The sequence below is a fragment of the Castanea sativa genome, chromosome 2 (genome assembly GCF_040712315.1).
Source record: "Castanea sativa cultivar Marrone di Chiusa Pesio chromosome 2, ASM4071231v1".
Taxonomy (NCBI): domain Eukaryota; kingdom Viridiplantae; phylum Streptophyta; class Magnoliopsida; order Fagales; family Fagaceae; genus Castanea; species Castanea sativa.
In genome coordinates, this window is record NC_134014.1 from 38,731,462 (window position 1) to 38,803,550 (window position 72,089).

The window sequence follows — 72,089 nt, forward strand, 5'->3', positions numbered from 1 at the left end:
GTAATCAAAATGAAAGAATACTTCATCATATTTAAATGAAGAATTTGATATTGGCTTTACTGCCCTTTAAGCTATAATGTTGTTAAATTTGCTTGATCAATATACTAATTTGTGTTCTAATATTACTAAAATATGTTTTTATATATAATTTTATCAACTATGCTTGTATTTGTATATTGATTGAATGATTTTTTTGAGTATGCTCTTTAATTGTTGCTAAGTGGTATAACTTGAATAGTTGAGTGTGAAATTGCATCTTGAAGTTTTTTGTAGCTCTAGTATACAAATATATAATGTCTACATGAATGATGAAATGGATGATGATGATTAGGAATTTAGGACGGTGGTTATAAGAACCTTAGAATGAGAATAATTAAATGTTTACTTCACCTTAATATTTATCTTACTTTTGGATTTCATATTGTAGATAGCTAGTTTCCATTTGCTAACTTATTTTGGATTTCAAATTTGGAACTTAGAACTTGGAAAATATTTTCCATATGTTTTGATAAATATGTTGGTATTTGGTTGCTAATTAAACATGTATTGAACTTTTTAGATACATTGGGTCAAAACTTAAATATATTTGTTTCGTTAATATAGACTCAGCGATTTATGATATAACGATGTATGACATGCAAATTACATCATATGATGCAAATCTAAGGTTTTTTATGGATGAATTTATAATTTACGTGATTATTTAACATATAACGTCATTATTAATGTGTTTTTTGTTTTAAATTTGAAAAAATGTAAGATCTTACGATTCACGATCCGATCCTATGATCTACGATCCCATCTACCTTTAACGATCCTACATAGGATCCCGATTTTGACAACCTTAGTTGAGATGTTGTGTGTATTGTAAAATGGTATGTATAATTGATAAAATAGTTTTTTGAGATAGTAAAATAGGATAGAATGATATTTTTCATTGTGAATGCTCTAAACATAAAGTCAAATTTGTTTTGCTAAGATGAAATTTCCTTTTCTCCCTCCAAATTTGACTATGTTCTTAAATCATCACAAACTTCTTCAGGCAAATGTATCATCCAAATTATGGTAATTACACTTTAGTTAAACTTACAAGTTCTTTTATATATATATATATATATATATATATATATATATATAACTTTTTGCAAAAAACAACAAGAACGGAAAGTATTTTTCCTGAAAAGTGAAAACTATGGGTAGAATATACGAATTTCGAACGTGAATTCCTGTTAGTAGAGCCAGATGCCACTCGTTGTAAAAAGAGATTTTTATTCGTTTTCCTTTTTTTCTGTTTTTGTGAAAACAAAAATAGATTATTATATAGTGCTCAAGTATATTCTAATTTCCCCGAATCGTAAAGTCAAGTGGTAGAAGACAATATGGCACATAATAACCAATAACAATTAACATATATATATATATATATATATATACAAATACATATCCTTCACACGTGAAGAAGTATCAGACGAGACACGAGAGCCTGATAGAGTGGGCCCCTACTTTGTAAGGCTTATTGACCTTCAAGGCCCAAGGCCCTTTCACTATCAGTCTGCGTCCACGTGCCATTATCACTGTCAAAGTTTTCCAGACAAAATAGAGACGTGCCGACTTTTCATTGGTTTAAACAGACTAAGAAAAGTGTCTGACTCGGACTCTAATCTGACGGCTCTGCTTTGGGAACCATCACATTATTTGATCAATTGGCTGATTAATAGCTCCTAAACTGTGGTTAATTAATTGTGACCCTTGTTAGGTTAAGTAAACTTGGGTTTAATTAAATTAAAGTTAACCGGCAAAAGCGGAGGCCTCCCGGCATTGAGGTGGGTCCCATTGTCGTGGCACAACACCGCATTGTCTGTGGCTCTAAAGCAAAGTTCCCCCACAGTTTTCATTTTTTTAAGACTATACTTTTGGCCACCGTCACTTTCATCCTACATTATACCACACATACTATTGTCATGCATAGACATGTATAAAATTGTAGACTATTCATAAAATAAAAAAAATAAAAAAGAGTATAACATTATAGACTGAATTTTATCCTCTAGACTTTACCAAATCCTAATATAGTACTAAAATACATTGTCTTTTTGTAGGGTAAGGGATATATAAAAATATAATAAACTCAATCAAAATTAAAATTAATTCAATTGAAAGTACTTTAGGCAAAACCCAATGGGTTCGTCCCTCACTCATGGTTTTTTGAAGGCAAGATTTTTATCACGAACTCTCTAAGTTCGATTGTCTTCATTAACATTCAATGATTTATCTAATTTCTCAACGAGAAATGTCAAGTTGAATGGTGAAATTGATTGCTATTACTCTCTATTAGGACTTTGTCAACAACATGAGAAATGAGTTGATAAAGGATAGCGGTCATAGAAAAATGATTTTATATCATTGTTACACATTTACGTGTAGGATTTACGTTCATATGAGTCTTGTTATATACTTATATGTATAATGATGACAACAAACATTAACTCTTGTTCTTAATAAAAACCATACCAACTATTATCAAGGAAAAAGAGTTTGTTTTTATGTAAGATAAGCATAATTAACACAACCTATATCATAAAGGCATTCAAGTTGCATCTAAACTAAATCTATGGTGGATAGATAAGAGATTTCTATATTGAAGTATCAATTGAAAAAAATCATAAGCAAATTTAAAGAATAAAAAAAGGTTGGTTTAGCAAGCAGGATTTTACCCAGAGGGGAATTCTTTATGTTTATTGAATGGAAGAATTTTTTTTCCATCTATTTGAATTTGATACAGCATACATGGAGAATCGCTATTTAAAATAGAAAAAAAAAAAATTAAACACTACCATTTTTTTGTTGTTGTTAATATAACCCTAACAATCGGATATAGATGCATATTATAATAGTAAATGAAAATTTCAAATAGAAGTTCATTGAAATATTCTTTTAATAAAGTAAATTGCCTTTGATTCTTGAATAATCAACATCACTTCTTTGATTGTACCAAAAAAATCATTTTATGGGGAAGAGACCAATGTCAATAATTATGATTTTACTAATAAATAATTCCTCAGTATCTTATTCATATATAACATTACTTTTTAATAAATACTAACATTAAATTTTTTTTAATAAATATGATAAAATTTGATAACTTATAACAACGTATGTGATTTGATCTATGTCCTTTTTCAACAATAAAATATTATAGTAGTTGTGTTAATAGGAACTCACAAGCCACAACTTCAATATCAATTTTTGATATGAAGGTCATTTGTTGAATTTTTCTTTGAAATTTTAGAAAGTATTCCTCATAAGGTTTAGTATTTATTGGGGGAGGGGTTTAGGTTAGTCAAATAAGGAGAGAAATACATTAATAAACTTGATTTGTTCTATACTCCATTACTCCTTATTAAAAAAAAAAAAAAAATATATATATATATAACAGATGTGATTTGATTTATATTCATTATTCAACTATAAAGATTCTAGTAGTTATGTTAATAGGAATTCACAACTTTAATATCAACTTTTAAATAAGAAGGTCCTTTATTGAAATTTTCTTTTGAAATTCTAGAAAGTATTCCTCATAAAGGTTTAGTATTTGTTGTGGGGAGGGGGTTTAGGTCAGTCAAAGGAGTAGAGAAATAAGTACATTCTATTTCTAACATAATTTGAAGCAGAGAATTTATTATACATATGTACGAGTTACAAGTCCATTATTTTTTTTGGAGAGAATCTCGTGAAGTCCTAAAGTTGAAAGTCGTATTTCTGTTCCGTTCTAATGTTAATGGTTACAAAGTGACGTGGGGTGATGCGAGCGAGAGTTATGAATGATGGGATGGACATGTAGGTAGCAGTGGCATGCATATAATGTGAGACGAAGAAAAGAGACACTGTAACCAAGCGTGCAAGACTAGTGACAGTTTTAATGATGCGAAGAAGAGACCAAGGTTTATACCAACAAAATTTTTGACTTTGAAAAAACGAATTAAAGAAAGAGAGAGAGAGAAGGGGTAATGATGGAAAAGGGCAAAAAGTGAGAAGAGAGAGAGAGAGTGAGGAGGTTAGCCACTCACCAGCCGGCAAACCGACTTAATATGCCGCTTTCTTGTCCCCCAATCACAATTCTTCCCCCTGTTTTCCTCTGTCCCCTCTCCTCTCCTTTCTTTTTCTAATCTTATAAAAACTCTTTCATTAAATGCTCCTTACGTTACTTTACAACGACTCCATTTCTCTTTCCCTCTCGATTCTCATTCTTCTGCTGCTGCTTTCTCTCCAAATTATATCTAAGAACATCCACAGCAGTGGAGCTAAAAATTTAGCAATTTAACTCCATCAAAAATTATTTTATCTATTTTACTTACACACATGCTGCAGCAGTGGATCTATTTTAGCTTTCAACATAATAAAATAATATAAACATCACAATAAAATAATATATCTACCACAATAAAATAATACATCTCACTACAATAAAAACACCACAATAAAAAGGTAACGTGAACACAAAATAAAAAATTAATTTTTTTTTTAACAGTGCACATCTATAGATAGATGTCAGAAGAATGAAATTTAAAAAAATATAGATGAAATTTCTCGCATCTTTTTGGTGTTTTGGTGGAGCTAAAATAACTATATAGCTATTTAGCTCCACTGCTGCAAATACTCTAAAGTAATTTACAAAAATATATATATATATATATTTTATATCTTTTTATTGTAAATTTTGAAAATTTAAAATATTGAATGGTATATTATTAATATACATATTAAATTTCATTTAAATTAGATACATTTTACTATTTGATCACTGATCTTATTTTTTAAATAATTTTATATCACAAAAAATATTTGATTAATAATATATTTAATGATTTTTAAATTTTTTTTATAAAATAAAGAATATAATAAAATAAAATAATTTAATAGTTAAATTTTTAAATTTACATCAAATAAAAATATATTAAAAAGAATTATGTCTTTCTTTTGAAAATTGATACTGCATTATTTATTTTTTTCGGATCATGAGCTATATCATTCTATCTCAAAACTAATTCGCACAGGTAAAAGTTGAATTGTGTTCAGATCATGAGCTATATCATTCTATCTCAAAACTAATTCGCGCAGATAAAAGTTGAATTGTGTTCAGATCATAAACTATATCATTTTATCTCAAAATTAATTCGCGCGGGTAAAAGTTGAATTGTGGTCCTAATAATTTTTAAAAGCCAAAAATTGCGAAAACAATCCCACCTGAGGTACTGGAACTGGACATTGTGCAATAAGAGAAAGGTGGCAGTGGTAGAGCGATTGTCATTTGTCGAATTTATTACAAAAAAGACGTGATATGCCAATACAATTTTGTTTTGGATCAAAATGTCAACCTGGTATAATAAATTTTAAGATATATATATATATATTAAAAAAAAAAATAATGCGTCCCTTCTCAAAATAATAATAATAATAATGTGTCAAATTTTAAATATAATTAAAAAATAATAATTATGTTTATATATAGCATTTAGCACTTTTTATTTTTTATTTTTATTTATTTTTTGGAGAAAAAAGCAGTTAGCACTTAGCATCACGTTGAACAAAATTTGTTTGCAAAAGAAATATTTCATCCGTCCCACTTTATTTATTTGTCTTCTATTTTATTTTGAGATGTTTCAAAATGCTGTCTTGTTTCTAAAAATAAAATTAATTAATTTACTAATATTTCTATTATACTCCTACTTTATTTTTAAAACTATTTAAAAAGAAAACTAACAAATATTTAAAAAATCAATCTAATTAAGACACTTTTTTAGTTGCCTTATTAAGAATACTTCTTTTTTAAAAAACTTGATAAATTTATTTAAGGGCAATTTTGTAAATTTATACATTTTTATAAAGCAAACAAGACAATAAATGATATTCTTTTAAAAAATTTGACTTTTTAAACAGGACAAATAAAGTGAGACGAAGGGTAATATATATGCTTTTTATCGATCATTGAATATTTCAAATGTTTAGGGACATTTTGGTAATTGAGGCAATGGACTTAATTTATGAGCCAGGACTGGGACTGGCGTGGTTGAATTTGATATATTTGACCAAACAAGAACCTGGTGTTTTTCCGTCTTCCCAATTATTATTTCTGCGACCACCACTTTGCTGCTGGTTATTACGTCTTCAAAAATGTTGATTAAAAATTATACTTTACTTGCCATTATTATATAGTTGAAACTCACGTCTTTAAGGAAAGGTAGATGAAGTTTACACTCGGACCGTTTCCTTTCTACTTGTATGAATCCACAGTACATGCCACCATACATAATGAACTGTGCGTTCTTTTTCACTGTAAGGTGTTTTCGTAATCTCCAGGCATTATAGAACCAAAAATATCAAGGAGACGTTAGGATATTTTGGACCAAAAATACTGGATAATTATGAAAATAATAAAAGAATCCCGTATTTTGCTAAATTTCTTATAACCAAATATATACTCTACTTAAAAAAAAAAAAAATAAAAAAAACTTAGTTAAGAGTCTCGTTTGAGTCGTTTGAGTGTTTCCAACAAAATTATTAGGAAAATCTATAGTTTCGAGATTGAGTTATTTATTTATTTATTAAATCTTGATGGGTCTAACATCACATTTTTGTGGATTTATCACTGCCACTTTTTGATCTCTTCTTAATCATAATTTGTTACTTCAATAATTTGAGTTTAAGCGACAAAATAAATGATAAGGGAGGGGTATGTATATTGTATTGGTCATACTGGATTGCGTTTAAGGTACTTTTCGATCTAGCTTAATCTCTTCAAGTTGAGGAATCTTCAATTTTGGCTGAGTTGAGTTCATTTTGTCAAGTCTAATAAAGAAATCGAGTTTACATTAAGCTATTTAAATTCAGTATTCAATAAATTGTTATAATTTCTACAATTTAGTAGAAAAATTACTCTTTTCTATAAAAATTAAGTCTCAAAATACCAAATAAATCAAACAAATGAATTTAGACAAAGTATGAAAAATTAGAAATAAATGAAACTAACAAATTTAAAATTAATGCCTATATATTTTTAAAAGCGTGGGTTGCATGAAGTTATGTATTGTAAGTTGAAAATTTTGCAAACCTAAACCCGAGCCAACCCAAACTTCAAAATGATAACCTAGCTTAACTCAACTAACACATCAAACCATGAAAATCTAACCCAGAGTTGAGTCAGGATGGTGGGTTGAATGCACACCTCTAGATAAGAGGTCGCGTCTTGGACATGAGAAGGCATATTATGCATATGTCATATGCTTCCTCTTGCTTATAGCATGTAGATTTCACCCAAGTGTGAGTTTCACATATTGTGATCAAGAGAATATATGAGATGATTACTTAGAGAGGGCACAAGTGCGTTTTTAGGGAAATTATCTTGCTTAGTAGGCATGACATAAGGAGGCATGATTAGTGATGTTCCATTGTAATTAAAGGTTGATGTCACACATGAGAATGCTTTCCTCAAAACACTCACATTTAGTTTTACAATCTGTCGTTTACCTAAATGGTTGAGTGTTGTAGTTAGTATTATTTTTTTAAATGCTCCACATCTTGCTTTGCATTATTTTTTAAAATTTTGAAGGAAAAACAAAAAATATATCGTGCACATTATCAATGCCAATCATTGTAGCATTTCTTTTGTTATATGATTTTTATATAGTTTTTTTACCGAAAAAACTCAAAATATGAATCGACATGGATTGGTGATGTAGACTTTAGGCTGTTAAAATATGAATTGACATTGGTTATAAATAAGTAACTAGAATTCTCTATTAGATCTTAAACTCGCTCATCGTGGCTAAGGCATTGGCTCAATGCATATAAGTTAGACAACTCCTTGAAGTTGTCTAAGTAGTCCATGAGGAGGAGTAAGTGTTGCCACCAACGTTGACCAAACAATTAATTGAGATGGTGAGCAAATTCACCCTTGAAGTTGTAGAGGACCAGCTGTTGGGGGCATGGGGAATGGGCCTAGCAAAAGGGGGCAACGGGAGGAGAAGGGATGAAAAGTGGGTAGTCGTGGCGGAAAAAAATTAAAAGAATTCATTATAATATTTTACAAAGTTGCATAAGAAAATAAAGAATGAGATATAAGTTGTATCTAAGATATAATAATTAAAAGATACAAAAGTAATGTACTTAAAAAAAAAAGGATTTTGAATGGTATGCATATGTTCACTAGCAATAAATCATTGTGTGACATATCAATTGTGGAAGGGATAAGATTCAAGTATAGAATATAGCCTGTGAGCCCAATCCGAGGAGGTGGAAGAACTTGTCCCCACATTAGTCCTGAACTAGTAAATAAATGAGAACCCGAGGATAAGGGTCAAAAAGGCTAACCGCCTGAGGGTAAGGCCAAGGAGCGAGCACTCCTCAAGAAGCGTAAGGCAGGCCACTTGCACAAGAAAATAGAATATCAAAGAAGATGGTAGAGAAATGCAAGCAAAGAAAAAGAGAAATATCCATATAAAGTAACTATCATCTCCGCATTCAATGCTTTGTACCAACTCAGCTGGCTGCATTAATGGAGAAATAACATTTGAACAGTACTTTCACAGCTTGTAGCACATTCTACCACCTCTAGCAAAACCTTGATGAAACAAGCATTCAAAGGAAGATTTGTGATTGTACAAGTGGAGGGTTATAATACAATTCAGTTAGCTATATGTGTGTGTGTATATATATATATATATAAACCCCTCCAGAAAGGAGGACAAAAAAACTGAGAAGAAAAACACACACTCTGCAACATTACATTGTAACCGAGACGGAATATTATATGAACAATTCCTCCTCGACCTTATTTGAGGAAGTGTTAATCCCAAATTCTGTTCCTTTTTTAAGAACCACTTGAGGGTTTTTTCTTCAATAATTTAGCCGCTAAAACCATACAAGCAAATCAAGATTGAACTTGTAAACTCTTTTTCTAACAAATTAATTGTAGTAGACTGTTATATACAAACAACCTACTCTAACAGGACTTAGCTGGTGGGGGTCCTTACATCAATAATGATAAATTAATAACTGATTTTAAATTTTAAGTGACAAGAAAATCTTGCTCGTTTCATTTCAAGCCTCCAAAACAGTGACAGGCGTCCACTAATGCACGTGAGCTTATCGTTAGAAATCTGTTTCTTTGGCAAGGTTAGGCGATTTTACTTTCCCTAATTACGCAATGCCCCTACCCTTTTACAGAAATAGCAACTAGTATAGGTGTATAGCAAAGAGGAATAACCAAAAAAGCAAAAATCATAACGAACACAGGGCAGACTTGTCATTTTATGCAAACCAGGGCAAATTCGACTTTCACCTACAGACCAGCGGATTTTAGCCCGAACTAGAAATTAGATAATGCCGGAATCAGCAACTATATATATTTCGTACATCTTTTTTCTCATCCTCAATCCCAACTACAAAAAATATAAATTTAAAAATAAAGTCTCTTACAAAAGTCACAAACATTATACTTTGCCGTACATCCCAAATTGACGGACCTTGATCATTCCTAACTTTCAATCAGAGCCGTTCGATCAAGTTGCCCTTCTATGTTAATATTATCAAGCAAACCGTTTATCTTCTCTGAAATTGTACATAAAAAAAAAAAAAAAAAGTTAACGGATGTTAGGGATATTGAATTTAATAAATGTTTTTAGAAATTTTTCATAGAAAAAAATTATTTTTTTATATTTATTATAAAAGTAATATCAATATTTTTAAAGAGAGTTTTAACTTAAAATATTTATAATTATGATAACTCTTTCTCATTGGTCAAATAAGATTTATCCAAATTTCTTATTTCATTATAAAAAATTTTTATTCTAAAAAATTATAAAAAATTTTACTAATTAAATTAATTAGAACTTACGTATCAATATTTTTTTTTTAAATAATTTATTAAGGTCGTGTGAAGGCGCAAGGGTATCCTTGAAAAAAAGAAAAAAGGAAAAAAAAGAAAAAGAGGCCTAACTTTTGCACTATTTGCCGTTTTACCACTTTCCGTATTTTTAATTTGTACATAGCTTCGGGTTTCTCGTTGAACACAGCCTCAAGCTTTTTGTTGCTTTCTGCTTAATGGAAGGGTCTTGAGCTTTTCTCTTCACTCTCTCTCTCTCTCTCTCTCTTGCTTCTGCGTTTCAATCTCTTCGTTTCGTGCATTTATTTCTTTACAGAATTTCAACTGTCGGATCCATATAAAAGCTCAGGTACGTGTGTTGAATATTCAGCTTTAGCTTATTTTTTTATTACTAATTTTGGGTTTGTAGCTAGCTAGTTGATTATATGCTTGAGCTTCCTTTTTATTTTTTGAAACCTGAGTCTGTGTTCCTCTCGAGATCTTCATCTTGTGTGAGTCTAAGCTAAATCTATGACTTTCTCTTTGGTTGAGTTTTTGTTTTATTCTTTTCTTTTTTTATAAATATACTGAGCTTATAAACTTTTTCCTTTTCTTCCTGGTTTTACTTTGGAATTTTTTTGTGTGCCTAATTTACACTAAGCTTCTGAGGAGTCTTGGTTCCACTTTTTTGTCCTGCTTGTTATAGATCTTCTTGAGTTTTTTTTTTTTTTTGGTGGGAGTTGTTGTGAGCTGCTTTTCTTTTCCTTTATCCTGTTTGGTTGCCGAGAAAATCGAGGAAATGAAAAAAGCAAAAAAAGAAAAAAAGAAAAAAGAAAAAAGAAAAAAAGAAGTTAACTAATTCTGTATCAGCTTTTTAATATATTTTTCAGGAAAACTCAGCTCATGCAGAAAAATAAAACAGTTGAATTTGAAAATTTTATTAATTTTTCGAAAGTTGTTGTGCTTAATTTATCATCTTATTATCACATCATATATGTGTGATGTTTAAGCCTTGGAGCCTATTTGTTGTCTTTTGTTCAAAACTTTCGTATTTGGGGGAGAATCTGATTAGCTCTGTTGGGATATTCTTTATTTATTTATAAATATTATGATTTTTACTTCTTGTTTGTAATAAAGTCGGAAAAGGGTTTTTCATTTTTGGACTTGGTCATTACTGTGAGCAGATAGAAGTATATATAAATATTTTTAAAAAAATTTATGAATTTTTCTTTTTAGTTGTTTAATGTTTATAGCACTGTCAGTGTCACCTACAGTTAGCCATTGTTTAATCATCTTAAATACTAGTAATTTTCTTGTCTCATATTAGAGGAAAATTCAACTGATTTTTAGGGTGTCAACAAGCTATAAAATTGTACTATAGTGGTTTTGATTGATTTCATATTGGACATAAGAACCAGCGATGGTTTGTGATCTGGGGCTTTTTACTTTTTGTTGCTGTAATCATTGATTAATATTATATGTTCTGTATCATTTGCAAGAGTCAGTAGATATGCTTGACAGAGTTGTCTTTTGTTATGGAGAATTACAAGTTGTCTCTTTTAAATGACAATTGGGTTTTCGTGTTTTGGTCTTAAATTGTATTTTTTTGGTGCTTCAATATGTTGTTTTAAGGTTGGGTTTTTTCTCTTCCAGATTGACCGGTTGAAAAAGTTGGAGTCTGATGTCTCCTCCCCTGTTGAGTGCTGAGGAGGAAGGGGGGCAGAGCAATGTCTCTCTAGTGTCTTCTTCACCCACTATGGACTGTATATCCCAAAGTGGCTCTGGGTTAAAAGAACGTAATTACCTGGGACTCTCGGATTGTTCTTCTGTAGACAGCTCTGCAGTCTCGAGCTTGTTGGAAGAGAAAAAGAACAATCTTAACTTGAGGGCAACAGAGTTGAGGCTTGGCCTTCCTGGATCCCAATCACCAGAACGAGAGCTAGAGCTCTGCTTGCTGAAATCAGGGAATCTTGATGAGAAACCGCTGTTTCCTTTACTTCCTTCAAAGGAGGGAATCTGCTCTTCATCACAGAAGAATGTTGTTTCAGGTAACAAGAGAGGTTTCTCTGATACCATGGATGGGTTTTCAGAGGTGAAAAGTTCCATGTATACCGAAGGAAATTGGATGTTTCAGACAGCATCTGATTCTGAAGCTCCACAGTCTGTGGGGCAAGGGAAGTTTTCTGGTAATTCAGGGATGAATGTTGGGCTATCGCCCAGGCCTTCTGGGGCTCAGCCAGCCATAAAGAAAGAGCTGCCCACAAAGGTGTTGCAGCAGGAACGTCCTCGTGGCACCAATGGTACTAGCCACAACCCTAAGACTGCTTCGAACAACAACAACAGCAGTGCTCCAGCTCCTAAGTAAGTGAACTATGCTACAAAGAGGGTCCTCAATTTCTTAGTTATAACTGAGATTATATGAGAATAATGGGCGTTGTTCTCTTTTTCTAAGTGATTTCTATCTTTCATCTATGACAGGGCACAGGTTGTTGGTTGGCCTCCAATCAGATCATTTAGGAAGAATTCATTGGCAACCACTTCAAAGAACAATGATGAAGTTGATGGGAAACCAGGTCCTGGTGCTCTTTTTGTGAAGGTCAGCATGGATGGTGCTCCCTATCTGAGGAAGGTAGATCTGAGAACATACGCTACATATCAAGAACTGTCAACTGCTCTGGAGAAGATGTTCAGCTGTTTCACCTTAGGTGAGATATTATTTTTGCCTCATTTTATTGGCAATATGCTGTTGAAATTTTTTTTTTTTCACAATTTTTAAATATGCGAGAGTATCATCGTTATTTAGAGAATTAGGAGCACACTTCATTTTTGCCTGGATTGAGTTGCTACTTTTTATTTTGACATCAGGTCAATGTGGATCCCAAGGAGTTCCAGGGAGGGAAATGCTGAGTGAGAGCAAGTTAAGGGATCTTCTGCATGGATCAGAATATGTTCTTACATATGAGGATAAAGACGGTGACTGGATGCTTGTAGGGGATGTTCCATGGGAGTAAGTATTGATCCATTCATTTTTATCTGTGTCATCTAACCTCATGTTCTATCATTGTCTTCACATTTACACAAATAAATAAATAAAAATAAAATCACAAATGATGTGGGTAAGAAAGTCTTTTTCCCCCCAGGTACATATGCACAACCTGTGGATACACGCATATAATATTGTTAAGGGCACTTTTACATCCTTTTCTTGGAGTTTAAACTATAGACATATCAGAAGTGTAAGAGAACAATCAACTGACATGTTGTCCAAATATCAGCAAAATATTATATGCTGCATTTGATTGGCCCCCATAAACATGTGAAATATAATGCATAAAAGATATGGATTCTGTATACAAATGTCACAAGCCAATACTTTGGCGGCTAAGTTTCATCCTAGATAGCGGTCTTATGTTATTGCAGTTTGCAGTTCACATGGAACTAAAGATCATGCACAATCATTCGAAGACTGGAAAGCTATAAATAAAGACATGTCATTGGATGATAGTGTATCTTGGTCATAATATTAGCCTAACACCTCCTTCTGTTAGTAAAAAGAGTATAAGATCTAGATGAATTCAATACAGCTAAATGAACACTGTTATTCAAATGTTTAGTCTTACATTGTGAAAACTTGGAAGAACTCTGTATACAGAAGTTTCAACATTATTTACCAAGTGCCCAAGTTGTTAGGAATGATTGTACATATATATATTTAAACATGTCGTTACTTATTAAATTTAGTGCTCAAGTTTTCAACGCTGTTAAAAAAATATGACTTATAAAAACCTTATGGCCATTGACTTTTTATTGTGAAGTAGCTTGAATAAGTTGGAAGTTGTAAAAATTAGAATGCATTAACATTTATGGTTGATAATATTGAAATTTTTTAAGGTACATGGGGTTTATGGAGTTGATTGCTCCAAATTAATATTAGCTTCTTGTTCTAATATCTTGCTTTGCGAAACCTAGAACATGAAATGGAGAACTTAGTGTGCTTGGTAATTTTGGCATTGTAGCCGGGCTAGTGTTTCCAGTTCCCACATTTGAACTAGTACACACAAATTACTTAGCCTGAATTATAATTTGCGTTAATTGGAAATGACTGCATAATAATCTGTCTCGAATGAACTGCATTGTCTATTGTTGATGTCGTGAATATTATTCCATCAAGCTGTAAATTACATTTCTAATATGACTGAAAACTTGGTTTGTTACAGGATGTTTATTGACTCATGCAAGAGACTGAAGATCATGAAGGGCTCTGATGCCATTGGCTTAGGTATGTATATTTTTTGTATGAGTCAAATATGGTTATTATCCAAAAAATCTTGATGTGTAATTGTTAGCCTGGATGATGGCCAATTACTTAGAAGCCCAAGGGTTTTTTTTTTTTTGGGTCTGGGGGTGGGGTTGAGTGGATGTTGAAAATTGAAAAGATAGGGAAAATTTGACAAGAATTCTCAAATTTTGCCTTTGGATTAGTGCTATTATATCAGTGGAGATGTGTTTGAACATAAACTTTAGAATTTTAGAATCAGATGGTCCAACATTTATTATTCCATGGGTTTGACATTATTACTTTTTTGTTTGCTTTACTGGTAGATTCCTACACCATGAACAGTGTGGCATGTGTGCAAAGTTAAATAAGTTAGAACTGAAGCTTTTAGGGTTTGGCGTGCAGTTGCAAGAGTCATTATTTAATGGTAAATTGTAATCCCTGAGTTTTGTCTGGTTGGGATGAATAACTCCTACATGTGCATGCAAATTAGAAATGACTGCTTCACTAGGTGGCCTTATTTCATGTTATTGGTGGTCTCAAGCTCACAACTATGCATTCTACATGATTGTTTCCATGAGTTTATCTCTTCATTAGCGATTACAGATTTAAAATTGGGAATGATGGCTATGTCTTAGACTCTTAGTACTAAACTATTTACTTCTTGTTTGTTCCTTAGCTCCCAGGGCCATGGAGAAATCAAGGAATAGGAACTAGCTAGTCTCTGAAACTATTGACTGCTTTGTGGCTGCCGAGTTCAAGTGTGAAATTCAAGCGGGTGAGGACGGTGGACGAAACAGTTTTATATTAAGGAATGAAAAATGATAGGTGGACGAAACAGTTCAGATGCACATCTTGTTTTTAAAGTATCTATGTTTTGATTGCCTCAAAAAGTTTGCCTCTCTGTGTCGAAGTCTGATTATTTAAAACTCGTAAAGCTATTATAAATTAGTATCGTGGAGTTCATATCATAATCCTTATAAAAACCTGGTTGTTTAAGGTGGCTCTGTATTTGATAAATCTGTCTATGGTTAAAGACCACTTGGATCTACGTATGCATTTTTATCGAAACGTGATAATGGGTTAATAGTACTATTTGTTAGGAATTAAACCTAATTCCTAGGACCTTTGAGATGCGAAAATAATTCCTAGAACCTGTGAGGTCTGAAAATAGAGAAAAAAATTGTGCCAAAAATAAAATAAGATCAAACGACATAAGATTTACATGGTAGGGAGTTGTAGCAATTTTTACTATGTTAGAGCAATCACACTAGTGTGTATATAATACAAAAAGTGATTAAATTTATAGATTTTTCACTAAAAACTACCTATATTGGTGGGTGTATAAGTTTGCAAATATACACATTTGCTACAGTAATTGTGCAAATTTACACATATTGTAGCTGTATAAGTTTGCAAATATACACAGATATTGTCCCAAAATCTCTTCTTTCACCATCTTCATCTCCATCTCCATCACTCACTCTTCCTATAAACAAGACAAAGCTGGTCAACCACCCATTACTGTCCACCTGCCGCACCCAAGCCAAAAAATCCCACCTTTCTCAAACCCCATTACCTAAATAAAAACACAAATCAAAGTACACCCACAACTCTAAACACCAAAAACCAAACAAAATCAGTGAGTCCCCAAACCCAAGATAGAACCAAAATTAGAAACCTTTTGTTTGTGGTGGTTGATTGGCTGAACTCATGGTGTTAAGTCATGTTGGTCTAGGCTAGGTGGGATTTAGGTTTAGAGAGCTAGAAAGAGTAGGGGTTTAATTTATGTGGGTTTCTGCCTTTGTGATTGTTATGTGATGTTCGGCCATGGCCATGGAGCTCTAGCCATGGAGATTTGGCTTTGTGATGGTGAAGAGAGAAGAGAGGTGAGTAGTGAGAGGTGAGGGACGAGAGAGAACTTTTTACTTTTTTGAAGAGATGAGAATGCACGTGAAGATGAGGATAGTCATAAAGTAAAAAAAATAATAAAAAAATAAAAAAATATTATTTAAATCAAATAGAGTTTATAATAGATAATATGATGTGGGCGTTTTGTAAAAGTGGTTGTATAAAATATAAAAAGTGGGTTTTTATGCTAAAATGGACAACAAATTTTACAAAGACTGATGCAAATGCTCTTAGGGTGAAATAATATTGAGGTAGCTATACTACAATGACACTTGAAACCCCAATATTGAAGTGACACTAAATCCCCATAGTGGGTCCAACTCTAAATTGGGCTAAAAACAAGCTAGAGATTTTCCTGGGGAACTCCTGGACTAAGTTTCATAAAATATCCCGTTTAAAATCGTCAAGCTTTCAAGTTGGGTTAGGTTATAAATCGAATTGAATACAAAGTTAGCTTCACATAACTTACAACTAGACTCAAAAGCAGTTAAAGTCATAATTTTAGTTGCTTTTGGGGATGCGCAAAATATATATTACTAAAAAGTAGTGCCGTAATACTTGTACCAAATCATTGGTTAAATTGTCAAATTCGTGAACCAAATCTAGAATGATTTGATATAAAAGACTAGATGTATAATGTCTTAGTTTCAAACCATGTAAACTAACAGATTGCAAAGATTAGTTTTCTTGACTCACGGATAAAAAGTAGAATATTGTGTGAAACTGTGAAAGAAGACTAAATTAAAGTCCCTGAACTTTGAAGTTTGAATTGAATTACTGAACTACTAAAGATTAAAAAGATAAACTGATAAAGACATAAAGTGATAAAGATTAAAAAATAAAAAGATGAAGTAAAAGTTGTTTGTAGGAGAGTTGATGGTCCATGAGATGAAAGTTGGGTTAGGTGTTAAGCCGGATTGAACACAAAGTCAAATTCACATAGCTTACAATTGGACTCAAAAGCAGCTAAAGTCATCATTTTAGTTGCTTTTGGGGATGCACAAAATAAATATTACTCAAAAGTAGTGATGTTAAACCTGTACTAAGTTATTGGTTAATCCATGAACCAAAGTATTATCCATAATGATTTGATATAAAATACTAGATATGTAATGTCTCAGTTTCAAACCATGTAAACTAATGGATTACATGGATTAATCTTCACTCACGTATAAAAGGAAGAATATTGTGTGAAATTGTGAAAAAAGACTAAACTGAAGTTACTAAACTCTAAAGTTTGAACTGAATTACTAAACTATTGAAGATTGAAAAGATAAACTGATAAAGACATAAAGTGATAAAGATAAAAGAATAAAAAGATAAAGTAAGAGTTGTTTTGTAGAAGAGTTGATGGTCCATGAGATGAGAGTTGAGAGTTGGGATTGAAGAGATAAAGTGATAAACTTAAAAATAAATAAAAAGACAAAAATGGAAGAATTTCTACGCTCTAAAGATAGAGATAACATTGTGGACTTCGGCACCAATTGGTTTGCATGGAACACAAGCCACCAATATTACAACAATAACACCTATTTTAATCATTACTTGTATAAGTAGATTTAAATAATTTTGTTATGCTATAGGATCTAATAATTAAGCTAAAGATTTATTTTGAACTTCTATGACATATATTGTGTGGGGGGTAAAAGTTTCCGAATAAACAGTTGGGCTTTGGGCTTTATTGACGGGTATCAGTTTGTTTTTGGTTAAGGCCTCTAGGCCCACAAGTCAGTATGCACTATAAAGGTCCGACAAGTTGTCTGAGGAGAAATGTCTCTTCGGACTGGCCCGGCAATGACCATAAGACTTGTCAAGAAGGTTAAAGGCAGAATTCTGGAAAAACTGATGGGTAAGAGGGTGATCCAAGTACTTCTAAACGCAAGGGTGTGATAGAAATATCTAGGGAAAAGGCTACTACCTCCACATTAAAGACCCTGCATCTACCTCCCTGGCCCCATTAATGGGGAAATGACCTCTGAACAATGGAATTGAACTTCCATGCTATTATTTAAAAACTTCAAGAAGGTGGTGGATGGGACAAGTATCTAAAGGAAAGATTTGTATGACACGTGGATGAACAGTGAAGAGGAAGGAGTATATAAAGAGACGAGGGAGGAAAGAGAAGGGGATCGGCTCCTAAACTAAAAAGAGAACTAAGAATTGTAAACTTTGGCCTAGAAAGAGAGTAGTTATACAAATCGTCATCGGCTTACGTCCAAGGAGATCTATTTGTCATATTTGTTCATCATTTGCACAGATTGTAACATTCTAGCTTGCTAATCAAACTTCCAACATCTCGAACTTAGATTTCAAACCCATACTCTACAAATTATATTGTATAAAGCTCATTGGGTTTGAGTCCAACATTTGTTTTTGGGTCCGGATACAATTGTACACTTACATATTGTTTTAAGGCTTTTGGACTATATAACTTAGATATTGGATGATTTACATAAATAACATATTTATTCTTTTATTTTCTCAAAACTGTATATTATATTATGTAATTTTTTTATTGTTATAATTTTTCTGAGGAAATATTGTTATAATTTATATGTTAATTTACCTAAATAGAATATTTTTTTAGTTACTTTTTATAATTATAAAATATAATATTATTTAATTAATTAATAAAATAGTTTTTTATTAATAGATCAAGACATTCGGAAATTGAAACCAAATCTCTAATTCAACCAAATTGGAACCCACAATAAACAAATGGTTGAACCAATGAATCACAGGTTGAACCAATTCACATTCAACCTGTAACACAATTCACATTCGCAGCCGCTCCTGAAACCGAAATCCCTTGGACGGCCTTGGCCCCATATAAGAGTTTGATAGCCGCGACGCAACCCTGGTCTTCCCCCAAGAACAAGATTAAGATTGCCTTCGCAATTTAGTTCTGAGAATGGGAGATATATATATATTTACATCGGAGATCTATACCACCGCGTGACGACTCCATATTTTGGAGTGCAGCACTATTTGGGACGCCTTACAAACAAGCCGTTACCGTTCCCCATGCCCATGAGGGGAGGATCCCCCTCTCCATTCGCATTCGCTGCAAAACCATCCTTTCTCGCAAGGAGCAGGTTATCGGCGAGGTCTGCTTTCTTCTTCTTCATGTCAATATATTATTATATATGCAAATGCAATATTATTGTTTAGCTAGTGAAACTCAGTTTTGCTTTTATGGGAATTCCAATCTACCGCTTCCGCTTCAATTGCACAAAATGTTCCGCTCCCCTTAGAGCATTATTTAAGGCAGACCATGTAAATCTTGACCGTGTTGTTGAGTCTGGTGCTACCAGAATGAGTGAAGAAGAAGAACGTTCAGGTAAAAATATGTTTAGTTTAGATTCTCTCTAATCTAATCTAATCTGCATGGATTCTGATTTCATTGTTCAATAATCAGATTATACCTTTTGTCAGGTTGCAGTGAAGAAAAGACGGGTTAGGGGGAAGCTGAAGAGGTGGGGATGCAATGAAATCTTCGGGTGCAATGAAATCTTCGGAGGAGAACGTAACCATGGATTCTAAAAGACAGCTGGATGAGATTAAATCCATGGAGGTACGTACTTGCATGATGTTGCCTCAGATCATTATTAATGTGCGTGCATCACATTTTTCTTCTGTAAGTTATTATGTACGAAGTTATAACACTTTGATGTGAACTAAAGTTGATATGATTTTTGATATGTTAAAGCGCAAATTATACCCTAAAGTTTTGGAGTCTTTGGATTCAAGCTTGTCACGTGTGTTTAGTTCCGCCCAAAAAAATTATGCCGCATGATGTCATTGCAAGCTATGTGGCACTTAAACGGAGTATAACTTCAATGGTAAAAACCAAAATTTGAAACTGTTAACATGCAAAGACCCCAGACTTTAGCAGGCAGCCCTTTGCAGGCCCAAGGTTGTTATCAAATGATTTTACAGCTTATTCTTTTCTAGAAGTGAAACTGTGTTGGCCTCTTTGCTTAAATTGTTGGTCATATGGTAGTTGCCATTTTGCTAAGTTCTCTCTCTCTGTTTTTACTGTGTAGTGCTGTTATATGGTTCTAACTATATTAATTTGCTTATATTCTGACAGGAGAAGGAGCCGGTAGAAGAGGATGAAGCAGTTAATATATCAATATCTCATGTCAGTACAGGCATTCCTCTTTCACTTGTTTGCTTCCAATGTCTTCTGTCCCCTAGCCACTTACACCCCTTTCTTTTTCTTTCTTGGAGCATGGTTTCCTCTAATATGGTTTACTTTTATAAAAATCTTTTGCAGAATTCAAGCGAGGATCATGTTAGAAGGATTCATGATGATCTGAAGGTATGGTGATTCTGTAAGGGTAGTTTGTTTATTTATTTATATTTTTTTTGGATTTGGATAAGTCAAGAACTGATTTCCCTTAATATGATTCATAACTTTAGTTGATAAACTTGGTATCTTAGTGAAAAAGATGTCATTTGTTTTAGTCTTTCATTATTTGTTCTAATTAGTGTTATATTAATTCTTACAGTTTATTTCTAGTAAAATGAGAGGGTGCGCAGTAATTTGTATCAATTGCAGTATTTTCTTCTCAAAAAAAAGAAAAAAGAAAAAAAAAAGAGTACCGACAATTTTATGCTTTATGTCTGGAATAAAGACCTATGGTCAAAATATGATGTTCTTAAAACTTTTTCCATGTAAAATAAAGGTAAATATGCACAACCCGACATGCATACATGTATATAACATTTTTATGAGGGCACTGTAAAATCCTTTTCTCACAGTTTAAACTATGGACATACCAGAAGTGTAAGAGAACAATCAACTGACATGTTGTCCACTTGTCCAAATATCAATAAAATATTATATGCTGCATTTGATTGGCCCTCGTAAACATGTGAAATAGAATATAGAAAAGATATAGATTCTGTGTACAAAAGTCACAAGCCAATACTTGGTGTTTAAGTTTCAACCCAGATACTAGTCATATGTTATTTCAGTTTGCAGTCCACATGGAACTAAAGATCATGCACAATCATTCTAAGACTGGAAAGCTATAAATAAAGACATGACATTTGATGATAGTATATCCCAGTCACAATATTAGCCTAACACCTCCTTTTGTCAGTAAAAAGAGAATAAGATCTAGATGAATTCATACGCCTAAATGAATACTGTTGTTCAAATGTTTAGTTTTACCTGGTGAAAACTTGGAAGAACTCTGTATACAGGAGTTTCAACATTATTTACTAAGTGCCCAAGTTGTTAGGCATGATTGTACGTACATATGTATTTAAACATGTAGTTACTTATTAAATTTAGTGCTCAAGTTTTCAACTTTGCTAAAAAAAACATGACTTATTAAAAACCTTATGGCCTTCGAATTTTATTGTGAATTAGCTTGAAAGTCTTGAATGAGTTGGGTGTTGTAACAATTAGAATGCTTGAACATTTATGGTTGATAATGTTGTAAATTTTTTAGTACATGGGGTGTATGGGTTGATTACTCCAAGTTAGTATTAGATTATTGTTCTAATATTGTGCTTTGACGAAACCTAGACCATGAAATAGAGAATTTAGTGTGCTTGGTAATTTTGGCATTGTGCAAGACTTATGGGCCGGGCTAGTGTTTCCAGTCCCCACATTTGAACTAGTACACACAAATTACTGGGCCTCAATTATAATTTTACTTTAATTGACATTACTGCATAATAATCTGTCTTTAATAAACTGCATTGTTTATTGTTGATGACCTGAATATTATTCCATCATACTGTAGATTACATTTCTAATCTGACTGAAATTTGGTTTGTTACAGGATGTTTGTTGACTCATGCAAGAGACTGAAGATCATGAAGGGCTCTGATGCCATTGGCATAGCTGTGTAGAGTATATTTTTTGTATGAGAGCATCAAATATCGATTATTATCCACAAAATCTTGATGTGTAATTGTTAGCCTGGATGTTGGCCAGTCACTTGGAACCTTAGGGCTTTTTTGGGGGGGAGGGGGGATGTTGAAAATTAAAAAAAGAGAGAAAATTCAACAATAATTCTGAAAATTTTCCTTGGAATCAGATGGTCCAACAGTTATAATTCCATGGGTTCTACATTATTACTCTTTTGTTTGGATCACTGTGGTAGATTCTACACCATGAATAGTGTGGCATGTGTGCAAATTTAAATAAGTTAGAACTGAAGCTTTTAGGGTTTGAGGCGCAGTTGCAAGAGTCATTATTTAATGATGAATTATATTCTGTTAGTTTTGTCTATTTGGGATGAATAACTCCTACATGTGTGCATGCAAATTAGGAATGACTGCTTCAACTAGGTGGCCTTATTTCATGTTATTGGTTGTCTCAAGTTCACAACTATGCATTCTACATGATATATTCCATGAGTTTATCTCTTTATTAGTGATTACAGATTTTAAATTGGAAATGAAGGCTATGTCTTGGTACTAAACTATATACTTCTTGTTTGTTCCTTAGCTCCCAGGGCCATGGAGAAATCAAGGAATAGGAACTAGCTAGTCTCTGAAACTCTTGTCTGCTTCGTGGCTGTCAAGTTCAAGTGTGAAAATTAAACCCAATGTTACACGTACTGACTGGGAAATGCCCAGCATACACATTTTGCTCTATATTGGGTAGAATTACAGAACATTTCATTAGTTTCTACTGGACTCTTCAACTTCCTATTTGAATACTTTCATAATGCTTTCTTCTGAGCTGATCCTTCTATGGTGAATAATTGTTTTCTTTGGTTGCGAAATATGGTAGCCAGTATATCACATAGCAAGCATACAAAATAAAGATCTCAAGCTCTTCCCAGGCCGCTCCAGCTTTAGACAGTCTTCCAAATTCTACTTCAAAACACAGAGGGGCCAAAAGTGATACCCCCTTAAGGAAATTTGTTTTTAATTGTTAACCTATTGAGTATTGCCAATTATCCTATAAATAGGAAAAATATCTTCAGATAGAAATCTCTTACAATATGTTTAGGTCTCACATGCTGTGGAAAAGTGGTATCATGAAGTAACCCTTCCTATAAGAGGATACTTTGGAACTGGGAAGCAGCGTTTGGGCCGCCGCACCCGCGTCCGACGCGGCGCGACACGGGGACACGCAGGCGACACCGCTGCTTGTGCGACCGTGTCGCATCGGACATTAAAAAAATATTTTTTTCGGTGCGATACGTACGGATACGGTGCTGATTCGGGCCGACATGCGCGAAATCGGGCCGATTCGGTCCGTATCGGGCGCAGCACCGATACCGGTGAAATTGGCCGATACGGCCGAAAAAAAAAAAAAAAAAAAAAAGGTACGCACCGTTTAACTTGGCCGAAAAAAAAAAAAAAAAAAAAAAAGGGTGCAAACGCACCGTTTGGAAAAAAAATCAAGACCCAGCCCTCTCCCTCTTCATTTTTCTTGCGCCTCTTTCCCCACTCTCTGCCTTCACTCTTTAGCTAGGCTCTCTCCCATTCTCTGTATTCTAGTTATTATTTATTATTGCTCTTAAATTTGGTATATGTTTATATAATGTGAAAAAAGTATGTTTAGCAATATATTAAAAATATTTTTAATAATTTTTTAATCGTTGCACCCCGCCGCACCCGCACCCTACTTTTTCAAAAATTGCCGAGTCCCGCACCCGCTCCCACACCCGAATCCCGAAACGCACCCGTGCTTCATAGCTTTGGAATAGCCTTTGGAACCACAAGAGCCTCTACCAATTAACCTTTAAAAGCTTAGTTCTAATGCTGTTTTAGGTTTCTGTACATTTGTATTTTCACAACTTTGTTGGATTGCACAAAGGTTATTGCAATTGTAATATACGCGACAGTTGATCGCTGGCAACTTTCAGTAGGAGGCACTTTCCAACTCCAATAGACTATATATAAATACCTTTGGTTTTTAATAGTTTTTGAAATAAGGGATTAGAAAAGTTTAATTTCTTGTTGCTGTTTCCAAACATATCGGTAGATGTTGCAAATTTTGTTTAACATCAATTAGGGGCAAAACTGTCATTTCACAAATCAAGGGCAAAATTGTAATCCTAACTATTGGATTCCAAAACTCCCACATAAAACAAATTTAGAAGTCCTAAGGATCAAAATGAGATGTCATGGGCTCTATTCTGGTCATTGCATTGAAGTTGTAGCCAAATCAAGTTTCGACGGATAAGATGTGTTTCCCGTATTAAGGTTAGTCACATTCGATAACAATTATTTTTGATTGCTTCCATGAGGAATTAGTATTAAGGGTTATGTTAATAGACACCGTAAAGTGCCCGTTAACAGCAGCTTTATGTCATTTTTTTAGCAATCTTATAGGCTGTGGAGCCAGCTTCATGGGGAGAAAAAAAAATATTAACGTAGGCTGTGGAGCAAGCTTTATGTCTATGTCTTCCATCTATCCAATTTTTTTTTTAGAAAATTACATTTTAGTACCCTAAACTATTCCCCAGATTACACTTTGCACTATAAATTATTCGAATGCACATTTTGCACCATAAACTATGACTCATGTTACACTTTGTACCTTAACGTTAAATTCATTGTTATGTTGGATGAAAATTTATAGTATGTGACTTGCATGTGAGTTTTGCTTAGATGACACAAAGTTAAGAGACAAAAACACCCTCCTCCCAATCAATTAAAAACAAAAGACTTTTTTTTTTTAACCCAGCTCTCTCTCTTGCTTTCCTCAAATCCTGTTGAACTTGTAACCCTAAATCCTCAAAACAAAATCATCCTTAAAAATTTATCAAAGTAGAAAAGCTCCATTACATTAAACTTTAACAAACTGATAATGCCATTTTTATGTGATTAATTAAGGAGTGAGAGGAGAGTATAAAATCTATCAAAGTAGAAGCTCTAAATTCACCGAATAAAAATACCTTGTGCTTCAAATTTAAATTCAGGACAAATCCAAAAAGGAGGATATTCACAATGCCTAGCTAATCCAATCTGTAGTTGACCAAATGATTTCTCCACTCATGATCACTAAAATTTGCCTTTCCCACGTTGTTTCTTTACGATGACTAAAAAGAGCATTCTATAATCTATGTTTACACATTCAGCAGGATTTGGGGAGAGGAGCTACTGCTATGCAAGAGAGAGAGAGAGAGAGAGAGAGAGAGAGAGAGATTGGTAAAAAATAAAAAAGAGGATTCTGTTTTTATTTGATTGAGAAGAGGGTGTTTTTGTTTTTTAACTTTGTGTCACCTAGCAAAACTCATGTGCAAGTCACATTTTATAAATTTCCATCCAACATAACAATAAATTTAACATTGGGGTGCAAAGTGTAACAAAGATCATAATTTAGGATGAAAACGTGCTTGTTAACATTTGCCTTAAGAAGCATTACACGATGCTTGTTAACATTTGCCTAATCATTATATATATTAAACAGAAACCTTTGTATGAGGCAAAAATTTGTCAAGCCAATTACAAAATGCTACATTGAAATTTAATGAAAAATTCCAAATTAATATGTCATTAACTTAATTAAATCAAATAATGACGTGTCATCCAAATTGATGTTATATTGGCATATTAAAATTTACCACATATCATTTGGCACACAAGATAAAGATAAATTCTATATTCAAATTTTATGGATAATTATCTTCATTAAAATAAATAAATAAAATAGAGATAATTATTTATCATTATTGATTATTATCTTTATCAAAATAGATAAATTAGAGATAATTATCTCTAAACAAAATTTGGGCCAATCAAGAGTCTACTACATTTATCTCTAAACAAAGTTTGCATTTATATCAAAGTATTAGTTTATTAAATTAGCCAATAGAGTAAATGCTTATATTAATTATCTATAGTTTTGCATTAATTATTTATATCAAATGAATCTATATGATTATTTTTGTAAACCCTATATAAGAGATAATTTTTAGTTGGAATAATAATAATAAATTTAGAATATGACATTCTTACTCATGTTTAGTTGCGCTTTGACAGCAATTGACACAAAAACCATAAAAAATTAAATGTGTGTGTGTGTGTGCGCGCGCGCGTGTGTAATAGAATAAATATATTTATTTTGTTATGGCATAATGAAATTTTAATATAATTTTTCTATGATTTATATGAGAAACAATAATTGAAGGATATATGCTTTTTTAGTAGGCATGAAACATACTTATCTATATTAACCACTATATCATGCAATTTTCAATTTGTGAAAACACACACACACATAGTGTGATTTATGTTTTGTCTTTAAATTTTAAAATAACTAGAGATTACAATTTTTTACAAGGAAATATATTCAAATTTTTTTTATACATTGATAGTTGGGGGATATGAATCATGAATGTCTCTATTGGAAATTGAGGTGCCAACCAATTAAGCTACAGGATTCTTGGTAAATTTATTGAAATATTAGAGAAAACTAATAATAACTTACACCGCATATCGTGCAAGAATTTAGCTAGTTATATCTGTGGGAGAATTGGGCCCAGAAAATACATGTTGGCCCATTTTACTAAGGCCTAAAGTCAATTTGAGAAGCCAAGTCTAATTCGTGTGAAGGAAGTTGACTTTAGGCCCTGTCATAGTAGACCCAACCCAAAAGCTTAGGTGATGGGTCAAAAAAACAATCACTCAGGGAAATCCTATAGTGGTCAGCTTAACACTGATTGATGATAAGGGAATCAAAATAAGAAGTGAGTACAATCAAGTCGGTAGCCAATGATTGATAGTGTCTTAAGGAAACTTGCTGCCGAATGGTATTTGGTGTCTGGAATAAGTTTCAAGAGAATCCTCAAAAGAAATGATGATTGGGATTCCAACAAAAGTGGGAATGCATAAAAAGTGGTGAGACCATAATGATTAGTGCCCCACTTAGGAGAGGCTATATATGGAGGAAAGATGCACCTAAGAAAGGGGGTGTGTGAAAACAGATTGGGAAAACTCTGTAAAAAAGGAGAGAGAAAAACAGACAAAAGGGTTTAACAATTGTAGAGCAAGAGGTTAGTATAGTAGAAGGAGGAGGAAAATCAAACAGAGAAAAAAAAAAAAAAAAAAAGGCTTGGAGGCTAAAGGGTGTACGAAACAGCGAACTTCGGGTGATTTGGTGATAACTTGAAGCCTAATTTGCTGGATTGTAAGAAAGTCCACTTATAAATTAATTGTGGACCCAAATCCTTCATTATTGACGTGCATTGATAATAGCTTAATTTTGCATATTTATATCATTGTTAGGAAGTATTATCATACTTATTTTGAGTTAATTGATGCATTTTATATTTGGTTTTGGAATAATGCTGAATAATTTATTTTGTGTTTAACTGAATTTTCTTGCATGAATTTGTCTTTTGTAAGAAAATCGAATTAAATAAGTGGATTTGTGTAAAGAAGAAACCTAATGAACTTTACTTTTACAAGGGCCATGATGAAGTTAAAGAAGGCCAATCCAATTAAATTTAAGTCCAATTGGAGTAAAAAATCAAAGGAAATTTGCACCAAATTTAAGTCCAATTCGGATTAGGATTCCAGCCTGCACATCAGTAAGTATTTTGGCATAACTTTCGGCTCAGATGTCTAATCGAGATGATTCATGTTGGGCTGGAAAGTTAACTTAAAAGGCTACAACTTTATAGTTTACCAAAAGTCCGAATTCTAACAATAAATGGGCCAAGTGAAGCCTAAAAATCTAGGATTTTCTCCAAATGGGAATTCAATTTGTAATAAGAAGATTTCTTGACTTATTTAAAGGCTCTTAGGACAAAATTCAGGAAGGCTAGTGTTAGGGCCAGGATGCAAAACAGATTGGAGCAAGAGGCAGTGCCGCATGTGACTTCTTTGTAGTTTTTCTCCATGATAACTGTGGGGAGTAAAAATATCTTGGTAGGAATATGGGCCGTTGGGTCTTGCTAAGTAAGGCCGACCTGCTCTTGAGTTTAGGGCTTGTGAGTACTTTAAGTCGGCCCATACGCCGAGGATCCGAGGATCCAGCCGAGGATGGTTTTCCCCTCGGACTGATACTAGAGAACCCGGGACTTCATGGTAAAGGTTAGGGAATGACACGGTCAAGACCAATGGTTAAAGGGGGTGAACCCTTGAATGTCCTAGAAGCACCGATGTTGGAAGAATATCAAAGATAAAGGCTGCTACCTCCACATTAAAGACCCTGCACCTACCACCCTGGCCGCATTAATGGGGAAGTGACACTCGAACAGTGGAAGGGAAACTTCTAGTTACTGTTCAAAGGCACTAAGAAAAGAAATATCTAGGCTAAGGGAGGAATTGGGGGCAACACGTGTATGAAGTATTAAAAAGGGGAGTATTTAAGGGGGGACCTAGAACAGAAACAGGGGGAACTTTTTGTAACCTAAGAAAGATAAAAAGAAGGAAAGAGAAATTATATAAGAACAGCTCTCGGCTTACGTCCGAGGAGGCCTATTTACATTACTCCTTGTTGTTTCCAGGTACTGGCAATCTTTAATTTGTCATTTAATCCCCATACATTTCTAACCTAGGTTTAAAGCCCACACTCTACAAATTCATATTGTTTAAGGCTCATTGGGCCTGAGCCCGTAACTGTTCTTGGGGCCAGGTGCAATTGTGCACTTACAATAACATTGTGACTATTTCTTTTTTTATTTTAATTGTCTAGTTTAATGTTTAGTATTTTATTCTTGTGTTTTATTTCAAGTACCATAAGTAGCTAAATTTATAATTAGGGTTAAGGATGAAACCTTGTTAAGGATTATCAGTAATGTTTATGTGATTTGATTTTTTCCACAATTGTTGTTCTTTAATGATTTAAATTGTTCTTACTTCATATCAATTGGCTAAGATGAGATTCTAGATATGAGTTCAATTATGTTTTTCTCATGATTTATGATTTGTCTTAATTAATTGAATGCTTGGTTTATTATTTCTTGATTTTAAAATTGGATATCTCTTGTGATTTGTTTGGCTACGGATATAATTGATGATTTGATTTTATACCTAGGAAGCGAAGAAGAGCATGCTTTCATATACATTTGATAATATTCTCCATGGTAGCAAGAATGATTTCTAGATTATCATGTAGTGGCCGAGGAAAATTAATGATCATAAATATATGCTGATATGACTTACAAGGCGAATTCCAAAACCTTAATTCATTTCTCTAGATTGTTTACATTTTTTTACTCCTTTATATCATATCTTTGCTTAGTTTAATTATTTGCTTAGTATATTTAATTGCAAACAACTAGTTTTTATTAAACTAGATTATGATTAATTTGGTTAAGATTTGATTAATTTTTCTACGTTCAATCAAGTCCATGTGGATTTGATCTCGTTCTTGTCAAACTATACTTCGGTACAGTTTGTACACTTGCAAGTACTTTAAAATTTCACAACAATTATATCCTACACCCAAAATATATGGATCCCATTTATCAAATACAATGGATATATGGGTTGAGTGAAACATTATTACTTTCTCATTTGTCCCAATATCCATCATACCAAACCTCCTAATTTGACATCATAATAATAATAATAATAATTCCAACTTTTGGTTCTTCACTTTTTACCAACTAAGCATTTTTTTCTCTATATATATATATATATATATATATATATAAAACTAAGCATTTTTACTTCTTTGTTTTTTTTTTTTGAAAGGGTAAAAGTTTTAATCCAATACTCCTATGCACTAGACTTGATACAATGCAAACACATGATAACATAAGCGAACACTTGATAGCATGAGTCCGTATCATATTAGATTCAATGCACTGAAGTGTATCGTATCAGATTCAGTGTATTGAAAGGTTAGACTCATGCTATGTCCTTTTAAGTGAATGGCAACTGAGAGTGTGTGAAAATGAAAGTTTCAGTGCTTGTAGAGGAAAAGTGGGCCTAGGTTAGGCCCAAACATTGTCCCAAGTTCTAAGTTTACAAGTCCATGTTGAAATTGGTTTGGAAAATAGGTTAAGAGGCGAACCTGAAATATGGGGCAAATGAATACTCTGGGTACATCAATAGAGTCGTCTGTTTCATCGTCATTACTCACTAATTGAGGCCCACCTCTTGCCTCAGCCCTCTTCTTAATTTAATTAAAGACATGTCATAGTTGTATTAGACTAAACTTCAATAATCACAAGGATACGCACATTGGATTAAGTCATATGGTTGATAACGTTGACAAATTTTTTAATAAGTTTTAGATAATTCTTAAAATTATCTTTAAAGAAGATAATTATACAATATCTATTTTTAAATTAATTGCTAAATAATATTATCTAACTTAAAATTGCCTAAGAATTGAATATAAGCCTGTATAATATAGCTCATAATACAGTATATGTTTTATATAATATTTGTATTTGTAATTATAACCTCGATAAGCACTTACTAAAAAATTTGGATCTATTGCTTGTAGGCAAATTTAAATGTATTAAGGGAAGTATGGAAAATATTGGTAAAATTGTTAATTGCATAATAATTTAAATTTTTGGGGTTTGTAGGGAACAAATTATAGATCCATAATGTTTTTTTTAATATTTTTTTTAAGCAAAACATTTTTGGATTTTGAAAGTCTGAATTTCAATTTTTTTTAAAATGTTTTCCCAATGCAAATCTGGATGTTCAATATTTGGATCTCATTAACATTTAATTTGAAAAAGTGGAATAAAAACAAATGGTCAACATTTGGATATCTTTGGATGAAAAAAATTTAATAAATAAGAATTAGGATGTTGAATATCCAAATTTGCTTTAGAGAGAGGGAAAAAGTGGAATCCAGATCGGTTTTGGAAAAAAACAATTTAAAAGTTTGAATCCAAATAATAAAACATATAATTTCACCACATGACTATATATTATATTACCAACTCTAAATAAACCAGCTTTCAAACAAGTTTTGCTGCATCTTAAAAACATATGAAAACAAATAAAATGAAAAACCGTTTATACCTCAAAAATTCATTACAATAATATTAAAGTCATTGCAATAGTTGATGTGAGATGTTGTAAAAAAAATTATATATATTAAATAGGCAAAGCTTAGAGAAAATTCAATTAAAATTTGAAATTATATAGACAAAGCTTAGAGAAAATTCAATTAAAAATTGAAATTAGAATCCAATTTTGATTTATGTGTCTAAATTTATGTGGGGCCATAATTATCCACTTAAGTTTGTGCTATATGTCCATTTAAATTTTTTAATCTTTGTGCCAAGTGAGTTAATGAGTACAAAATACTAATTATCTAATATAAATGAATTATAAAATTTTAAAAAAAATCAATCACATATACTCAATAAAAATCACCACACAACCAAGATCACCACACATTCTATCTTATTAAAAAATTTTAAAAAATGATTATAAGTAGTATAATCTTAGGTAAGAATTTTAATATGTGACTAATTTCATTTAAATATTTTTTTTAAATGATTTGTATAATAATTTATATTTTTATTATAAAAATTGTGTTTAATTTTAAATGTATCCATGCGCATACATGTATTACATGTTTTTTTCTTTTTAATAATTTCACTAACTATTTATATTTTTATAATAAAAATTGTATTTAATTTTAAATGTATCAATGCGTTATATATATATATATATATATACTGCTTTAAATTTCTTGTAGCAATAGGCTATTACTTCACGAATCTTATTACAATATATTGCAAATAATTGACCGAAATAAGTCAGATCAAATTATTGTAATGATACATTCGTTGTAATGTATAATTACTTCATTTTTTCATTGCAATAGATTATAAAATAATTGGTATTAGGTTATTGCAATAATATCTTTGTTCCAATTTTGTGTTTGTCCTTGTAAAAGATTATAAAAGAATTAATATAAAATTATTGTGATGATAGCTTCATTGCAATAAGCTAATAGTTTGAAATTTCCGTTGCAATAGATTGCAAATTAATTTGCATTGATTTATTCCAACAATTTCTTCATTTTAAATTATTGCAACAATTTTTCTTAATGTATTAAAGCTTCCGTTGCAATCTAAAATTATAAGTTATTGTAGTTTATTATTGTTGATGCAATAATTTAGCAATTTTAAGTTACTATTGCAACAATTTTAATTTATAGATGCGATATTTTGTCTAATATCATTATATATATATATATTTTGTTGTATTAACACATGATGTTACAGACTTATTTTGGTAAAGTGCATGCATTATAGGGAGATTAGGAGAGTTTAGATCACTCCTAATGTTAGTGAAGAACTTAAAGTCTTTCCTAATATAATTTGGCATCTGTTTGATCCTGAATATTAGATTCCCCTTATACCATAGAAGTACTTTGATATTGTCACCACTACTCAAGGAAGCATTAGCTCTTTCCACCAAATCTTTGTAATGAATAGTCCCCTTGGCCCATTTAGTGTCTTAGTGATCATAGTCCCTCCAATGGCACAGGGCACAAGACCAATCACCCCAAAGTTGGGATCCTTTGCCAAAACCTCATGAGCAAAAGGCATGCTCAGTCCAACTTCACACATCCTTGTTGTGTCAATGTGTTTGTGAAGAGGCTCATGAGTTACAACCTAGGTCTTGTTGGAACTAGGTCGTAGAATAAAAGGTCCAGGATTGCTTTCTGGGGGGATTTTCATGTCCCACGTGTTGTTAACCCCACCACGCCCAGCTATGTTGCTTTGCCCAGCCAAAAGAAATATGTTTTTGGGGTTGAGTTTTTGAGATTGAACAATAGATGAGGCTAGAAGAAAGGTTAGAAAAATGATTAGAGAGATTCTTTCTAGAGAGTTGGGAGCTAGAAATGTCTTAAATTTGTTCACGTCAAGGATGTCTTTTTAGGAGAACTACAAATGGAGCTAGAGTAAAGACATGATACCTCATATATGATTGTTAATACATAAAGAGTGATGTAAATTTTTGTTGATATATTTTTTTTTGAGAAAGAAATAAGTTATTTTATTCAACAATAGGCAAATCTGCTTGATAAGCAGCAAATGCGTGAGATGGGACATCTTCCATCTACACTAAAAAACCAGTGACATGACATGCATGCCTAGCTAGGTTGTGTGCTACAATATTACCCTCCCTACGAACATGAGAAAACCTAATACATCGAAAAAAATTCAGCATAAGCCTTAATATCTTGGATCAAAAGACCAAAAGAGGCTAACAATAGTGAATTATCCATCAATGCATTCATAAGAATCTCTGAATCGCCTTCAAGAACCACATAAATCAATCCCAAATCTGCAGCAAACTCTAGTGCTTTTAATGCCGCCAAAGCTTCAAGCTCCACAATAGTTTGAGGGAGAGGAATTACTTGAGACATTGAACCCATTACCAAACCGCGGTTGTCTCGAATAATTACTCCAATCCCTGCCCTGTCCTGTTCCTTAAAGACAGCCCCATCGAAGTTTATTTTGAAGCTCTCACTTGGAGGTGCTATCCACTTAGCTCTTGGCCTGGCTGCCCTTGGCTTAGCTGGTGTTTGTGCTTTCCGAAACTCCAGCAGTGAGTTAACTGCTGTCTGCATAACCTGGTCCAAAGAGAGCCCCGATGATGAAAATCTGAGTTTGTTTCTTCTGAACCAAATTGTCCACGTGATTGTAGCGAATAGTTCCACATTACATGCTGAGTCCAATACCATGAAGAGAAGTTGTTTGAAATCGGAATACCTTGAAGTTTGTTTGAAGCTCCATTGCAGATCTTCTTCCCACACTTGTGACAGAGTCAGATAGGACCATAGGGCATGTAAAACATCCTCACAGTGACTTGAGCTTAAAGAGCATATTGGATCATTGATGATGCATCTCCGGACCAACTTTGAACTTGTGGGCAGTGCATTACAGGTTGCTCTCCATAAGAAGTTTTTTAAAGGAAAAATCTCCTATGAACAAATCTTCATTAAGGTTTTTCAAAAATGCAATGGAAAAATCTCTAGGATAAATCTTCAAGGAAAAATCTCCATATTTCAAAGGAAAAATCTCCATGAATAAATCTTCTTTAAAAATTTTCAAATGTTCAGAGGATAAATCTTCAAGAAAAAAAAAATCTCAATTTTTCAAGGAAAAATCTCCAATGAACAAATCTTCATTAAAATTTTTGAAAACTTCAATGGAAAAATATTATCACAAATATCATCACTAATAAACGTATAGGGTGATATACTTAAGTGATAACAATTAGATGAAGTATTATTTATAAGTCTCTTCTGGAAAAAAAAGGTATTATTTGTAAGCTATTGACATAGGCTCAAGCCCACTTTATATTTCAAAAATCAATAATTCTGGTATGTGTTTCTACCCTAATTATCTTGAACTGTTCTCAAAACTCTTACCCATAAACGTGTGTGCTCAAATTAAAGTGGCTTAAAAAAAATTGAAATCATCCGCATCCAAGATGTATTGATTTGTCCACATTTGCATAATCAAATTTTTTTTTTTTGAGAATCCAATCTGAAATGTCTTATTAACTTAAGAAAGGGGCATGTCTGCCAATACAAATTGATTTATATCTGGTGGAACAGACTCCATCCAGACAGTTAAATCAAAACTAAATTTAGCTTTTTTTGCTAAAGCATCAGCTACAGAATTGCCTCTCCTATAGGTGTGGGAAAAACTATAGGATCTCAAGGAATTGGCATAGAACATAGTGTCTCTAAAGAGATGACCATAAGCAGATTGCAACATATCCCCTTTTTGAAGGGATTTGATGACAATTTCCGAGTCTCCTTCGAAAATGGACTCCTGAATGCCTACTTCGTGGACAAAAATGGCAACACGCCTAGCTGCTAGTAATTCCAAACAAATAACTGAAGGGGGTTGAGGGATTTTTTCAGAGAGAGCCGCAATGATTTCTCCTTCATGGTTGCGTATTATCACCCCCAAGCCTGCTTCTCCCCTATCCGGAAACATGGCTCCATCAAAGTTTGTTTTGAAGCCATTGAAATCTGGAGGCTTTTTCGCTTCTTGTGACCGATTCTTCTTTGGAAGTGTGTTGACCTACTGCGATGTAGATTCAAGTATCTCTTTGCTTCAAAAACCACCCGGTTTAGGAGAGCTACCTCTTTTAGCCTGAGTTTATTCCGTCTGTGCCATAGGAACCAAGCAATGGTGATGAAGAGCTCAAGCTTGCGTGACTGTTGAGTGATCAATTCAACCAAATTTTGGAAGGAACCCTCTGAAGTTTTTTGGCGATCCACCCATCCAAAATCAGCTTCCCATACCTGTTGAACCGAAGCGCAATCCCAGAGGGCATGGAGGACAGATTCGGGCTGACATCTGCATTGTTGACATGAGCTATCAGCAATGATTTTTCGCTGCAGTAAGTTTTCTCTCGTTGGCAGAGCATTTGAGCAAGCTTTCCATGTGAAATGCTTAATTTTCCCAGGTACATCAGCTCTCCAAACTTGCTTCCAGAAGGCGTGAGTCAGTTCTGAGTTTGAGGTTGATGCCACTTCATTATTTTCCTCAGCACACAACCATTTATACCCCGAGCTTACTGAATAGGCCCCATCTCTACTCTCCGGCCAATATAAAATGTCAGGTTGATTGATCAGTCCTAGAGGAATGGACTTTATTTGCTCTGCTTCAAAAGGCAAGAAATTATTGTCAATGATGTAGGAATTCCAACCATGTGTGTGTGGATCAATTAATGCCGATACAGCTGCTGATCTTAGTGTAGGAGTTGGAGGTGATATCACCCGACCATGTGATTTCCCAGGCAGCCAGTTTGTCCCATAAATATTTATTTGAGAGCCATCACCAATTCTCCACTTGGCACCCCTTTTGATGAGCTTTCTTGCATGTAAAATGCTTCTCCATGCAAATGAACCTAGATTTGCCTTAGCTTCAAACACACTGCTATTAGGAAAATATTTGGCTTTAAACACTTTATAGAAAAGTGAATTTGTGTCATGCACTAATCTCCACACTTGTTTTGCTAGCATAGCTTCATTGAATTTGCAAAGATCTTTGAACCCCATGCCTCCATCCACCTTGGGTTTACATAAAGTCTCCCAATTTTTCCAATGTATTTTCCTCCGGTCACCCCTTTGCCCCCACCAAAATTTATGGATCATCACTTCAATATCTCTGCAAAGGCCCACCGGCAAACGGAAGCAACTCATTGCGAAGGTAGGTATTGCTTGTACCACCGCTTTGAGTAGGACTTCCTTACCGGCTTGTGACAATAATTTTTCCTTCCACCCTTGGATTTTTCCCCACACCCTCTCTTTAATAAAGTTCAGGCTGGCACTTCTATTTCTTCCCACCACTGCTGGAAGCCCTAAATATTTTTCATATTCCTTGATCTCCGGAACCCCAAGCAAATTTTTTATGTCGTCTTTTGTTGTCGTAGGCACAACTTTGCTAAAGAAAAGAGTGGTCTTTTCCTTGTTGATGCGCTGCCCGGAAGCGTTCTCATATAGGTCTAAAATTTCTTGGATGGCTCTTATATCACTTATCTGAGCACGACAAAAAAGTAGACTATCATCAGCAAAAAATAAGTGGGAGATTTTTGGACCGTACCGGCATAGGGAGTATCCTCTAATTTTGTCTTCATGTACAGCATGTTGGATGAGTGCATTTAGACCTTCAGAGCATAGCAAAAAGAGATATGGGGATAAAGGATCGCCTTGTCTGAGGCCTCTTGATGGGACAATATTGCCTTTTGGTTCGCCATTCACCAGGATGGAATAAGTGACCGTGCTGATGCATTCAGAGATCATATTCACCCATCTTCCATTGAAGCCCATTTTTTCCATCATTTGCAGAAGGAAAGGCCACTCTACTCTGTCAAAGGCCTTACTCATATCAAGTTTAAGTGCCATAGAGCCCATTTTTCCTGAATTCCTTGTTTTCATGTGATGAAGTGTCTCAGATGCAACTAATATATTATCTGAAATTGCTTTGTCAGATTGGAAAGCACTTTGAGATTCAGAGATAATGTCAGGTAATATGACTTTTAGGCGATTTGCTAAGACTTTTGAAATAAGCTTATACACAATATTACACAAGGCTATGGGTCTAAATTCAAATACATATTCAGGACTTTTCACTTTGGGAATAAGAGTGAGATAGGTGTGATTTATACCTGCCGGAATATGAGTTGAATTGAGGCAGGAGAGCACGGCGGCTGCAACATCACTTCCAATATCCTTCCAGTAGTGTTGAAAAAAGATTGGAGGCATCCCATCAGGACCTGGGGTTTTTAGCGGCGCCATTTGAGATAGAGCTATGTCTACCTCATCCCTTGTAAACTCACGCCCAAGAAGGGTGTTCATCTCTTCGGTAACACATCGCTGGACTTTCTGCAATATTGTGTCGATTTCATATGGGTCTGATGAGGTGAATAAGTCCGTGTAATATTCCACCAATAGGGCAGCAACCTTCTCATCTCCACAACACATTTCTCCATTTGAATTTCGAAGACCATGAATGTTGTTGCGGCGAAATCTGTGAGATGCTCTACTATGAAAATAGCTGGTATTTTTATCTCCTGATTTTATCCAGTGAGATTGTGACCTTTGGTGCCAAAGTTTTTCCTCCGCCACCAACAATCCATTGATATCATGCTTCAATTGTTGTACTTGGACAAAATTTTTACCTTGAGCCGCTACCTTCTCTGCTTGTTTCAATTGATTCTTTTTTTCAACTAATTGCCTTGTGATATTGCCAAAATTTTGCTTGCTCCAACGTTGCAAACTTGATTGACATTTGTTTATTTTTCCAGCAACATTTGTCATAGGAGAAGACCCAAAGTTTTGCCTCCACGCCGAGTGGACTGTATCATGGCAGCCCTCATCATCCAACCAAACTTGTTCAAATCTCCATGGTCGTTGCTTACTTACCGGAATACCCATGGGGTGGATAATGATGGGTTTATGATCTGAGGTAGCACACTCAAGAGTAAGCACTTTTGATGCTGGAAATAAATTCAACCAATCTTGTGTAGCTACAGCCCTGTCAAGCCTCTCCCAGATTGAATTGCCGTTCTGATAATGTTTGTACCAAGTGAACTTATTTCCCACATAGCCCATGTCAGTGAATCCACACTCATCAAGAACATCTCTGAAGTCCTGCATTTGTCGATGTGGTCGTGGTCGGCCACCAGATTTTTCATGAGATTTTAGAATCTCGTTAAAGTCACCAGCACATATCCAAGGGAGGGGTGGTTTTTGATGAAGCCACCTTATTTTGTTCCAAGATTCCATATGATTCTGTGTCTCAGGGAAACCGTAGAAACCTGTGAACCTCCAGCTATTTTCCTTTCCTTTGTTTATAACAACATCAATGTAATTCAGAGAGGAATTTTCCACCGATAGATCGACATCTTTTTTCCAAAACATAGCAAGTCCCCCGCCTCTTGTACCTCTAGAAACTCCAAAAGTATCACCAAACCGCAATTTGTTACGTAATTGAAGTAGCCTAGCTTCATCCAGCCATGTTTCGGCTAAAAACATAACTGCGGGATCTTGTGCCCGGACTATGTCACCAAGCTCTTGAATTGTCTGTGGGTTCCCAAGCCCACGACAATTCCAACAAAGGAGACTCATTGGCCATGGCGGGGCTGAGATGCAGCCGCCGCCAATTCAGATTCTGGTTCATGGGAGAGCAGTCTTTTTTTTGTTGATTGGTTAAGTTCATCATCTATTGTGGAGGTGCGTTTGTGTGGGAGAGTGGTTAATTGTGGTAGGGTAGTTTCTTGTGGTGTTCGTTGGATTCTTTTCCAGGTTTTAGGGGTAGTAATTGGGGTACACTGGTTGACATCAGATTTTGGGAGGGGGGTATGGTAAGGCACATGGTCATTAGAATTGAGGGGTTGGCTAGAGTCGACAATTGAGTCAAATTCTGGTACCTTAATTTCCGCAGTAATTACTCCAGAATTATTGCATGCATGGCTGTCAAATAGCATTAACTCCTGATCAATTTCAAGCAACGTATCAGGAAATGATTTGTCCAATCCGTTTGTATCATTATTCCCCTGTAACGTAGAAACGTTTTTGGTGACATTAATGCTATTATGAGGCGTCGTTTGAGTGGTGGCAGAATCTTGGGTCGCCGGAGTAGGAGCCACCGGAGTTGCAGCCGACGAAACTCCTTGGTTTTTTGCTTTCTGACCTCTCTCTTTTTTCAGTGCTTCATAGTATCCTGGAACTTTTATCACTGACTTCCGGGGTGTAGCGAGGGGAGGAGCTCGAATCCATGGACCATATTCCCTTTCTTCCAGGGTCAAGGAGCCATTACTTTCAATCCATCTATCACAGTCTTTATCAACATGATCTAGGCAACCGCACCAGTAACAGAGGATTGGCAATCTTTCATATCTGAAGTGTACCCAGCCCGTTGTTTCATTGTCCAGAGATATTTTTCGCCCACGACACAGAGGGATGGTAACGTCCACCGTTGTTTTTACACGGAAGAAGTGACCGCCATCCATCTCCGAGAGTTTTGTGTCCTTACTCACTTCACCTACTGCACTGCAGAGCTCTTCAGCAACGCCCCTGTTTAAGAAGGGTAATGGGATATCATGTACATGAACCCACAATGGAACTTTGTTGAAATTGAGTTCACTAATTTGGGTTGCATTGTCAAAGTGAGACAGGACAACCAGGTGCTTATCAAAGGTCCAAGGTTGGAGTGATAAAATCTTCTCTGCCTCCTCTTTATTGTCGAAAACAAAGAAGAGAATGTGATTTCCTGCTGAACGAACCTCAAATCCATTTTTGGAGCGCCACAATGGATTAAAGGTCCGAATGACTGCTTCAATATTTAGTGCCCGCTTTGTGAAAAATTTTGCTGCCAGAATTGTTTCACTATTTGATTTGTCTTTTGTCAATTTTAGCGCACCATCCTCTCTTTCATTCAGTGACAGATTACTCCAATGTTTCGTTAACTCTTCCATATGTTGAAGACACTCGTGTTTCCCGAAACCCCGAAGAAAAAACCCAACAATACCCTACGATAAACAGTGTTTATCCAGGGACAGACAGCCTTACTTGAAGGGACAGCAAATTCTACAATGGAAGAGAAGCTTCGGTTTTTTCCAAAACTTTTCTTACCAGAGAGAAACCTCTATTAGTACTTGGTTGTTTTTGACAACTTACGACTTTGCATAATCAATTGAATAACATTGTTGCATTTTATCGGTCAATGTAATCAATCAATAACTTAATATACTACACCCGAGTATTATTGAATAAGGAGATCAACATTTTTACTCCAAAAGTTTAGAACCCACGTTATTTGGGCAAAAATGGGCTTTTGCCCATTTTGTGCAAAAAAATTAGTGTGTTGCCCCCTTTCCCAAACTAATTAGGGAAATGCTCATCTTTTGAAACTCAATTTTCTCAAAATCGAGTTAAGCCCTATAGTGGCGTTTTGGAACTCGAGCTCTATGAACTCGAGTTATAGGTAAAAAAAAAAAAAAACTTGCATGGAACTCGAGTTCCAAAACGCCATTATAGGTCCTTAAAACGTCACTATAGGCTCCTTAAAAAGCCACTATAAGGCTCCAAATTTTTTTTTTTTGAAACTCGATTTAAAAAAAATCGAGTTTCAAAAGATGAGCATTTCCCTAACTAATTAGTTAGGGAAAAGGGGCATTTGCCTTTTTTTTTTTTGCGCAAAATGGGCATTTGCCCATTTTCGCTCACAAATGTGTTTTGGATGTTAGACTTTGGAGGCCTTGTTTCCCTCTAAACAACCAAAATTATATTTCATTTTAAAAAAAAAAATTCTTTTCTTGTATACATATCAACCAACGCGTACGCACACATTGCTCTATTTGTGACTGAAAAGCATAAAATGTCCAGCCTTGTGAAAATTATATCAAATTTAAAATGTGAAAGATTGAATATAAAAGGTTTTCAAATGGAATACCCCAAAACCTAGGACTAGTAGTTTTTTTTTGTTGGTTATTTATTTATTATTATTTGATTTTCAAAAGACAACAAATTTAGTTTTATTATGACCAAAATACGTTGTTAGTATTTGAAGTTATATATTGAGTTTTATTGTCCTTAAAAGGTTTTAAATGATTAATTTTAGTCATTAAAAGTTCTAAAATAAAAAATAAAAAATAAAAAGGTTTTGAGCACGTGCTTAGCACATGTTATGGGGTTGGTAATATTATACTAAAAAGTCTTATAGATCCTTTTAAGTTTTAAAGATGTCCTGATTTTAGGTGTGTAGATGATGATGCTGAAAATCGTCAGTGAGTTATATGGTCCTCATGTGCTCAAACAAGACCTGTACAATACAAAGGGAAGAAGAAGAACCTATGAAGGGTACCAGTGTGGTACCGGCCAAATACTCTCTGACGTAGTGTTGACATCCGTTTCTTGGTGGAGAAGGTTTTTTCTTGTAGAGAAGATCTTCATTAACACGCGTATGTTGCGGGATACTTTCCTTGTAGGATCCCCTTAATTAGGGTTAACCGTGGGGCGCAAGGTATTTTCTTCTATACATATTCTTGGAGGCTAAGTATATCCATGCTAGACCCGTCAGTTTCTCATCCTGTCTAGGTGTAGATGCCGTTAGGTAGTGAGATAAAGTCGTTGGCTGTAAGGTTGACGACTTCATCTTGTGTGAAGTCGTCGGCTTTGAGACCGACGGCTTCATCTTGCATGAAGTCGTCAGCATGAATAATAGAGTTGACGGATTCTTGGAGATCAATAGTTTTTTTTCATTTTACTAATTAAAAATTACCCCTATCAGTATATCTCAGCAGAATTACATTCCAATATACCCATATATTTAACCCCCAAACTTTAAATTGTTCATACATGTTACTCGATATGTAATTATGTATGAAGTCACATTTTTCCTTTTATATGTAATTATGTATGAAGTCACACTTTGATTTCTTCGTTGATACCATTATTTTCATACTAATGGACTCCTCCGGCCCCTTCGCAGTTCCATCATGCATCTGTGTCTGTGAGTGTAGAGTCTATGCTTGACATCCCGCATGGTACAGCTACCAAAAAGGTATGATTGATGTGCTCCATGTCTCTCTCTCTCTTCTTCTTCTTCTTCTTCTTCATTTTTTTTTTCTTTACTGCAGTGCACACACTTTTGCTGTCTCTCTCATAGTAGTATGGGGTTTTATGATAGTGTAGAATAGAGTATAAACTGATATCTTTTTAAAATATTAGGCTTGGAAGGTAATAACTGTACAAAATTAGGATTTATGCAACCGAGAGTGGCATTTAATTCTCTATTTATACCTTGCTTTTCGGATGCCTTCTAATTTATGCCATGCTCATAAGTTAATACCTTCAAATACCTTGGTTATGGAGTTTCTCCTTCCCTTGCCCCCTTCTTTCCCCTAGTGTGATTCATATTTTATGTTGATAAGCATGATCTCTTAGTATGTTTTAGACTATCAAAATTTGTTCTATTATATATATGTTCCCTCTATCCTATTTTATCTTCCCTTTGGTAGCTCCCTCTTTTTAATATTATACCATTTATTGCTTCTACATGACCATATTTACAGACTTTTACTTTCCAGAAACTACCTCTCCTTTTTTAGTACTCGTTTTTACTAACATTGCAATGCGGACTTGTATTGTGGGACGTACCAGAAAATGATTAAAGGATAAACAAAATGGGAGGGAAGGAGAAATGTTTATGTTTATTAAAGGATATTGATGATTGTATATCTTTGTTATTCAATTGGATAAAGAAAACGATGTTGCGAACTTATTTTTGAACATAATATTAATGTAGGTTAGAAAGATGTCTGGATGGCTTCCTGGCTGCCCAACAGAATCTTTCACAAAAGCCTGTCTTGTTGACAGCTCCACCAACACAGGTATGTCACATATGTTCAGATTTTCCCCCTTGTTAGTATAAAATAGTCTTTACAGTTCTTAAAAAAGATGCATTGGAGCCATCAGCTCTAAAGCCTTACACTTTGTTTGGTTTGGTTGGGGGAGAGATGGATTTAAGAGTGTTTCCTTTATTTGGTTTTATTTTTTCGTAATACAATATGTTATTACTCACCACTACTATGAAAATCCTTCCACCACTTCCACTGCAACTGTAAGATAATGCTTTATTAAACATGTTTTTGGAGAGAGAGGGAGAGGGAGTCACTTTGCATAAATATTCTCAAATTTTATTTGAATGAAAGAAATTTTTTTGATGCTGGACTTCTCTCTTTTTAAAATATTGCTTACAGTTTCTTTCCAGAAAAAATGGAGGATAGGCACTAATTTGTATCAATTGCAGTATTTTCCTCTGGAGTACCGACTTATGTTTTATGTTTGATTGTTGACAGGGACTTCAAGTGATGCTGAGTTTGTAATGAAGTCCTTGATTGTTAAAATTTCTGTTGGTGACAAACCAGCTTCTGATGATAGTGATTCAGAGAAACTTTTAGTGAATATACAAGGGGCTGGAAACAATCATACGAGTACACTACCAGTAGAAGATAATTGTACAGTCCATTCAGCCACTGGACTGTATTAATCTGCAAGAACTTTGGTAGTTTAGATAGCACTTGCTAAGTGTATAGCATGATATTATTTCTCAGGTGTATAATTGATGTTTGGAATCGAATGACATTTAGGGTGCTATGAAGTTTGGTGAAGATCTTTTTGAGATTTTTTGAGTTATGGAGTATAAATTTTGTACCTAAATTTTCTATAGAACTAAATGGCAGTGCTATGCTCCAGATGTTACTTGTTCCAATCCTGCTTATGGATTTCCTCCTTTGATTCCTAATTTTTGTTGATAAGCATTCATAATTTGTTCTATCATATGCTCCTTTGTTCTTCCCTTTTGTAATTCCAACTTTTTAACACTACATCATTTATTGCTTCTACATGACAATATGGATTTTCACTTTCCTGAACTACCTCTCTCATTTTTTGGTACTTGTTTTTTTATACAAGATAAAATTCTACTCTAGCCTAATCTAAGTGTATATATGTATGAAGCTCCTTCCTGGAGACTTTAACCCCGGCCCTTAGCCCCCACACCTCATAAGTAATTATACTTGTAGAGTGATCATCGTACCAAGGGTGTGCGGTGGTTGGTACTTGTTTTTACTAATAGAGTGATCATCTATTGTGGGATGTTCCAAAAATATATATAGGATAAACCAATTAGAATGGAAGGATTATATTTATGTCAATTACAAAAACTGATCATGGTAATATATTTGTTATTCTATTGGTTGGAAAAAATGAGGTTGTGCACTTAATTTTTGAATATAATTCCGATGCAGAGGAAAGATGTTACTGAATAGCTTTGTGGTTATCCAACAGTTTCTTTGTTAAAAGCCACTTTCCTTGACACCTCCATCAACAAAAGTATGCCACATGAGTGACTAGAAGTTTACCATATAAAATTTACAAATTGATATGTCATCTATTACAAAGAAGTAATTCAGATATTTATTTATTATTACGTTAAAGTAACACAAATAATATTTATTGTCATGCCCATTTATAAATCTTTTTTCGTAAAATTTGTAATAAATTTAGCTTTTTCTATGCCACTTATGTTCAGATTTTTCCCCTTAGGTAAAAAAGGTTGGAGTCCTTACCATATTTATTTATTAACTGTCTTAAAAGAAGCATTGTAGCCATCAGTTCTTAAGCAATAACATCTTGAAAGGGCAACGTAATTTAGTATTTTATTTTTCCACCTTTCTGATTGAGTGATTTCTAAGTTTATGAGTAGCAATCTCAATTTTGAGGCCTAAAAATTACAATTAACGACTCGAGTGCTTATTTGGTCTGGATTTTCATGTATGCTAAAATGGCATGGGCCGAGCTACATTATGCCCAGTGGGGGGAATCGAATGTGCTGGAAAGCCTGGAATTTGAAAAAATAAATATAGCTGCAGCTTCCCCTCTTTCTAGTTTCTAGTACCTGAATTATAGTAATATGATATTTATTCTCAAGTATGTTTGGTGTGATAGGGGAGGAGTGGGGTCAATGAATTTCTTTATTGGATTGGTAAAACATATTTGCATTTGGTATCATATTAGAGCTATTAAATAAAGCAAGAACAAGTCTTTTTTTTTTGGGAGGGTGCTTAAATTTTTTATTCATAATATCATCGCCCTGGAAGTTGTTTTGCTTTAAAAAAAAAAAAAAAAAATTACGTGTGAAGGTCATAGTTGCAGAATATCATTCTCCCAATCCAACTGAATCACATGAAAACACATTTAAGACTGAATTGGCTGAAAACATGGTTATGCACATTCACAGTTCACACAACTATATCAACGAAGATGCAGAGCTCGATCAATCGGTTAAATTAGCAGCAGTCTACAAAATCAAAAACAATTCACACAACTACAGATTTTGTAAAACAATTAGTTAAAACAACAAATTTTACAAACTTTTTTTACTACTTGTTGAGATGGTATATTATGATTAATGGAATATCACTTACATATGATATGGGACTACCATTAATATTAATTTTTTTGTACACCAATAACAACTTGCTATCTCAACAATTATGAAATTTGTTATCTTTATTATTGTTGATCGTAAAAAACATTTTACTTGCTTTATTTATTTATGTAATAGAATATGTTATTCCAGTATTCCTCACCAGTCACCACTACCACAAAAATCCTTCCACCACTACCACGGCTGTGATCAAACGGTTTTTCCCCCCTAATAAGTAACTATATTTTATTGAAAGAAGACTACTTTATTTACATCCCAAAAAGATTCTAAAGAATTATAAAGAAAAATTTAATGTATAGAAGGGAATAAAATTCAACGATATAATTTCTACTTTTAAACCCCACGCACAAAAGCCAATCAAAGAAAGATCTAATAAGCAATGTTATCAATTGAGTCACCAACGTGTGATAAATTCCTTCCTTGCATAATGTCCACATCAAACATAACGAGACCATGTTTAAAACATAATGAAACCATGTTTTAAATATCCGAGGAGTGTTTTCAAATTCAATCCCTACAATCAAATAAAAGATCAATGACTTTTTTGGATAAAATCTCCAAACATCTGAAAGTAGAAACTTTACAAATGGTACGCAATATGATGTTCACCAATCTATACTATAAGTAATTTATATGACAATACCCCCCCACGGTTTGAAATGCTTGGCCTCTATTATCAAATCCCTTTTCAACCTTACTGAGCTTGATATGATGTTCGCCAATCTATGATGATAACATAAAAAAAAGAAAAAAAAGTACCTTATTTTACAGCTATATGGTATAAAGATCGTACATAAACTGTGCTTGATATGCAAGATTCAGTTTTGTTTGCTGGTGATTAGATGCGATGAGATCAGATCAGACCCTACTGTATCTGTGAAGCACATTTAAAACCCATATGATGCATATGTTGACTTCGAGTGCATGGATAAGCCACTTGCAAGTATTTGGTGGATTTTCTTTCTAAAGAGGATCTTTGATAGTGGAAGCAATAATTCTAGAGTTATTGGCTTGTCAACCTTATGATTTTGCTCTTGCTACAAGTATCTTGACGTTGAATAATGTGTGATTCCAACGTGTTGGTACACTTCTCTACCTAACCTCTCAGTTTCTCACAACTGTTCTTCATGTATCATCATGTAAGATGTGACAATTACATAAACCTGATTATTATACTTCTTGACTTTTCTAATCTCCTATTTTGACATTTGCCTTTGGCAAATCTATACTATTGCTATTGGCCCTGTGATGTGTGGTTTTGGCCTTAGGTTTTTTTCATAAGTTAGTGCAAGCTTTAATCATGACAAACCGCAATAAATGATCCATAAAAATTAGTACTCTAACAAGGCTTTCGTCGCTTATTCTGGATTCTATGGATGATCATATTTGTTTTTATTTCAATCATGTAAAGTTGGATGGCACATGATGGTGTCGCTGCCATAGGAATCAAAAAACCTTAACCCAGGAGTACTTTGAAAACACTATTCTCTTCTCTTCTCTTGTATTATATTACTTTTCTCTAAAAACAATAGTAGCATCCTAAGGAAAACTGTCCCATTATGACGGCGGAGATGTCTTATTCAGAGCTAGAGGAACTAGATGACACTTGCGAGTGGCAATGCATTAGCTTTAACAAAACAATAGAAGAAGAAAAAAAAAGTGGTTACTGCTTGAGAGACGGGGGGATAGATCAAATAATTCAATTTGAGCTAAGTTTCAAAGAAACTCTATTTGTTTGTGTTTTCCACTAGCTAATTAAGCAATAAATTGGTTATATTAAAACAAAATAAATAAAATATAAAAAAAGAAGAAGAAGAAGAAAAAGAACAAAGAATTGAGAAACGCCAACTGCATTTCATTGTCCTACAACATAGACGATTTCATACATATTCTTTTTGCTTTTTAGGCCATTTGGGCTTATTTACTAAAATTGGGGGGATTTGAGTTCAAATCTCATTTACAAAAAAAAAAAAAATTAATGGGTCTTTTAACTTAATAATAAAGAACAATTATTATGAAACGGATACTATATGTTTAAAGTCTTATTGTGTTGTATTTTATTTTAATAAAGATTTTGTTATAAAAATGCCCTAAGCCCAAGGGTTGTGATTAAGATGCATTCAAAAAATCAAATCAAATTTTATACATAATCCAAAAAAATAACACATAACCACAATAAATTGTGCGTGTAACGTAATGAATCATTATTAGATGTATTTTATATTTTGAAAAGTGTGCATTACAGTTTATAATTGAGCATTTATTAATCTTTAATTTGTACACTTTGAGTAGTTGTAAATTGTACCCATAAATGATTACAATGTTGTGTTAACAATCAAGATTATATATGTTAAAGAGAAGCCATATCCGATTCCTGACCTTGCATATTTTCAACTCTGAAGAGGCAATTGGGTTTGTGAAGTTTGTACCAACCTTAATACATTGGATTATGTTTCTATAATGTGAATGTAAGCTTTGAAAATACACAGTTTTGAGGGAAATTGGATTGGTGTCAAAGAGTAATAATTGATATAGTGGAAAAGAGAAAACAGAGAGTTGGTGTTGGTGGGGTTGGTTGTAATAAACTAATCATTAAATAATTTGGTGAAGAGAAGGTGTAACTGTGCAAGGGTGTGATTGTTGTAATATTTGATTCATATGAAGTAGTGTGGTTAGGAATATCAATTTAGGATTTGAAGCAATTCTTCCATTAGATTTCGTGCTATGAATACTAACTCCCGTTTCATCATATCATATGCGCATCATTTTCTGCCAGTAATCTGCTTCAGACTTTCTGTGATATAATTTATGTGATGATGCAGAGTGTAATGCTCTTCAAAGGCCGATTATATAGACTGATGGTGGGATTAAAACTTCATGTATCAAAATTGGCTCTTTAATAACTAATCGAATCCCCAAATTTCAAATTCTTCAACTTTCAATCTTTAAATTGCCACATTGCGGGCCATACTTGGTAATTAACTGATTATTGCTGTGAGTATAATCAAGAGGTTTCATGCTTGTACAATCCAATGCACAGAAGGAATATGAGATTGTTAAACAATGTCATGTTTGTGTCAAGTTCAATGTACTAAAACTAAAAACATAGGATTCTCGCATAAAATGCAAGCCAAATCCAAAATATTGTTAAGTTACGTCCGAACACATGTCACACTTATATGACAATTTTCGTATAGCATTGAATCTACCTTCATTCATTTGTCATGCAGAATGTGCTGCCATCATGAAAATGAGATTTCATCATATACTTGTGTATGATGTGTTGGTGTTTTTAAAATTAACAAGGTGACAAATAAGAGACTTGCTAATGCTTCCAATTGCAGGTATGATAGAGTTGAGTTGAGTAGAGAATCCAAATTCTTGATACAACATTATTAGAGCCTTGAAAAGGGGGCGATGCCTAAGCACTTTCTTTTTAACTCTTTACCTTGATCCTTTTTAGGGCAATATAATATATAAAGTATAAACACCACAAATGAACCATTTGAAATCGTTCTCTAGCTGGCATAGGTGTCATTTTACCAAATACCTGTGACGCAATAAGCCAGTATGGAATTGCCAATGCCTTGAATATGACATTTCATCATTGGGTCTTGTGTTCTCCCATCTATAAACTTTGTACTTATCTCGCCATAACCTCTCATATACTTTGTCTGATCCTAGGATGGGTGGTGGGAAAGTTTTAGACTTCGAAAAAGAAATTGGAATACAAATCAAAAAGGAGGATTATGGGTAAGAAGAAAATAATGGCGTTTGGTGACATGTTTTTGGTGCGACAAGATCACCATCTTTTTGGGTTTATTTGTTGTCTTTTATGAATGTGAAATTTAGAGAGATGAAGAGGTTGTCCAAATGGTTAATTATGCTAGTGGAAGAGGATTAATCCATTTGTTTTAAAATGAATGAATATCATTTCGTAGATAAGATGTAATTTTGACAAATGTATTTGGTTCTTAATATTAATAATCTTATTCCACTGAATAGTGAATAATAACTTATTTGAAATTATAGGACTCTAAATGTATTCCATAAATATGAAAATTAAATATTCATCATAAAATAGTATGTACCAACTTCACAAGAAAAAAATGATATATGTCGGAGCATTTTAATATTAATTAATTAAAATGAATAAATATTACAACTTAAATGTAAAGATGTAGAAGTAAATATAAAAGATGAGAAGTTAGTAAAAATATTTAATCCCACATTGAAAATGAGAGAGACTATTTTATTCTTTTTAATTGTAGTGATTCATGGGCTAATATGAATTGAATCAGATATTGAGCATCTTTGTATTATTTCCATTATCATTATGTTTGCACCAACACTATATTTTCTGACAAGAACCTTATAATTTAATGATGTCGTCTAGTCTCCCATAGAAGATAATTTGAGTTTAAATTCTCTTCTTCCACTTATTGTAAAGGGGTGGGAAGGGAGAAATATCTTCTCAAACTTATCTACCCTAAGTTTGAATGGAAGAAGATTGATGAAAAGGAGAGGAGAAGAATATCAGAACGTACTAAATTTTAGTCCATATTTCAGTTACCATCCCCCTTATTTACTTTCCTCTTGTCTCCCTCTGTTTTTCCAATTTTTAAAAATTTCTTTGTTAATCATATTTTCATAAAGCAACTTAGTATAAAGTAAAGATAAGCAATAAAATTTCAAAGAACATTGCCTTAAATCCACACAGCCACAACAGGCAGAGGCAGCTGAAAATTTGCAATAATTCCCCAAGTTTACTCAGCTTGCATGGTATTTCTAGAACAAAACATACAGTCGACAACAGGTAAACTTTCTTTATGACCGATGGTTCTTGATGAACAACATTGTTTGAAACAGTACTCCTTAAATACCTTGCAGTTAAGTTAATTAGTCGACAGAGACAGCGTAGTCCCACCCTCATTAGCTCCATCATTGCTTCACTTATGTGCCCTATGTTGCCACATTGCCCTTTTCTTCACAAACCATTGCTTGGCTGCGTATCTTTAACTGTATTTCGTGTTCTTTAGCAGCGATTACACGTGTTTGTCCCAGCACCCCATTTTAACATTTTGGTATCTAGGAAGGTCAGTATCAATTTATTCACATTACATCGCAGTCTTGTCAGAATAGCTTTGGCAGCCTCTAGCATTTGATGATTGTAACTACCTGATATAAACATTTCTCTGAACCTTCCCTTTCATTATACCGAAACGTCTTTAGAGCATTTAATAAATATATATTTAATTATTACTATAATAAATATGTAAAATAGAAAAAAATATATATATATTTAATGCAAAATAGAAAAAAATATATATTTAATTATTACTATAATAAATATGTAAATTTATATTAATAATATTTATTTTGTATATAGTTTTTTATTTTTTATTTTTTATTTTTTATGTATTCTGAGAATGAAGAAAGAGTGGATGATGGCTCTGTAAAGACAAAAAACAATTAAAAAATTAATATTTTAGTAAAATAGTGTTTAGAATAAACAATTTGAAACGGGTATTTTTAAAATATTGATTATTTAAAATGGTAAAAGTCGGTTCTAATATTAAAATGATCATGAATTTTTATAACAAGTGATGTAAACGCTCTTGCATTGGATACTTAGAAGCCAATGAATTGACATAACTGTTTCTTAAATGGTTGCTCACCGTTCTGTACATCTTTCTAGAATAAATTCTGGCAGTACTTGTATATGAATTATGAAACTGCTAGCTCAGCTAGTAATTGATATGTAAGATGGGAATTTTGTGCCGTTCGATAGGTGTGTTTAAAAATTAAAAATTATTATTTAAAAAAATTTGTAAAAATATGTGTAAGTAAAAAAATGTATAAAAATACGTGTAATGTTATTTAAAAACTGAAAATTATTATTTGAAAATATAAACCAAACACCCCAAGCCAACAAATTGTCTTCCTGTTTATTGTTCACATCACTCTGTTATAAATTAGATTTTTTTTCAATTTTCAATAAAATTTCTCTAAAGACGGATTTGTTCATGTATATCTTCAAGGCATACATTAACCAAACTAATATAAATTTTATAGTAGTGCGTATGAAACTTCTAGCCGGTGATTGATGGACAGGTACAGTGCTATAAATCACACAAAAAGGAGAAAGTTGCTGAGGGTTTTCTCAAAAAGAGCTGGATAAATTAAGAAAGAAATGTGCTTCACTAAAATAATTAATTCTTCTAGCTCAATTGGGGTTAAATGAAGTTGGAAATATTAAAGCACAATTGTAGTCAAGTTTTTAATTAGAATAACGTCTAGGACAATAAAAGTTCGCGACAATTTCATAATATTCTCAAATTAGTATTAAAATTTGTTAAATTTCACATTGTGATGAACCCATATATGAGGTGGTAGGTTATTATAGAAGAGTTGTGAAATTGTTGTAGCATTTGTTGTGTCTAAACATTACTCTTTTAATTTTATTATATAAGTCTAACCCAAGTTTATTACATATTATCTTACTTAAAGTATAAACAATGTAATTTTAATCTTACTTTCATACGTATTGTAACCCCTAGTTGGTCTAAGATTTAACATATTTTACCACCGCATACTCTTAGTACGATGGTCATTCCACAAATATAAGTGTTGGTGTGGTGTAGAGGGCAAGAGCTGGGGTTCAAGTCTCTAGGAGGGAGTTTCACACACATATACACATAGAGTAGACTAGAGTAAAATTTTATCTTGTATAAAAATAAATAAATAAAAAAGATTTAACATATTATAAATGTAACCGTCAGTAAGATTAGGAGGCATTTCCCAGTGTCCCCACCCCCTAACTTGACTCTGGTATTGCTTAATATCATGTCTCTATTGGCTATCATTTTATATGGTTTTTTTTTTGGCTGAAAGTGGATTAAAGTATATATATACTTAAAAAGTGAGGTTTTAATAAGTTGCAATTAAACAAAATAAGATAATAGTTAAACGAAAAAGCTCCTGATAAACTGATTTTATGATAAAAGGAAATATCAAAAAGATATTGAGTTTGTCTAATATTGAGAAAGAGTAGAAAAGAAAGTCATATCAGTCAAGCACAATGATTGAGAAAAAGGGATAAGGATGACAAAAACATTGTTAGATCCTTTGAACCGTTCTTTCCTTGGAAATCCTAGATAGTTCTAGATTTCTACATGCTTCAAAGGACACACCCTTATGTGTAAATTCAAATTGTAGAAATAAATTATATGTATAACTTTGTGTGTGTGTGTGTGATAACTCAATGTACATCTTATTCCTTTATAAACTTTTAAACCATAATGTAAGTGAAAGTAAAATAGAAGTGAGACTAATTATGGTAGGCTGGAGGAGATCCTAGCAGTTATGAGCTCGCATGCATGTGCTCCAATAATGTCAACAACACAACCACCAACCAAGAGGGGAAGTCTCTCAATTTCTATCACATTGTATGATTATTAATTTATTATAATTAGTCCTCTTCATTAACAATTTGTGGGACTAATTATCCCCTTCCTCCCTATATTGCCGATCCATGTGACTCTATCTTGTTTCAATGGCTGTTCAAACGAATCTCAATGAAGCTAACTAATCATACACTTCAAATAAATATAGAACAAAATTCATTAATAATTCTTTTAGTTATAATTATGTCTGTTCATGCATTCTTTGCAGTTGGTCATGTGAAGGCAAGCAATATGGTTAACCAATCATTAGCATCTGTCTTTAGCCTTTAGGGGGCTGGTCTGACTCTTGGTCTTGGCTAGCACTTGCACCCAAGGTTTTCAGACCCGGACCGTTCATTGAATCGTAAAAGGGAGAGGTTCAAGGTTTTTGAGGTCGAACCGAGGTCGAGTCGGGGTCGAATCGTTATGACGTCATAATTAATTTAATAATTAATTAAAGCCTAAATATAGATATTGAATTTATAAAACTAGAAAAATTGACTAATATATCTATATGTGTGAGGAAAATTTAATAATTTTCAAGCATATATTTAATAATTAAATAAGAAAGTTAATAAAATAAAATAATAACCATGAAAACATTAAAATTTATGATTAATTTTTTAAGTAAAGTTGAATATCTTTGAAGGATTTTAATTATTATTTTTTTATTCCTTGCAAGAGATGGATAATTTAATTAAGTAGAATAGAATTGTGTTAAGTTGTTTTTATAAAATTTTTTAAAAAAAATTGCCAAGGGGTTGGACCGCACGGTTCTTGTGGTCCAACCCCAGTTTTAGGAGTTCACAGAATTGCCACATATGCCCAATTCTCAATGCTTAAAAAACTGGATTTCCATTTGGTTCTCGATTTTCACGGTCCGACTTCCCGATCCGGTCTGGGTCTGAAAACCTTGCTTGCACCAGAATTGTGGTATATGGAATATCTTCTTTCAAGCCATATGTCACAACATTTCACCATTCTATAGGAGTTGAACATTTCACAATTTGGAGTGGATTAGAAAAAAGTGAAATTGGTAGTTGTAGAACTTTTAGTTGAGGGGTTGTGTTAGCTATTTTTATAGAAAATGAGTTTAACTGTAGAGAATTAATTATTGAGTTTTTGCATGAAAGAAATTTAATTGAAAACAAGCTCATAATTCTTTTTAGGATTAGATTGGCTTGAGTCAGGTTAGTGTTGATCCATATAGTGGAATACTCATTAGGCGACAGGACACGACAAACCTGACACAAGAACACGAATTGCCACTCCTATTAATTATAGCATGACTCAGTAGAGATTTAGAGAGGTTTTGTCATGTTCTACAAAGAGAGAGATACAGAATATCTAATATACAATGGTGTTATTGTTTGGTGATCAATAGGTTGAAGCTACAAAGCCAATCTCAGTAAGTTATTGTAGAGCCTAATTAAACCTTCAATGCGGTCTTTGGAATCGGTTAGAAGGTTTACGACCAGCTTATTTCTCGAAGAAAAAAAAAATGTGAACAATTATAAGTTGTATTGATAGTGTGATAGACCACCTACTGATTGAAATATTATTTTGTGCATGATTATTATTTATTAGTATGGTAGAATACACGATATATAACTATATAAGTATAGAACTGAGCAAAAGGATGTGTATTATATAGGTGTATTAGGGCTGACTATGTATCATACAATATGTGTGTGTACGTGCTATATCGATGTGTATTGTTTGATTTATAAACATGTGAATTTATTTTGGGTCAATGTAAATTATTATGAGATTGTGCTGGATCTTGTTGAGCCCATCAAGCCAAAAAAATGTAGCTTCTTTTATTGATTTTATTTCCTTTTTTTCTTTTGGAATAGGCTTACACCACGTGTTCACATTTTTTTTTTTGATAAAAAAATTGTTATATTTGTTGAAATCAGGTAGAAGAAGCCTAAAACAATCTATAAAAAAGAAGGATAAAATGACTGCATGTTGGTTAAACGCATCGTTTCATTTAATAGAGGAAGCATCCAAATGCACCGTTTTGTTTAATGTGACTGCCTTCATCAATGTTTAATAAAATGGTGCGCATCATTCTGTTCAAAGGGTCATTGAGTTTAGGCACGAAATACAGTTGGTTTAGCTTAACAGATTTCCTAATTTCCAGGGACTTAGATCCGCATAATGTGGGTTGTTAAATTAAGTTGTTAAGTAGATTTTGTTGTATATAAACAGCTCTTTGAGCACCATTGTATTTTTATGAAAATATATAGTGATTGTATACAAGTTTCATTCATGCTCTCTCTCTCACTCTATCTTTCCCTTACTTTCTTGCATTTTCTCTCACTTTCTTGGACATTCCTTTCACTGTAATTTTGTGTTACTTTCATTGGAACTCAGTTCTCTATTTACTGAGATTTCTTCATGGTATCAGAGCAAGCTACTGCTACTGTGACTCAAGCTTCAACTATGGCAGCCTCAAGCTCAACAATGGCATCATCCTCATCTACTTCCTCAATGTCATCTAGTTCAGTTGCTAGTCTGGTAAATCAGCCTCTTTTGCTTCTGTCTAATATGTCAAATGTGATGGCAGTAAAGCTCGATAATACCAATTATATTGTATGGAAACATCAAATTTCCATAATTCTTGAAACCTATTCCTTGTATGAGTTGCTTGAAGAGCCTCAACTAGTTCCTAAGAAGTTTCTCAAGGATCTGTCTAGATCATACACTACAATTGTGAATCCAGATTTCTTGATTTGGAAATCAAAGGAAAAAGCCTTGCTAACCTTTATAAGTTCAACTTTGTCTCCATCTGTGCTTGTACTCACTATTGGATGTGCAACTGCCATAAAAGTCTAGAAGGTGCTTGAAAATACATTTTCTTCAGTTTCAAGGTCTCTCATCATGAATCTTAAGAGTGAACTTCATAACCTGAAGAAAGGAAGTGATATTGTGGATGTGTATATGCAGAAAATCAAAGTTGTAAAAGACAAGTTATTAGTTGTTGGAGTTATTGTGGATGATGAAGAATTGCTCCACATTGCAATTAAGGGATTTCCAAAAGAGTATAATGCAATCAGAATAGAAATCAAAACTAGGAGCACTTAGCTTGGTTTTGATGAGCTCTCCACTATGCTAAATGCAGTGATGAGCTCTCCACTATGCTAAAGACTCTATCTTTGCTATGGCTGCATCAGCCAATCAGAAATCAAATGTTAGTGGTTATAATCAAAACCACAATAGCGGAAAAGGCAGAGGAAACTTTAACAATAGAGGAGGCAGAGGTGGTAAAGACTTAAATAGTCAATCTTCACAATTCAACCTTTCAATCATTTTCAACAAGGTCAATCCAATCCTAGTGGTGCTAGATCAGATAGGCCTATATGCCAAAATTGTGGAAAGGTTGGTCACTTAGCTATTGATTGCTATCACATGATAGATTATGTCTATCAAGGCAAGCATCCACCTGCAAAGCTTGCAGCAATGGCCACAGCCTCAAATGTCTGCTTCAATCAAGATCAGCCTTGGCTAACTAACAGTGCAGCCACTAATCATGTAACAACTAGCCTCAATCAACTCAGCTTCCCTAAGCCATACACTAATCAAGATCATCTCACTATTGGTAATGGTCAAACCTTACCTATTACTCATATTGGTACAGCGCTTATTCCATCTTCTTTCTCTGATATACAACTTAATAATGTCCTTAGAGAACCCTCAATTGCATTTAATATTGCATCTGTTCATAAACTTTGTTGTGACAATCACTGTTGGTGCTATTTTGATGAAAATGTTATTTCAATCTAGGCCTTGGACACGGGGAAAGTTCTCTACCAGGGCAAGAGTGAAGGTGGTGTTTATCCCATCTATCCTCATAAAGCTTCTCAGCTTTTCTTATCACCTAAGACCTACAATAGAGCTTCTAGATCTTTTGTTTTCAATTAGACACTCTGGCATATAAGACTTGGTCATCCTAATGATCAAGCTCTCTATAGTTTGTTTTCTAATGTCGAGTCTGCACAAAATAATGCTAATATTATGGATCAATCTTGTACTCATTGCTTATATGGTAAAATACACAATATTTCTTTTCCAAATTCTCAATTTAAAGCTTCTGCTCCTTTTAAACTTGTGCATTCTGACTTGTGGGGTCCTGCACCTACTATTTTTGTCAATGGATTTAGATATTACATCTTGTTTGTTGATCATTGTTCTAGATTTAGTTGGATTTATCTGCTAAAGTCTAAATCAAAAGCTTTTGATAAATTTGTTCAATTTAATGCTATGGTTGCAACTCAATTTTCTTTGAAAACATTCAGATCTGATGGAGGGGGTGAATTTACTTCCAATGAATTCGAATCTTATTTGTCAAATCATGGCATTACTCATCAAATTTCTTGCCCTCATACACCTCAATAAAATGGGGTTGTTAAGAGAAAACAGAGGCATATCATAGAAACTGTTATTGCTCTTTTATCTCAAGCTTCTTTGAACTACTCATTTTGGACTTTTGTAGTTCAAACAGCTGCTACCTCGATCAATTTACTTCCTACTTCAATTCTTGATTGGAAGTCTCCTTGGTTTAAACTTTACTCTTCCTCACTTGACATTACACACCTTAAAATCTTTGGTTGTGCCTGTTATCCAAATCTTAGACCTTACACTGCTCATAAGATTGAACCCAAGACTAGAGAGTGCATTTTTATTGGCTATCCTTCTCATTCTAAAGGATATCTTTGTCTTCACCTTCAAACAAATCGTGTATAAACCTCTAGGCATGTGGTTTTTAATAAATCTAAGTTTCCTTCTGCATTACCAATTCAATCAGTGTCATCCATTTCTCATAATTCTACTATTCCTACTTGGTTGTCTAATCAGCTCTACTTACACTCTACCAATCAATCCTCCTTGCTTGGTCCCTATCCTTCTCACCCTCCTAATTCTCATTCCAATTCTACCACATCTCCATTTGCTATAGATTCTTCAATCCTATCTGATTCCATTCCTAATCATGTGCCTTCCTCCACTCCTTCCAATTCACCTTCTCCATCCACTGCATCACTATTACCATTACTTTCCACATTCATTGATCCTGTCCCTCTGTCTATTCCCACACTCACTGATCCTGTCCCTTTGTCTATTCCCACACTCATTGCTCCTGACACTTTACCTGTTTCTCACCATGACTCTACTCCATCTGATCCTTTAACTGTCTCTACCATAAATTCTCATCCTATGCAAACTAGGTCCAAAAGTGGTATTACCAAACCCAATTCCAAACTCTGTTATAAAGCTACCATTGACTATACCTACACAGAACCACCCTCTTATTAAATTGCCTCTAAATATCCAAGGTGGTGTGAGGCACTTCAGAGACAGTAGACCTGATCCCTTGTTCCTGCTCCTCCTCATGTTAACTTGGTTAGATGCAAATGGGTCTTCAAACTTAAATTGAATAGTGATGGTTCCATATCTAGGTACAAGGCCAGGCTAGTTGCTAAAGGATACCATCAACAGGCTAGTGTGGACTTTCATGAGATTTTCAGTCTTGTGGTTAAGCCAGCAACAGTGAGGCTTGTTTTAGCTATTGTTGTGAGTTGTAAGTGGGAGTTAAGATAGCTTGATGTGTCAAATGCATTTCTTCATGGCTATCTCAAAGAAGAGGTCTATATGCATCAACCCCCTGGATATGTTGATTCTTATCATCCAGACTATGTATATAAACTACACAAGTCTCTCTATGGTCTCAAACAGGCACCCAGGGCATGGTTTGAAAGGTTTGCCTTTCAATTACTTCATCTTGGTTTCACTGCTTCCATGGCTGACAACTCCTTGTTTATTTTTTGTTCAGATAATACCATTATCTATCTCCTTTTGTATGTAGATGACATTATTGTCACTAGGAATGATTCCACACAAATTAATAATTTGATTGCAGCTCTTGGTCAGGTTTTTAAACTCAAGGATTTGGGGCCTCTTAACTACTTCTTGGGTATCCAAGTTACTAAACCAACTCATGGCCTCACTCTGACACAGTCTAAATATGCCTCTGATGTGCTTCATAAATTACATATGGAAAATTGCAAGCCTACCAAGACTCCCTCTTGTCCTTCCACTCGTTTGGTTCCTTATGATGGAGTCACACTTTTTGATCCCACTCAGTATAGGAGCATGGTTGGTACTCTTCAATATCTTACCTTCACTCGCCCAAATATTGCCTTCAGTGTTCATCAATTATTCCAGTTCATGAGTCATCCTACCACTACTCATTTTGAAGCTGCTAAGAGAGTCCTTCGTTATATCAGAGGCACTTTACACTTTGGGATCTCTTTTACCCCAAGTCCTTTAACTCTCACTACATTTTTAAACACAGATTGGGCTAGGGATCCTACAGATCGTCAGTCTACGACAGATTTGCTTGTGTTTCTTGGGCCTAATCCCATTTCTTGGTCTGCTAAGAAGCAGAGTACTGTGTCTCATTCTTCAACTGAGGCAGAATAACGTGCATTAGCTTCTACAGCAACTGAATTGTCTTAACTTCATACTTTATTTAAGGAACTTCACATTTTTCTCACTTTTGTTCTTGTCATTTGGTGTGATAATGTTTCTTCCATAGCTCTTTCTGCTAATCCAGTCTTCCATTCTTGCACCAAACACCTTGACATTGATTATCACTTCACTCGTGAGAAAGTCCTTCGCAAGCAATTGCAAATTGGATTTGTTTCAGGCCGTGATAATTTTGCAGATATTTTTACTAAGTCCCTTCCTTCTCCTTTATTTCATGTTCATTGATCCAAACTTCTGGTTGATTCTTCCCCCATCAGTTTAAGGGAAGATGTTGAAATCAGGAAGAAGAAGCCTAAAACAATCTGTGCAGAAGAAGGATAAAACGACTGCGTGTTGGTTAAACACATCGTTTCATTTAATAGAGGAAGCATCCAAATGCACCGTTTTGTTCAATGTGACTGTCTTCATCAATGTTTAATGAAACGGTGCGCATCATTCCATTCAAATGGTCGTTAGGTTTAGGCGCGAAATTCAGTTGGTTTAGCTTAACAAATTTCCTAATTTCTAGGGACTTAGATCAGCATAATGTGGGTTGTTAAGTTGTTAAGTAAATTTTGTTGTATATAAACAGCTATGTGAGCACCATTGTATTTTTATGAAAAGATATAGTGATTGTATACAAGTTTCATTTACTCATTCTCTCTCTCTCTCTCTCCCCTTACTTTCTTGCATTTTCTCTCACTTTCTCAGACTTTTCTTTCACTGTAATTTTGTGTTACTTTCATTGGAACTCAGTTCTCTGTTTACTAAGATTTCTTCAATATTGTCTTTCTTCTCATCATCTCTTTTGCTTGATTGTCTCTTCTCTCTCCTCTCTTTAATTTTTTTTCATGATTTTTATCTATGAGAATCACGAAACCATAACCAAAAAAATAGCTTTTAGTATGAACTATTTTCGATAATATATATTGTAAGTGCACAATTGCACCTGGCCCCAAGAACAGTTACGGGCTCAGGCCCAACGAGCCTTAAACAATGTGATTTGTAGAGTGTGGGCTTGAAACCCAGGTTAGAAGTGTTTGAGGACTAAATAGCAAGCCAAAGATTATAAACCCTTCAAAACAACAATGAATGCTATAAATCAATCTGCTCGGACGTAAGCCGAGAACTGTTTTTATATAATTTCTCTCTCTTTTTCTCTTTCTTTTAGGTTACAAAGAGGGGGGGGATCCCTTTTTTCTGTCTTAGATTGCCCTTTAAATACTATTCTTTTGAATACTTTGTACACGTATTGCTTTACCTCCCCTTTAGCCTAGATATTTCTTTTCTCAGTGCCTTTGAATAGTAACCAGAAGTTTCTCTTCCAGGCTCGGTGTCACTTCCCCATAAATGCGGCCAGGTGGTAGGCAGGGTCTTTAATGTGGAGGTGGCAGCCTTTATCTTTGACATTTCTTCAACACCAGTGCTTCTGGGGCATTCTAGGGTTTACCCCTTTTAACCATTGGCCTTAACCGTGTCATCCCCTAATCTTTATCACGAAATCCCGAGTTCTTCGGTGTCCATCCGAGGGTAAGTTCACCTTCGGCTAGATCCTCGGACCCTCGGCGTATGGGCCGACCCATAGTACCAACAAATTCTAAACCCAGTAGCAGGTCGGCCTTCCTTAACACGGCCCAAAAGGCCCACATTCTCATTAGGATCTTTTTGCCCCCCACAATAGCCCCTCAAAACTCTAATTTTCAACGTCCGAGGAGAAAAATAGGGTTTTGATCCGACGAGAACCTACTCCACTCACTTTGTGAGTAATGGCACGTGTGGAAATCGTTTCGCGTCCCAGAAGATGCCATTTGGCGTTTTTATTTTGAACAACGCGCGTATTTAATACTGCCAGTTACACTTTGTCCCTCACGTTCAACGGTGAGATGGGCATCCAACGGCCCTCATTACTCTACGAAATTTTAGGCGGGACAAATATAATTTCGAGGCCGCCTTTTCGCACGTCGTGACGCTTCGGGAACCTGCGCCTTCATTTAATTCATCAGAGATCAATCCCATCAAAACACCAACAATCATTCTTTACCAGCAGAAAACCGTGGAAATCCGTACCTTCAACTTTGTAAGTTTTTACTCTCTCTATTGTTAACCCTTTCTCCTCGGATACAGTCCTCGGCTGTCTTCGTAAACACTCTCCCCTTTAGAGTTTAACCTTTCATTCTTTTCCAATGGGTAAGTTTAAGTGCCTAGTTGATACCGCCGCTGGGATGGAAGGCTTTAGGGCCAAATACCGTATTCCCAGCGATGTAGGACTAAAATACTGCCCGGCAACAGCCGTGGCCGGTTCTAGGAAAGAGGGAGAGGTTATCATTCCTATGATAGCCTTTATAGAGGGTGGGATGACCCTTCCAATGAAACCTGTAACTAGGGAGTACCTTCGCAACCACCGTCGTGTCCCATCCAATGCCTCCCAAATGTTTTTAGAGTTCTAGGTAGTGTAGATGCTCTAAACGAGCAGATGGGTTTAAACCTCACATGGCACGATGTCGTGTTCTTATATGAGTCTCATAAACTTTCTAAGGTAGGTTATTATATTAAATCTCGGTCCAGCACCGTTAGACTAATCTCCTGTCTGCCCAAATCAAACAAAGGCATGAAGGACGACTACTTGATCGTGTCTGGGAATTGGCACGACGGCTTAAGCCCAAGTTGAGTGGGGGGATCCAGGCGACGCCGTAGGATTAATCTCCCCACAACACAACTTCTCCTAACACAGGAAATGCGTATTCGTACTTACTTAAATTTGTTAAATGTCCGTGTGAATCTGACAGGTTTGTTTGTTTTGACGTTTTTTGCAGATCAGAGCAGCACGTGCGTCCTCGTCCGAGTCACTGTAACATCGCAGATCTAAACCGGGTACTTCGCTCCGAGGTGTTCGTTAGTGAAGACCTACAACTCCGGGCTGCCCACCTTATTCTAGGGTACACCCCCCTTTCCAAAGACTTCCAGGAGATAAAGAACGCCATAATTGCGGGCGACCGAAGATGAAGGAAGATAAACGTAGCTCGGCCCCACTTTCTGGACGACCGCGACCTCCCGGACGCTCCTAACACCATTTTGTACAACCGGCCAATAGCAGCAGTTCCCCTTCGTCTGCACTCACAAGCAAGCCGTCGTTCCAGAAGATCAGGTGTCCTCTTCACACACACTTGACGACGAGATAGATCAATTCCATCTCGAAGACACCGAGAGACCTCGCGGGAACCAGTTTGTGGTACTTTCCGACGAGGAGGAAGAAGCTACCGAGGCCTCTGGAATTGCAGGGTTTGTGGTTGCCCTTCCCGAGGAAGAATTTGAAGAAGACATGGGAAGAATGGAGGGTCTCCTCACCAATAGGCTTGGAAGGTCAGAGAAAAGAGGGGACGTCTTAAGTTCCCCCATCCTTACCACCTCCCCCTCCTCCAAGACTCGAGCCAAAACTTCCGCCGAGGATCCAAAGAAGAAGAGGAAGGGGGATAACGAGGGGACGATTAATAAAGACCCCAAGAAACCACGGCAACAACTCCTACCGGCCCCAGCGCAGAAGGTGGACAAGGGCAAGGGTAGGCCCGACTCGGTTGAAGTCGGGGAATTCCGGGACGAGGCTGAAGTGCGCCGAGCACCGACCACCTGGTCCCCCGATCTAACCGGACGGCGCACCCATCTCCCCGCCGTGTGGGGCGGTCCAACAAGGCCATGCCCACCACCTGGCCGAGTCTTAGAACGCCCTCCCTCCGCCCAAGGACATGGAGACCTTGGAAAAAATGGGTCAACCCACAACTATTCCTTCTCCCTAAAAAGAGACTTAGCGCTGGTAAGTGTTTCTCTTTTAACAATATTTATAAGTAAGTTTGTTTTTCTTTTTTTTTTTTATAGTTTCAAACTCCATCATACTTTGTTAGGCTATTCAGGAGGTCTTTGTAGGCCGAGAAGTTTATTGAAGACACTGGAAAATAGCCAAACTTGAGCTCCAAGGAATCAGATGGAGACCGAGAAGTCTTTGGGCAATGCCCTTCCTGAGAATGAGAAGTTGACCTCAGGGTGGCCGATGAGGAGAGAGAAAATGGGGTCGAGTCAAACTTGAAGACTATGAAGACCAGCATAGAAGGACAGCGCAAGCTCCTTCGTGAAAGAGATGAAGAACTCTCCCAAACTCAAAGGGAGTGCTCGGATCTAAAGAAGGAAGTGGAGTTGGTGAAGAAAGAGGCCAGTTCCTTACAACTCTCTCTCCACGCTGCCAAACAGGCAAGTTTCGATGAAGGGGTAGCAACCAGGAGACGTTGACAGGAGTTCGCGGCTTTATGCCGCGATCGTCAAAAAGTATGGGGGAAGCTTTAAACGTAGCAGAGTTCCCAATCTTTCGGATCTGAGGAAGTACGAGAACGTTTGGCTTCCCTAGAAATACAGGAGATTGAAGAGGCTCCTGCCGCTTACTCCTACCCTCGAGACAACTCTTCCTGCTTCTACCTCCAGTGGTCCCACAGGCAAGTTCGATCCCAGAGAACCCTCTGGTTCCAACAAAGAGAAGGAAGGAGAAGGGGATGCAGAGAAGGACTTGAGCTAGATAGTGGAACCCAACGTCCCTCCAACGAAGACAGCAGATAAAGGAAAGCAAGTTTTGACTCCTTTTGAGCTGGAGTTGAGAAAGACCGAGGGCACCAGGACCTTCTAGGAGGACCCCCTCCAAAGGCTTAGGACTTATCTTTAGGACTTCTCTTTTTCCATTTTTGAATTATATATGTAATGTACATTTGCAGGATTAATGAAGAACAATTTCGTTTGCTTTTCACTTGGGTTATATCTATTTTTACTTTATTCTTTTTGTACTTATTACAAAAGCTTCCCATTAAGTCACAGCAAAAGTTTCTCAGAGTACACAAATCTAACTCCAAGGATTACACAATCATAACTTCCACATAATCATGCGTATATTATTAAAGATTCAATAAAAGGTGACATGGTTAATATATTTGAACAATGCCTCGATTAAGAAGAAGAGAGGGCCTCATATAACGATTAAACCCTTGTAATGCATAGCTCGTTTCTAGCAAGATGTAAGATCCGAGTTAAAACAACGGTAACGCATTAACATCCAGACATAATAAGGGAATGACTTTGATAAAAGTTGTGGTCAGAAGATAAGACTTAACCAATTCTCCGTTTGATTCTTAAAGGTTATAACTTCAAAAGTAAAATTTCCCAAAGCAGGAGGTCCGAAGACCCAACATAACTGAGGTTCTGTTTAACAAACGACAAGACGTCAATTTCCACAAGGTTTGTGGTCCGAGGACTACACTTAACCAAGTTTCTGTTTGATTCTTAAAAGTGATAACTTCAAATGTTAATTTTCCCAAAGTAGGAGGTCCGAAGACTCGGCATAACTAAGGTTCTGTTTAACAAATGACAAGACGTCAATTTCCACAAGGTTTGTGGTCCGAGGACTGCACTTAACCAAGTTTCTGTTTGATTCTTAAAATTGTAACTTTAAATGTTAATTTTCCCAAAGTAGGAGGTCCGAAGACCCGGCATAACTAAGGTTCTGTTTAACAAATGACAAGACGTCAATTTCCACAAGGTTTGTGGTCCGAGGACTGTACTTAACCAAGTTTCTGTTTGATTCTTAAAATTGTAACTTCAAATGTTAATTTTCCCAAAGTAGGAGGTCCGAAGACCGGGCATAACTTGAGGTTCTCGTTTAACAAATGACAAGACGTCAATTTCCACAAGGTTTGTGGTCCGAGGACTGCACTTAACCAAGTTTCTGTTTGATTCTTAAAATTGTAACTTCAAATGTTAATCTTCCCAAAGTAGAGGTTCAAGACAACATAACTAAGGTTCTTTTAACAAATGACAAGACATCAATTTCCACAAGGTTTGTGGTCCAAGGACTGCACTTAACCAAGTTTCGTTTGATTCTTAAAATTGTAACTTCAAATGTTAATTTTCCCAAAGTAGGAGGTCCGAAGACCCGGCATAACTAAGGTTCTGTTTAACAAATGACAAGACATCAATTTTCACAAGGTTTGTGGTCTGAAGACTGCACTTAACCAAGTTTCTGTTTGATTCTTAAAATTGTAACTTCAAATGTTAATTTTCCCAAAGTAGGAGGTCTGAAGACCCGGCATAACTAAGGTTCTGTTTAACAAATGACAAGACATCAATTTTCACAAGGTTTGTGGTCCGAGGACTGCACTTAACCAAGTTTCTGTTTGATTCTTAAAATTGTAACTTCAAATGTTAATTTTCCCAAAGTAGGAGGTCCGAAGACCCGGCATAACTAAGGTTCTGTTTAACAGATGACAAGACATCAATTTCCACAAGGTTTGTGGTCCGAGGACTGCACTTAACCAAGTTTCTGTTTGATTCTTAAAATTGTAACTTCAAATGTTAATTTTCCCAAAGTAGGAGGTCCGAAGACCCGGCATAACTAAGGTTCTGTTTAACAAATGACAAGACATCAATTTTCACAAGGTTTGTGGTTCGAGGACTGCACTTAACCAAGTTTCTGTTTGATTCTTAAAATATGATAACTGCGAGCGTTAGAGCTACTCATAACTTCGAAATACAAACTGACAAAAGCTCATTTCATTAATAATAATACCTTCTAAGATTATTTACATTCCATGGACGTGGTACTATTCGTTCGTCTAGATCAGCTAGCCTATATGACCCTATGCCTGCTACTGAAACAATGCGATAGGGGCCTTCCCAGTTAGGTCCCAGCTTACCCCAAGCTGGGTTCTTAGAAGTGCCTACAACTTTCCTTAATACAAGATCACTGTGTGCAAGTGGTCTTAGCTTCACATGGGCATCATATCCTCGTTTTAGCTTTCGTTGATAATAAGCCATCTGGACCATCGCCCCTCGCGCCGTTCCTCAAGCAAATCTAGACCCTTTCAGGAGTCCATTGTTATTCTCAGGACTAAAGGAGCTCGATCTTTAAGGTGGGAAAAACAGATTCCGAGGTATTACCGCCTCGGCTCCATAAGTCATAGAGAATGGAGTTTCTCCAGTGGACCTACGCGGTGTGGTCCGATACGTCCAGAACATGAGGGAGCTCTTCTACCCATCTACCTTTCGCATCATCCAACCTTTTCTTTAGCCCAGTTGACAATGACTTTGTTAACGGCCTCGGCCGCCCGTTTCCTCGAGGATAAGTCAGGGCGGAATACCTATTTATAATACCCATGTCACCACAATACTTCCTAAAAGCCTTACCGTCGAACCTGAACACCATTGTCCGAGATGAGCGTGTGTGGTATACCGAATTGGGTAACGATGTTACAGAAAAACTTCTTGGAGTCAATATCTCTTATATTTGCTAAGGGCTCGGCCTCAACCCATTTAGTGAAATAGTCTGTTCCCACAAGAAGCCATCTTTTATTGCCAGCAGCTCTCGGAAATGGCCCTACAATGTCCAAGCCCCATTGTGCGAAAGGCCAAGGGTGAGAGAGGTTAAGAACCCTCCAGGTTGGTGAATATTAGGAGCAAACCTCATGATCACATTTCCTGGCATAGTCTTGGGCCTCCCTTTGCATATTGGGCCACCAATAACCCTGAGTCAGAGCTCTGTGGGCCAAGGACCTTCTCCCAGTGTGGCTGCCACAAATCCCTTCATGCAATTCTTCTAGAAGCCCCTCCGTTAAATCAGGGTGTACGCACAACAAGTATGGTCCTGAAAAGGATCGTTTGTACAGTTTTTGATCCTCGGACAGCCAGAAACGTGGCGCCTTTCGGCGTATCTTATCTGCTTCGGATTTATCCTCAGGAAGGACATCATCCCTAAGAAAAGATACGACCAGGTCGATCCAACTAGGTCCAGGCCTTATTAGATGGATACGAGGCGCGTTGGTAATGACAAGAGAGGGCTCTAGCAAATCCTCAACGAGGATAACCCTAGGTAAACCTTGAGCCGAGGACGTTGCCAGCGTGGCTAAGGAGTCTGCATGGGTGTTTCCGCTCCGAGAGATATGAGTTAAGGCGAAGGAGCTAAATTGAGTTTGCTGACGCTTAACCTGGGCCAAATATTCCTGCATCCTTGGATCTCTAGCCTCCATGGTCCCCGTGACCTGTCCGACCACCAGTTGAGAATCCGAGAAGATGTGGATTTCCCTTCCACCCATCCTATGCACCATTTTCATGCCTACCAAGACCGCTTCATATTCGGCCTCATTGTTAGTAGCCGAGAACGCCAATCTCAAAGATTTTTCGAAGACAATTCTCTCTGGGGACATAAGAACAAGTCCAACACCAGGTCCTCTCTGATTAGCCGCCCCATCCACATACATTTTCCAAATCGGAGGCACGGCAGTTGTAATCACACCAACTGATTTTTCATCCATATGTGCTTCTTTTAGAGTTTCTTCCAGTAATGACTCGGCAAATTCCGCCACCAAGTCAGCGAGGACCTGGCCCTTCACCGAGGTGCGAGGCTTATACTTTACATCAAAAGCCCCCAGGATGGTCCCCCACTTTGCTATCCTTCCTGAGTAGTCGGCGCTACGCAGAACTGCCTTGAGGGGCAATTGGGTTAGAACAACCACTGTGTGGGACTGAAAACAATGGGGAAGTTTTCGCGTGGCATGAACCACGGCCAGGAGCGCTTTCTCTAAGGGTTGATAACGTACCTCAGCATCACCCAAAGACTTACTAACATAATATACCGGTCTTTGCACCCCGCTATCATCTCTTATCAGGACAAGGCTGACCGCGTGGACGGCCATTGCCAGATAAGCAAACAAAATCTCATGTGCCTCTGGACGAGAAAGAATGGGTGGCCGAGATAGATATTGCTTAAGCTGTTGAAAGGCTAACTCGCAGTCCTCGGTCCATTAAAACCCTTTCCACTTATTCAGCAGTTGGAAGAAAGGACGAACAACGGCCACCGACCGAGATATGAACCTGTTCAAAGCGGCAATCATTCCCGTCAACTTTTGAATTTCTTTTGGGTTCCGAGGAGGCCGCAAGTCCCTGAATAGCCTCGAGCATACGGGTTTACCTCTATGCCTCTATGTGTAATCATGTATCCCAAGAACTTCCAGGACCCCACGCCGAAAGAACATTTTGAGGCGTCCAGGCGCAACTTGTACCTCTCGCATCTGAAAAGTGTCGGCCAAATGTTTCACATATGAGGGGATTGTTTTGCTTTTCACCACCATGTCGTCAACGTATACCTCAATGGTTTTCCCCATCTCCTGTTCGAACATTCCGGTCATCATCCTTGATAAGTGGCGCATTCTTAGACCGAACGGCATGACCTTATAATGGTAATTCCTCGTCGGCGTAATGAATGCGCTCTTCTCCCCTGATCCTCCAGTGCCAAGGGAACCTGGTGATAACCCTGGAAGGCGTCTAAGAAACTCATCCGAGGACGACCGAAAGTGGCATCCACCGAGTTGATCAATACGTGGCATCGGGAACGAATCTTGGGACAGGCCTTGTTAAGACATCGCAAAGTCCACACATACCCTCCACGTTCCATTTTTTCTTTTTAACGACAACCGTATGGGCTAACCACTCAGGGTAGAAAACTTTTTGATAGCCCCAACCCTTTTGAGTTTAAGCACCTCTTCCTTCAGCCTCGGAATGTTCCCTCGGAAGATCGCCGAGGTGGCCGCCTTCTCGGAATGATAGCCGGGTTGACATTTAGGTGATGACAAATGAAGCCCGGATCCAGGCCTGGAGCTTCATAAGGATCCCACGCAAAAACATCAACATTATCCTTCAAGAACTCTAACAACTCCATTTCTCTTGGTGTGGTAAAAGTACACCGACTTGGAAGAATCTCTCCGGGTCATCGCCACTCGGAAACTTCTCTAATCCCTCGCACTGTGTCTCAACTCCTGTCACCACTCCAGATGAATCATGAGCAGTTAACTGCAATAAACCCCTTGCGGATCAAAGCCGAAGACTCGCTCGCCGATGCAATCGTAGCCGATATGCACCCTGGCTCCTGAGCTGCCGAGGATTTCCTCAACACATTCCCCCCGAGGGAATTTAACTTTAACATGTAAGGTAGAGGAGACGGCTCCAAGCGCATGCAGCCAAGGCCTGGAAAGGATGGCCGTGTTTGGTTTGTACGCTTCAACGACGTTGAAGTCCACCTCCACCGTTTCTAACCGACCGAACGGGCAAACTCCGTCCCTCGCACAACGGCTCTCCCTTCGAAGCTTATAAGTGGCGAGTCATAAGGAGTAAGGTCTTCCCAACTTCAATCTTAACCCCTTAAACAGACGAGGGTACATGATACTGCACTGCCGCCGATCTATCATCACCCTTCTCACGTCATAGTTCCCAATTCTCAAGGGGTAACCACAAGAGCATCGTCATGGGGCTGGATGGTCCCTACCTTATCCTCCTCCGAGAAAATATAGGACGGGCAAATTGCCCTTAAACATCTTCGGCCTTTGACCCATGTCCTCGGTCTGTTGATGGGAAACCACCATCACCCTAGAGGGACCTGAGCCGGTCCTGTCAAGGGCAGCGAAGATAACATAAATTGATCCCAAGGCCTGGCCGAGATATATTGTTCCTTCGGTTGTTTGAACCAACTTGGACTGGCCTCGCCCTGGCCGACACAAGTGTCGCTTCAACTTTCCCTCACTGACGAGCTGCTCTAGATGGTTCCACAGAGTCCGACAGTTTTCGGTAGTGTGGCCTACATCCTGATGGTACTGACAAAAGAGATTTTGGTTTCTTCTCGTAGGGTCCCCTGCCATCTTGCCTGGCCATCTGAAGAAAGGCTCTTTACGAACTTTCTCTAGTAATCGATGCACCGGCTCTGAACACGTATTTTACAGCCTGAGGTGCTGCCGAGCCGGATTGCCCGAAGTAATCCCTCCTCGGCTTGTTGGTGTGGTATCTATCCGACCTGAAATCCCTTCTCTCCTGCGGGATAACCTTTTCCTTTCACTTCCCTTGCTGCTGGTCTTCTTCTACCCTCTTGTACTCATCAATACGATCCATAAGGCGGCGTACATCGGACGGGCTTTTTCGTCAAATACTTTCTTAGGTCGTTGTCAGTAGGGATACCTACATTAAAGGTATTAAGAGCCACCTAATCAAAGTCAACATCTATCTCGTTAAACATCTCCAAGTATCTGCCTTCGAGTATGCTTTCAGTGTCTCCCACTTCCTTCATGGCCATGGATAGCGAATCCAATGGCCGAGGGACGTTCTGCTACACGTAATGAACCGCGAAGCGAATGCCCTAGTCGACTCCCCAAACGAGCCTACAGAACCCGATTAGAGACCGTTAAACAATCTCATAGCCACAGGTCCCAAGCTGGAGGGGAAAACTTTAAACATCAGATTCTCATTATGAGAGTGCACCGCCATCCTATGGTTGAAGTGAATAACGTGCTCCACGGATCAGTCGGCCATTATAAATGGTGAAGGTGGGCCGGGTGAACCTCCCTCGGGAAGCCTCCCTTCTCAATCCTCCGTGAAAACGGAGATTTAGAGAGTCGGTGCAACGCCCTACTCATGGTATCGTTGCCTAAACCCCCACGAACGAAACTTCCCACGTCTCGCGGGTTGGCTTGGTCGTCCTCCTCACAGGATGATGTTTCGCTGGTGGGGGAACATGACCTTGAACTGTAAGCAAGTCCCCTATCCTTCTCTGAGGAAGAACTAGACGAGGACGGGGAAACCTTACGTTTAGCGCGGCGTAACTTCCTCTTCAAACGATTGGTTTCCCTCTGCATGGATTTAGAACCCTCATCATGGGTAGTGCTACCCCCTCCATGAGTATGGCTAGCCCCTGGGTATTCTGTATGGACGCTTCCCTCACGATCCCTACGACGTTCAAGACGTTGGAAATGATCTTCCGGTTGTGATCCTTGTGACTCTGCATGGTGAGAGCCTAAGCCTGCCATAATATCCCTACCTCTTCTAGACTAGATTCCCACAGACGGCGCCAATTGTAAGTGCACAATTGCACCTGGCCCCAAGAACAGTTACGGGCTCAGGCCCAACGAGCCTTAAACAATGTGATTTGTAGAGTGTGGGCTTGAAACCCAGGTTAGAAGTGTTTGAGGACTAAATAGCAAGCCAAAGATTATAAACCCTTCAAAACAACAATGAATGCTATAAATCAATCTGCTCGGACGTAAGCCGAGAACTGTTTTTATATAATTTCTCTCTCTTTTTCTCTTTCTTTTAGGTTACAAAGAGGGGGGGGATCCCTTTTTTCTGTCTTAGATTGCCCTTTAAATACTATTCTTTTGAATACTTTGTACACGTATTGCTTTACCTCCCCTTTAGCCTAGATATTTCTTTTCTCAGTGCCTTTGAATAGTAACCAGAAGTTTCTCTTCCACTGTTCAGGTGTCACTTCCCCATAAATGCGGCCAGGGTGGTAGGTGCAGGGTCTTTAATGTGGAGGTGACAGCCTTTATCTTTGACATTTCTTCAACACCAGTGCATCTGGGACATTCTAGGGTTTACCCCTTTTAACCATTGGCCTTAACCGTGTCATCCCCTAATCTTTATCACGAAATCCCGAGTTCTTCGGTGTCCATCCGAGGGTAAGTTCACCTTCGGCTAGATCCTCGGACCCTCGGCGTATGGGCCGACCCATAGTACCAACAAATTCTAAACCCAGTAGCAGGTCGGCCTTCCTTAACACGGCCCAAAAGGCCCACATTCTCATTAGGATCTTTTTGCCCCCCACA

The 72,089-nt window shown here is 35.9% G+C and overlaps 1 protein-coding gene, 1 long non-coding RNA gene and 1 pseudogene across 4 annotated transcripts; 2 read left to right on the top strand and 1 right to left on the bottom strand.

The window, feature by feature from the left end:
* The first annotated feature begins 10,038 nt into the window (after positions 1-10,038).
* LOC142625635 (auxin-responsive protein IAA9) lies at positions 10,039-15,134 on the top strand. 2 transcript variants are annotated; one of them, XM_075799299.1, is made up of 6 exons: positions 10,039-10,229; positions 11,513-12,220; positions 12,338-12,564; positions 12,725-12,866; positions 14,077-14,138; positions 14,815-15,134. In XM_075799299.1, exons 2-6 carry the CDS (start codon positions 11,541-11,543, stop codon positions 14,850-14,852), a joined length of 1,149 nt encoding a protein of 382 aa, XP_075655414.1. In that variant the 5' UTR covers positions 10,039-10,229; positions 11,513-11,540; the 3' UTR covers positions 14,853-15,134. The 2 variants fall into 2 exon arrangements, with proteins under 2 accessions (XP_075655414.1, XP_075655415.1); XM_075799300.1 differs by lacking the exon at positions 10,039-10,229 and adding an exon at positions 10,249-10,371.
* A 3,590-nt stretch (positions 15,135-18,724) lies between these two features.
* LOC142626216 (uncharacterized) lies at positions 18,725-22,824 on the top strand. 2 transcript variants are annotated; one of them, XR_012842478.1, is made up of 6 exons: positions 18,725-19,153; positions 19,301-19,386; positions 19,482-19,620; positions 20,140-20,190; positions 20,326-20,370; positions 21,848-22,824. It is a non-coding gene; the product is annotated as an uncharacterized LOC142626216 (long non-coding RNA). The 2 variants fall into 2 exon arrangements; XR_012842477.1 differs by having other exon boundaries at positions 19,232-19,386; positions 21,848-22,823.
* Positions 22,825-32,004: 9,180 nt separating this feature from the next.
* On the bottom strand, positions 32,005-33,654 carry LOC142625311 (uncharacterized; annotated as a pseudogene).
* Between the last annotated feature and the right edge of the window lie 38,435 nt (positions 33,655-72,089).

Coding starts and splice junctions, on each gene's coding strand:
- LOC142625635 (XM_075799299.1), top strand. CDS start 11,541: ATGTCTCCTCCCCTGTTGAGTGCTGAGGAGGAAGGGGGGCAGAGCAAT. Junction 12,565..12,724: donor GTTCAGCTGTTTCACCTTAG/GTGAGATATTAT, acceptor TTTTGACATCAG/GTCAATGTGGATCCCAAGGA. Junction 14,139..14,814: donor CTCTGATGCCATTGGCTTAG/GTATGTATATTT, acceptor TTTGTTCCTTAG/CTCCCAGGGCCATGGAGAAA.